This window comes from Tiliqua scincoides, chromosome 2 (genome assembly GCF_035046505.1).
Source record: "Tiliqua scincoides isolate rTilSci1 chromosome 2, rTilSci1.hap2, whole genome shotgun sequence".
In the NCBI taxonomy this organism is placed as follows: domain Eukaryota; kingdom Metazoa; phylum Chordata; class Lepidosauria; order Squamata; family Scincidae; genus Tiliqua; species Tiliqua scincoides.
The window spans coordinates 200,947,076-201,006,449 of NC_089822.1; the positions used below are offsets into that span (position 1 = coordinate 200,947,076).

Consider the following 59,374-nt stretch of genomic DNA (forward strand, 5'->3'; position numbering starts at 1 on the left):
GAGTCCTCCTCAAAGTAAGGGAATGTTTGTTCCCTTACCTCAGAGCTGCATTGCCCTTATGTCAGTGCTGGAAATCACTGACACAAGGGGTTAGGATTGCACCTTTAGTCTTGTACAGCCAACAGTTGATTATAGAAACACAACAGGTTCTGGCCACACAAACACATCATTCTCCTCCAACTACAAGGTGACTTTCCAGCATTCATCCCTGTGTCCTCAGGGCTGGAACCCAGCCATATTTTTCATGTAACATAAAGTGGGAAGGGAACACCATTTTTGACTCAGACGCCTTCATGTGACTCCAGGCATCCAATCAGTATTTGATTTCTCAGTTTATTTCTGAATGTCTGATGCCTAAGGAAGTCACACTGTCAGATCAACATAATCCTTTTCTCTAGTCTCAGTCATGTGTAGTCTGGTTGTAATTACTCAGTGATGAGACACTCTCTGCACATGTTCAAAGGAACTCCTTTGTGTTATTACTTTTGTAGTTTTAGGCCTGGATATTGAGAATTCAGGACTCAGTCCTAGTGAGTCCTGGCTTCATCTGAGACTTGGATCCTATGCTGGGAGTGCATGGATCAGCTGAATGGTAGGTACTACTAGGTATCACAGAAAGCAAAAGCAGCAGAGGCTCTGAATAAGCTCATCTCTGCCATGAACCAAGCACAGTCATTAAAGGGTTTGTCTTTGCTGGAGCTGTTCACATCAAACTGGTCTGTGACTATTTCCAACACAGCAAAGGCCTGACTATTTTTAGTTATCAGCATTTGTTTCTTTCCTTCTCCAAGGAGAGCCTTAAACAGAGTCTACCAACAGAGAGCATGGATTTGGGGCATGGAAAAAAGAGCTGCCTTTCTTCCTATTTTGGGGGGAATCAAAAATTATTCTTAGGATGCCTTTTTCTTAAAAAAAAAAAAAACCAAAAAAAAAAAAAACAAATGCTGAATTCACAAGAACAGATGTGAGCAGATTCCTCTGTTAAACTCAGATGCCCTTTTGGCAAAACTCGGACAACTCCAGAGCAACTTTATGACAGTCATGACTAGAGTTTGAGGATCACCTACCAGTCACTATGTGTGGAAACACCACCATCTCAAAGTACTTGGTTTTCACAACACAGAGCATGAGAAGACAAAAGCATGAAAATATTAAGGGACAAGATGTGAGAAAAGTTTTGGGTCCAGATGAACTGCACAAAGGGTTGCCAACTTATTTCTGGCAGGGCACATTGCAACCACAAACACAGCCAGTGACACTTTGCCCCTCCCTGCACAGAGATGCAAAGTTTCACCTGCTGAATTGCTGCTTGCCATACAATTGTTAAAGGAACAAAAACTCTGCCAGGGAGAAAAATCTTGGCCACCCTAACAGCACAGTGAGTTTTGAGACCTGATTTGAGAGTTAGCCCTTTTCACTCTGTGACATAAGGGGGCGTTGATTGCTGCCTATACCATCCTGAATGAACAAGCCTGAAGTAATGGAGATGATGCTGGCCTGAGACCCAGGCCCTGGGTACCAAAAGGAGAGCCTGTGAAAAAAAACAATGGGATTCAGAGGATGCCAAGAGAAACTTCCAGAAGGAAAGGGCCCTCTAATACCGCCGTGCTGCCTACAGGTGCAGCTCTGGCGGGATTCAGGCACAAGGGCAGCTGGAGTGAGTCTGGCACAAGGGCTCTGTGTTCCCTTAAGCCCGGCCACTGGCCAAGAGAAATATTGTTGGCACCAGGCAGGCTCGCTCCTCTGGCAGCCAGACACGGGGGCTTTCATAGTTGGGGGCAGGCACTACTGTATAGGGGCAGAGCCAAGTGGTTCGCCCCCCTCCCCACGTACACTCTTCTGTTCCAGACTCTGCCTCTCTGCTGATCTATAACAGTAACACACTCAACTGTTCTGCTTCATCAGAGACCGCTCACACAATATACACTCATAGAGGACTCTGTGCTCAGACATACCTACCCCAGAAGTTATACTAATGTAGAACATGAACACATTTGTACAGAAGTACAAATACACAGTGTTATACTGTGTAGTTTATATACGTATGCATCTATACAGACCTGCAGGCATACACATCATATTCTATATAGGACTGTAGTGCAGAAAAGCATGTGACTGTCCTCTTCTGGAGTCTCTGCAATGCCTTTGGGACTCCAGATGCTCCATCAAACCCCAAGGAGAGGAACAGCAGCAGGCACAAACACCACCAGAGCATAGATTCACTTTGTCCAGCCCACTCAGCATTCCCTGAGCCACCAGGGTACAATGCTGGGGAAGACTCTCAGCCTCCTGTGAATCCTCACATGTACATACCAGCTCTCAGGGAAGGGACCACACCACAAGATCAGTGGGCAGAGGGTAGTCACAGCAGCAGAGGGGCAGCAGACCCCAAGAACATTTTTGAAGTGCATTATGGAGGAGGCCAAAACCTCCTCTGGCTGTTTATCACAGGATGAGGGCCTCTCCATGTGGGCAGCAGTGTCCCTCTAACCATGGGGCACAGCCAGGGGTTTGGGATGGGGGTGAGACAGCCCAAGAAGTGGAGGGCACAGAACTACATAAGGCATTCAGGATAGATGATGAGGTAGTCACTGAAGAGGCTCTGAGGGCTGCTCAGTAGTGGCCACCCTGGGGCTGAGGCTGGGCCAAGCTCAGGGAAGGAGCCTGAAGACTGGGGGAGGAGGGGGAGGCCCCTCCCCACTGCTGAACTCTGAGATCTGTTTGGTCCATGCAGCTTGGCCTGCAGCCTCAGTATCATGCCCCCCTTTTAATGGTTGGTTGGCAACCTTCAGTCTCGAAAGACTATGGTAGAAGCTTACAGCACCCAGGATTCCCAGGTGGTCTCCCATCCAAGTACTAACCAGGCCTGACCCTGCTTAGCTTCTGAGATCTGGCATGCACAGGGGCCAAGGGAGATCCAGACACCAAAGGGCTGCCTGGAAGTAGAGAGAAGAGCAGTGTAAATTGACAGTAACTGTGTTTGTTGTAAGGTACCACAAGACTCTGTTTTTAATCAGCACACTGTCACACATTTGCTGTGATATCCAGGCTGCTTGCACAAAATCATGGCCCTGTTATTCTTTTTTAATTAATGTGGAATAGCTACTACATTAGTCAGGCTGTATTGATTATGCTACATTATTCTTTCCTGGAAGTCAGAAAAAAAATTAAGTTCATGACTCCACAGATAAATACATATTAGGGAAGGTGAATCTGTTTACCTCTCTTTTACCCTTCCTCTCTGTTGGAAGGGTGATTAACATGCTTAAGGAATAACCAAAGGTGAGAGTTAAAGGGATATATAATCAGAGTAAACTTGTGAAAGTAAGCTCTGATCAAATTCACAAATGATATGCAGTATAATACTAGCCCACAAATAGCTGTAAAGTACAGACATACATTCAAAAATAAACATGGAGGTACAAAGATCCTCATCAATTTCTACATTAATGTCTCATTAACCCACCTTTGCCCAGCCCACAGGTGTACACAGTTTATCCCTGTGTTTAAATTAAAAAAAAAAAAAATCATACCCCACCACACCTTTAAATATGTGCCAGATCAAGTGGCTCTTTGATAGCCCAGTTCTAAGCATGTTTCTTCAAAAGTTAAGACCCATTGTGTTCAGTGGGCTTCCTGGGTGTGTACAGGACTGCATTCTGGCTCCTTCTCAAGGCCACCTCTGCTTGCCTCTTAGGAATTCCCAACATGGGCAACCTGCATTCCCGTTGTGCGGGGGCTTAGCTGCAAAGCGCTGGGAGGACACAGAGTCCAATCCTATGCGTGTCTATTCAGAAGTTAAGTCCCACTGTGGTCAATGGGGCTTACTTCCAGGTAAGTGTGGATAGGATTGCAGCCTCAGAGCTCAATCCTATGCATGTCTACTCAGGGACCTGGGGGGGAGAAGAGGCAGATATCCATCACGTGAGCTGTTGGAACTCTCCTTCCCAGAACTGCTTGAGTTCACTGCCTCTTGCCCCTGGGCGGGCACCAGCAGGCACGCGATGGTTTTCTGCAAGTTCTTTCGCAAGCAAAGGTGTGGGAGGGAGACCGGTTGCCAGCACAGTCCAGAGGACTTTTCCGTTCACGTGGGAACAGCAGCAAGGCGTACGCAGGGCCACTGAACCTGGGACGTTCGGGAGGGTGATCGCTCAGAGCAATAACGCGGTGAGATGCACCCGGCTGCCGGCAAGCACGTTCCCCTGTTGCAGTGGCGTAGCTGGGGGGACACACTAAGTTTTGGAGGGAGCCACTCCGCCTCCCCTTTTTGCGTTCGTCTCGGTTTGCCCCCCCCCCGCCCGGAATGGCTCCGAGGGGGACGGGCGGCTTGCACGTTGCAGACTCCCTGCAAAACTTAGTGCTCTGCACCCCCTCTAGCTACGCCACCGCAAGGGGGAACGTGCTTGCCCCTCTAGCTTCGTGCTTGGCACCCCCTGTTGGCTTTTATTTTTTTTCCTAGCAAGCAAAGCAGGCAGCGGCGCACCAAAGGAAGCTTCCCGGGAGTGGAGATCCAGTGATGGGGGGGGGGGGAGGTTGAACTTCTGCCTGCCCTGCGAGTCGTGAAGGGCACTGGCGCTCGGGCGAGGTGCCAGTCCCCAGGTGCCCTTGCCCACTCCTGCCCTGGAGAAAAGTGGAGGATGCAGCCTGGCTGGCGCGCGCACCCCCTCCCTTCCCCCTTCTCGGTTTCATCAGCAGCCGCCCTCCCCTTCTTTGGCGCCTCCCCCCTTCCGCCGCCCAGCCCTCCTCCTCCCGGCCATGTGTGTGGGAGGCACGCAGGCAGGCAGCCCCCTCCCCCGAGCCCCTTCCCGCACGCCCAGGCGCCTGGCTGCGAGTTCTCCGGTGCCGGAGACGGCGGGTCTCTCGCGGTTAGTGACACAAGCGCTTCAGCATCCTCCGCCAGGCCTGCGGGAGACGCTGCCAGCCCCGCGCGTGGCCCAAGCACGTCCCCCGGAGCATCCCCCTCCGAGGTCTTGCAAGGAAGAGCCAGAGAGGCGGGACGGGGAGAAGGCTGGGGCGGCGAAGGGTGGCTGCGGCTCCCGAAAAAGAGGCGCGAAGGTCCCGAGATGCTGGCTGGAGTGATCAGGTGGCCCTGGTTCGCGTGGATCGCTCCCCTCCCGGCCCCAGCCCGCCAAGGCTTCATTCTTCCAGCACCCAATTTCCCTGCCAGGGCTCAGTCCTGGAGCTCCACGTATCGGGAGTGCCTCTGAGCGCCTGCAGAGCACAAAGCTTTCCCTCCACGCCTGTGGCCTCCAAGGAATCGTTTCAAAGCCAACCAGCCCCAGCATCTTTCCTGGAAGAAAGAGAGAACCGATCACCGCCCATTAGAACATCCTGAATAACTCTTGCTTTTCAGAACACTTCCGGTTCCCTTGAGGTCCAGAAGCACACAACAGGAAAAATATATATGCACCTCTCTTTCTCTCCCCCCCTTGCCCTAAATCCAGGGTTCTGTGTTATTTCACAGCTTATATCCTGTATTTGACACATTGCTTTCTATTCCATTACACATATTAATTATCTTTTGTTGCTCCCTGTTTTCAGATCTTGAAAGTAGATCTTATTTACATACTTCTTTGCTGGCAGCAAAAAGAAGAGTTCTTCTTTGTGCAAGTTAAAGGTGCCCAAGTGTGTAGAATCTAGAAGAGGAGAAGGGAGGAAAGAAGAAGCGATGATGGATCCATCCGGGATGTGGGTTGGTGTTTGCATTTCAGGAAGGAAGTGTGGGGGAGAAGGGGTTATAGTGTAAGATTAGGGGCACCTTTGGAAGCAGTGGGTTGGAAGAATGAGAGAGTGTTTGGTATTTGAGGGCAGATGTTTGGGTGGGATGTAGAGCTTGTGTAGCGACCATGAGTTTTTCATTGGGGATGTAGGGTTGGCTGTTTATATTTGGGGGAAGGCGGAGCGTGGAAGGGGGGCTGCAATGCACAATTCCCTGTTGTGCTGAACTGTGGGACTGAGGAGGGGTATGGGAAGGGGCTGTGGGCAGAGGGATGTGGTGACAGTGGTATGTGCTGAAACCAAGGAGGCAGCAAGCTTGCAGCCCTTCCATGAAGGGCTTTTTGTTTGACTGCTGTTACATACTATAAATCAGGAGCAGTGGCTAGCCCCAGCCCTGGCCCCACTTGCAGGGGAGGAGAAAGGAAGAGACCGTGTCCAAGGCTGGAGTCGGCAGCATCTAGAAAAGCTTCGGTTTGCTTTGCTGGGCCCTCACTGGGTGGCCTGGGAACAGAGGTGCTCAGCAACACCATGTTCTCTCTTGACAGCAAGGGAATGAGAAAACCAGGGGAGACTCCACTGCAAAGCAGAGGGAGCTGCATCCAGGTCGCAGAGGTGTATTCACACAAAATGTAAAAGGTTGTGCCTGTAGGGCTGCCAGAAATCAGCAGATGTCTTTGAAGACAGCTGCGACTGTGCATGTCTGTGCATCAGAAGCAAAGGTAGGGAGAAGGAGAAAAACCAGCACTCTGATATGCTTGTGGAAAAGGCAGGTTGAGAGGAGGTGGAAGAGGCCATTCAAGAACAGGATCCAAGAGAATAAGCATCCTCTTCAGACATTTGCTAAGAGGTACTGCTGTGCATTTCCTCATTTAAGAATATAAGAAGAGCCCCATAGGATCAGGCCAAAGACGCATCTAGACCAGCTTCCTGTATCTCACAGTGGCCCACCAGATGCCTCATGGAGCACACAAGACAACAAGTTACCTGCCTCCTATTGCTACTCCCTCGCATCTGACCTACCTGCGGTATGGCTGACATTCCTTCTGAAGAGTTTGGGACCCCCTGTTCAACCTCACCATGTAAGACACAGTTAAGCTCCTTTCATCCAAATGAAGCATTCGGTGCCTGGTACATCCAAGGAGGTTTTTTCAGGAGGGTTTCAGGTTTTTCCTACACTTCTTTATAGGTATTCTTAGGATGCTGTTCTTTGCACTTCAGAAGGATTGCATTCAATTAGGGTTCCCAACTGACCAGGGGGGGAAATCTGCCCTGCCTGTGCCTCCTGTACAGTGAACAGCAGTTTGATCTGCAGAGGTCAGCAGGAAAAGCTTTCCTTGCATAGAGATAAGCATTATCACCAGCTCATCTCTGCAGATTAAAATACTGTTGAAGGCACATGAGAAGAAGACAGGTAAAGAATGTTGGCAACCTTAAAGTCTCTTGTTGGCAACCTTCAGTCTTGAGAGACTATGGTATCGCGCTCTGACAGGTGGTTTTGGAACATCGTCTAGTGTGGCTGAAAAGGCCAATTCGGGAGTGACAATCCCTTCCACACTGGGAGCAAGTGCAGTCTGTCCCTGGTCTGTCTCCCTGGCTATGGGCCTTCCTTCTTTGCCTCTTAGCCTCAGACTGTTGGCCAAGTGTCTCTTCAAACTGGGAAAGGCCATGCTGCACAGCCTGCCTCCAAGCGGGCCACTCAGAGGCCAGGGTTTCCCACCTGTTGAGGTCCACTCCTAAGGCCTTCAGATCCCTCTTGCAGATGTCCTTGTATCGCAGCTGTGGTCTACCCGTAGGGCGCTTTCCTTGCACGAGTTCTCCATAGAGCAGATCCTTTGGGATCCGGCCATCATCCATTCTCACGACATGACCGAGCCAACGCAGGCGTCTCTGTTTCAGCAGTGCATACATGCTAGGGATTCCAGCACGTTCCAGGACTGTGTTGTTTGGAACTTTGTCCTGCCAGGTGATGCCGAGGATGCGTCGGAGGCAGCGCATGTGGAAAGCGTTCAGTTTCCTCTCCTGTTGTGAGCGAAGAGTCCATGACTCACTGCAGTACAGAAGTGTACTCAGGACGCAAGCTCTGTAGACCTGGATCTTGGTATGTTCCGTCAGCTTCTTGGTAGGGTTTGACCTTCCACAAATGGCTTACTGTCTGCAGAGGTCTTGACCCTTCCTAGGAGTCTGTCCTGCTTGGCCCTGACTAACTTCCTTCTTAAAACTGCATCCCTGGCATTGTCATTCTTTCCCTTTTGTTAAATTTTATGTCTGCTTTTCACTGCAAAGTAGCTGTGCTCTGTGGATGACTGTACAATGAGGAGAGAAAGACTTTAAAGAGTCATGTGAATAAACACTCCAGCAGTGTGTTTTGTTGCTCTGTTTAACCCTCAGAGGGCATTTATGAAATTGAAGTAACTCATTGTGTAAACAAGGCTGACATCACATACTGTGCTTTCTGGACCTCATCTACTGCCCTTTTCTGTGGCCCTTGCAAAGCCAGTGTGAGAGGCTAAGAACAATGCCGAAGAAGGGCTCTCAGTCACAGAGGGAAATATTAGTGAGGGTGGAAGCAGCTGGTCTGGGGGCCTACAGGTCCCAATGGGTGTGGCTGAAATCTTCCCAGTAGTAGGAATGCATTAGAGGTGGCTGGCCTGAAGAAGGACTGGGAGGTGGCACTTCACTGTGAGCTGAGCTCCTCCCAGACTGGGGGGGGGGTGGTAATGCCCATTCAAGGGCAGGTCTGGTGAGGTTGTTGGAAGCAACACCAGGCATGAGAGCCCAGCCACTCTTGACTGCTGCAGGAGCTGCAACAGCATAAGCAATCCAGGAAAAAGAAGGGGAAAGCAGCCCCCACTCCCCTCTGCCCCCTCTCTCCCACCCCTGAGCTCGGCCACAGGCGCCTGGCTCCAGCTCCAAACAAATGATTAGAAAGCTGGTTATAATTGGATAGGGGGAAGGAGGAGGGGCTCGCCTGCTGAGAGCCACTTGGATCCAGGATAGGAGAAAGACAAGGGCTGCTGGCAGCTCCCTGAAGGAAGACTCTGATCCTCCCTGAGACAGAAACCGAGCCACAGGGTGACAGAGCAGGCAGTTGCAATGGAAAGATGCTGGTTTGTGTTTTGGCTTTCTCTTGCAAATAGCTGTGCTCCCTTAATTTGCTCTCCAAGTTGGCAGCACACTGGGAATAGTAGCATCAGGGCCTCAATGACCGGTTTGAACATAACAGCTTGGCTGCTGATGCCCATCAGTGAACAGTGCATTTTACAAATCGCAGGATGCAATGCTCTCTCCAGGGGCACAGATCCATTCATACCCAGCAGCTGCTATAATCCAGAAGTGCATTGCTACATTCACCAGCAGGCCAAGCCACCAGCTGGTGCGAATGAGTGTCTCTCAGTAATGAATGGGCCCATTACTTACCTAAAATAAATCCTTGTCAGCTTCCTTCTCTTTATGTCAGTAGGCCTGTAACCTCACCTGGTATAAAACAGCTTTGCTGGCCAACGTGGAATTGCTTAGATAGCTGGCAATGGGCTAGATTGGCCACTAGTTTAAATCTGCAATAGCTTCATTCCACTGGTGTCACTTAGGATGTATCACAGTGATCAAAGCTGACATTTTCTGTAAGAGTCCAGAGACAGATTCCCTGTTCATGCAAGAGGGCATTGCTCCTTACAACCAAAGAACCTAATCTCCCATGAAGCTATACCTAATAAAGCTTTGTAGAAGAACAGAATCCACTTTTGCAAGTGCTATTGTATGCAATTTGATCCTATATATGTTTATTCCAAAGTTAGTCCAAACAAGTTAGTTCTGTAGATCTTATTCCCACATAAGTGTGCATAGCATATAGAATATATGCACCTACTATCCTATGCATGTTTAATCAGGATTAGGTCCCCCCTAATTCCAGCAGGATGTTTTCCCATGTTCGGTGCACATCAGGTTGTAGCCTTCAAGTGACATTTGCTTTCCTAGCTTCTATAATCTGAATGGAAAAGCTATGCACATGCATGTAAAAAGTAACATTCTTCCGTTTTCTATTAACATTATTCATTCCAAATTTGAAAGTGCTCATAGAATCAGTTGTGAAAACATTAAGTTTGGAGATATCCCAGGTCATCTTATCCAGAACCATGTATTAATTCAAGTGATCCATGCATATACCAACATCTAATTTGATGTTATTTTTATTCTAAAAACCAATGCCTGAGGATTGTGTAGTTCAAATGAGTCAGAACTAATAATAGGCATCTTCTCACTTGGCTCTGTTTTTTGGAGTAAAATGCCTGGCGAGCACTTTCTTGAAAACCTCCAAAAAATGACATCCCACAACCTTTGCCGTGCACTTTTTCTGTTGCTAAAGCCAACTTATACTCAAGAAGTTTCCCCTAAAAGTTTAAATGGACTCTGCCTTCCTGCTGTTTAATCCCATTGTTTTCTTTCCTGTTTTGACAAGGAGCTTCTTCATGGCATCCTTTCAAACACAGAGGTTTGCTCCAGCTGTAATCATCAACCACTTGTTCTGAAGCAGATCTACTGTTTTCAGAAAGTCTACTCCAGAGTAGAGAGACACAGCTACTGCTGCCTTGGAGTAGCAGATGAATGGGGGCATGCCTAAAACTACAGGCCTCCATTAATGTTTAATGAAGCTCTGCCATTGTCTCTTGCAAATGGTGTAGCCTGGTCATTTCAGCCTCAAAGCATTGTGGCCTGACTGGTCAGAAATGACTTCTGTCTTTCCCACTGCTAGCTCTTGTTCTGTGTTGGTTCATTCTCTGTGTGCAGTGCAAGTGGTTTGTTTTAACTTATAGTGATTGCCCTTTATAGTATAATTTTCCTCTTATGGGTATTTGATGGACAGTGTCACACCAATGGAGATGCTAGAAGATGGTAAAGAGGCTATTGTGCTGGAAGGAGTGCTGCTGTGTTATGAAGGGGCAAGGTTACTCTGTAGGGTTGTCTGCAAGTGTTAGGGACAGATGCAAGGTATTTATGGGTCCTTTTCCAAGTCCTTTCCCTTGTGTCCTCCCAGCTTGAGAGCACAATCCCTGGCAGGCAGTTCACTACCTGGTCTTCCGTGAGCTGCCTGCCCGCCTCCACACATACATCTGCCTCTGAAGAGCATCAACAACGTGGGGCTTTGAAATGCCTCCTACTGCCTCCCACCCCCATCCCATCCACTTGCCACAGCAGCTGCCTGCCCTTTGCTCTGCTGAGGTCAGAGTGCTGGCTTGGGGCAATGCCTGGCACATCTGCTGCTCTCTGCATAGCCCAAAAGAAAGTGAAATGGGGAATTAAAAAGGGGGGAGGTACAGCCAAGGCCAGGCAAAAGGATGGCTTTCTCATCCTGCAACTGGATCTGATGCAGGTTTCAACACTTGCTCTTTTTGCAGCTCAGCAGACAGAAGGAGTTTGTAGACCCAATAAATCTAAATTGCACATTAATTCCGGTCATTTAGGAACTTCTTTTTTTTTAATTTAGGAATTGAATTAGGTTAGTGTGCTGCTGCTTTTGGTGTCTAGCACCTGATCCGGCAACATCAGTATTGCACTATGCTGACATCATGGTGCATGAAAATAACATCGTCTTCCAATCTGCTGCTTGGCAACGGGAACAAAGTGCTCCTTAAACACTTATGTTCAACAAGGATCAGCAGATGGGAAACTTTGGCCGAACAGAGGGAAACCTGCTTTATACCGCTTTCTGACTGTTTCCTAACCTTTGCCAATAGGAAAACAGTAGCAGAGTCCTGACTTGCAAGTGCTGGAAAAGATTCAGAGTGAGAGCCTCTCTGTTAAGCAAAATTTTTGAGAAAATAATATGTTGATTGCAAGAATTGCTGAACTAAAGGGCAAACACATTAAACTGAGAAGATTTAATAATACTGTAACTGATACGTGCATTAAGAACAGTATAGTGTGGGAGAAGGAAGGCTCAGAGAACAGAAACCGCATCTTTATCCTTTAAAAATCTGACTTTCAGAGCACACCCATGATTTGGGGATCTGGCTCACTAATAGTGCTGGCTGCCCTGCTAAGCTCCCGGAGGAGACATGATATAAACGTCCTCTGAACCTCGGCCAGTTTATTTCATTGGATGGACAAAATCTTAATGCCCTGTTCCAGTGACATGGTTCTGATCCATTTTTTAAATGAAAAGCAGCCACGGGAGGCATGAGTGGAAGAACAACCAAGTGGGGGGACGACGACATCTTAACGCTTTCCCACCAGCTGCTCAAAATTCGACCAAGCTCCTACAGTTCCAGAAGTGCACCTGTGATACACAAAAGGGTTAAGCAGCCTCTTCCATTGTCCCTCTCTCAAAACAGCATTAAAAGAATATTAATAATAGGGGCTTCATTAGATGTAATGTGCTATTTGCCACAGAAACCCAGAAAGCATTCAGTTCCCCATAGATCTTGCTCTGCTTTGACCCACAGATATTGGGAACCACTGAAGGGGATGATGGAACCTCATTCCAACAGGATTATCCACTAGACCCTCCATTCTCTCTTGCACACATTGCTCTTCCTTCATCTCCATCCCAATGAGAGTGGATAAAATACAGGGTGAGAGATGAGCTGAAGCAGTGTGCAGGCATGGCCCATGATTGCCTTCCCCTCCCCCCACCCTTTCAAAGTCAGCAGCCTCTTCCCTGGTTGTTTACACTGAGCTGTCCAAATCAAACAAATTCCATCCAGCTTAAGATGCTCCCCTCCCACTGCCCCTCAGCAAACACCAGGCCTTTCTTGCCCATCTCCGATTAAGAGAGGCCCAGAGAAGACCCTAGTCAACATAGCTTTGTTTTCATGGACACCAAATGAGTTCTGTTTGTTAGGACTGAATTTACCAGATTTGGAAAGAACTTTCTTTGGAGACCTGTTGGATTATTACTCTGAGCTTCGAATATGGCAAATGCCTGGAATATGGGAAACAAGGTTGATTCTTGCCTTTGGAAACTGACTGCATCCGCATAGGGAATGTGTGCTTGAAGTGTGTGGCAGTGCTGGTCTGGTGTCCACCTCTCCACTCGTTCCTGTAGGAGCAGTTCAGAAATGAAGAGTTCTTATCAAAGCAATAAGGAAGGAGCTCTCATCTTGGGGTTTTCTGCAGTCTCAGAACCTCAGCCAGCTCCAGTCATCACAAGCTTCCTGTTATGTGCAGATGTCTGGGGCTGAGGTTGGGGTTTCTTTTCATGGTTTCCTCAGGAATGGTCCTCATGATTTCCACCCATCCACATGCTCTGTTTGGAACTTTGAATTATTTGGTGTCGGATAACTGAATCGATTCCACAAACTTCTCAGCCATTTCACATAGGAAAAAAATGTATCTGTAGATGTGCACAGTTTAATGTATTTAAATATAAATCCACTTAAAATTGCCTTATACAGGTTGAACCTCATTATTCCCATGGGTTCTTTTCCAAGCACTCATGTGGATGGCAAAAAAATGCACTGTAGCAAATCAATTTAAAAAACAGTCTCTTTCCTTGATGATTTAAAAACAACCTTGCTGACCTTTGTGATGTAAGATAAGAGTCATTAAAGAAGACAAAAGGATGCATTTTTCCCCTTCTCCAGGGATCAGCACATTCCTTCTCATTTGCAGGGGTCATTCCTGTTGAGTCAAATCCATGTATAAAAAATCCGTGTATAAATAGGCTGGACCTGTATGTTGAGAATAAGAATAAAAGCTTGCTATGTAACAAAAGGCAATAAAAATTAAACAGATTTAAAACTGGTATGATGGAAACACAAGTTGCACACCATACCCTCTAACTCAAGTTGAAGCATCCAGGAAGGATGCATGATGTTCACCTCTTAAACATATGAGGCTGCCTTATGTTTCAAATCAAGGGGCCATCTAGCTCAGGACCATTGTCTGTGCACAGTGGCAGCAGCTCCTGAGGGTTTCAAACAGGGGTCTTTCCTAGCCCTGGAGATATCAGGGATTAAGCCTGGAACTTTCTGTGTGCAAACCATCTCCTCCTCCACTGACCTACATTCCCATCTCTTTGGTATCCACATCCCCTGGCCAGGCCTAAAAGACTTGTAGCCCAGCCTGATCCAATCTGAGCCATGATATGATTCCTTGTCATCACCACCCTGATGCTTGTGTTCAAATTATGGCCTCAAAGATATCATCCCCACATGATTGTTCCATTCTACTCAGCATTGGTTAGACCACAGCTGCAGGATTGTGTTCGGGTTTTGGATGCCTTCCTTACTTGGGACTGTGCCACAAAGAATGATGATAATGATAAAGAATTTACCAAGCAGGGAAAGAAAGAGGGAGCCAGGCATACTTAGGGTGCATTAAGCATTGCATTTTTCTCTTAGGGTGGGATGATCCTCTTCATCATCCTTTAACAGAAAGCTGAAAGGCCACTGTTTGATTCTTAACACATCTGTGAACTCTTGACTTTAAGAGAGTCAATGTTTGCAAATATACTTGCAAATAAGCACTTTGAGGGCATATTGCAGGTCTGGAGGAGGGGATTTTCAGCAGGAAAACAGGATGATGGGAAAGAATGAACCTCTGCCTCCCCACATGCTATAGTCCCAGTGGGAATCACACTGGGTTTTTAGAAAGAAAGAAAAAAGCCACTTCTGGTATGACTCTTAACCCCTGCAAGGCAGCTCATCTCTAGTTTGGCCCTGTCTTCTCTCTGTGTTGTATTCTTGCATAGGAGTTGATTTGCCAGCTTATGGAAACAAACATTTTGGTACCTGGATGGAAGTCTTGGGGCCTCAAAGACCTCCTCCAGGAGTTGGTGCCCAGTGTGGTCTGGGAATACAGCTCTGCAGGTCCTTGGCCTGCAAAAACGGCCTCTTCACCTAAAGCCCAAATCCTAACCAGTTTTCCAGCTCTGACATAGCTCTGCCAATGGGACATGAGCTGCAACCTGCAATTGGGAGGCAGTCACGGAGGCCTGCTCAAAGTAAGGGAGCTGCAATGCCCTTAGGCCAGTACTGAAAAGTTGGTTAGGATTGGGCACTAAGCTGTATATATTTTTTTAATGGTGGAGAGGGGAAAAACAGCCTTTGCATTTTTGGCAACTAGAGCAGTGGTTCCCAAACTTCTTAGCACCATTACCCACTTTTAAAAATGACCCTCTGTTGGGACCCATCTAGCTTGACAAGACTTTTAAAAAAAGGTTTCACTTTTACCAGCCATTAAAGCCTTTGTTTTTATCCTTTTTATAATGGTGGGGGGCACCTTCTGGAGCATTTGTGGAGCTCCATGTTCATTGGATCAGGACCATTCTGGCCTTGTGTTCCCCTTTGCCTGGCCTTCAATAAGAGCTGAGGCACATTTACCTACTCATGAGTGAACATGCCCCAACCCACAATTTGGGAACAACTGAACTAGACCAAGGCCAAAAAAATCAAACAAAGCTATTTTTCTCAATCAGCTGGTGACCCTAGAAGAGTGAAGTGGCAGCATTTATGTGAAGAGAACAAACTTGGTCTCAGATGAGCACCTTGATGCTTTGTTCCCCACTTTGGTTAGGCGTCAGTGAGATAAAGAGAGAGAGACCTGTTCTATGCCAGAGTCCTTGTCCTTGTCCTTGTTTCAGGACTGAGGGGCCTCCCAGCACTCCAAAGGCAACTGCTGCTGTTGACACATGCAAGAGCTGACACCAAACTGATGAGTGATTCCGAGATGTTGCTGAAATTAAAGGCATTGGAACTGGAGGAAGACACTCCTGGGCCGGAAAAAGGCGCTTGCTTGCAGCTTGGAGTGGCTGAGGTCAAAATACTGACGCATCCAGGAGAGAACCAGTAGAAACTTGCTTGTCCCAGTGTTGTGGTGCAGTGGGGGGGGGGACTTGGGGTAGCCTACTTTTTACACAATTTGTGTAGAACCTTATGCCGGTTAACAAGTAGCAGCCCCAATGGGGCTACTCAGATCCGTGCCACTGATGGAGGTGGTGCAAATTCAAGCAGCCTGGAGCTGCCCTGCACTGCCCGAGAACGGTGATAGGATCTGACATAAGTGCTGGATCCTAGCCTTGCTTCCCGCTCCCCAGGGGCCCGTTGACTGCCTGCTTTTCCCCCACTCAGAAAACCTTCTCCCCACCCTCCTTCCCCTCACCTCCCCCAGACCCCCACGTTGGCCTGGAAAGGCTGGCACAAACTCACCCATCCCGGGGTCCACAGCAGCCTGGGGAGGCTGGTGCACATCCTTGCGCTGGCCTCCCCAACTTGAATGAAAGCGCAAACATGCTTTATGGCATGTTTGCAATCCTCCTGGGTGGCCCAAGGGTGCTTTAGGATTGCGCCCTTTATGTCTCAATCATTTCACCCTTAATTACCTTTTTTTCCAAGCTAAAAAGCCGTGCAAAGAAGGTGCTCCATATCTCTGATAATTTTGCATCTCTTTGGCACTTTTTTCAACTCGCCACCATTCATTTTGAGGTGTTGTGACCGCAGCCGCCTAGTTTACTGAATTCGGTACTCTTTTTAACATACAGAGCTACAGTATCCCCAGTATGGCCCTCCTTCTCCTTTATATAGAAAATGACTGGATTAACTGTATGCTGCTGGTTTTCTCAGTTTCACCAGGTCAACAGCCAAATTCAACAAATTAGCGCATTCATAAAACATACCCAGGATAAGGAACACAACAAAGAAACCCAGAAATGTGTCAACCTAACAGTCAATCATGGCTAATGTTTTTAAAAAATATTCCCATCCACCATAAAGAGGAATCAGTCATGGCCACATGCATGCTCCCCTGCCCAAGTGGGTGGGTTGCACAGGGCTGGTGTTATCATTTGGCCAACTAGGCAGCCACCTCAGGTGCAGACCTCAGAGGGGCACAGATTAGTTTTTTTAACCCATGTAAAAAAATCAATGGACAATATATGATTTTTACTTTAAGATAAATACCATAATATACCCAAAAGCAAAAATGCACTTTATTTTTAATCTTACAGTCACATTTTGGGAAGTGCAAGTAGTTAGCCTTGCCTAGTGCACAAAATAGCCTGGAACTGGAGCTGAGGTTGCACTGTCTGGGATGCTCATGAGTATCTGGGCCAGTTCTCAGGTCTCACAAGACTTCAGGTGATATAAACCTGAAGCCTTGCAACTATAAGGCAAACCCAAGAGTCACTTTTTCTTACCTTAGTAACTTCTACCATCCCAGTAGGTTTAGCGGTGTGAATGGGGTGGAGTGGGAGGTGAGTCCCACGGAATAACAAGAAGAGTCCACAGACTTGTCTAGGTCCATAGACAGAAATCTGAATTGTTTTAGATTGTAATTGTATTAAATTTGGATAAAGTATGTTTACCTCAAGCAGACCTACTGAACAAGTGGAATTTACTTCTGCATAAATATCCACTGGATTGGGCTATACAGAGGCTACTAGCCCAGGGGAACCTCTAAGCAGGGATCTCCCCCCATAACACCAAATGAACAAGCTTTGCTCAGTGCTTGACACTGCAGCAAGTGGAACCCCTTGACTGGGGTGCAGCAGAGTGAGTGAAGGTGGGCTGAGGTGGTGGAACTAGAGGCCAAGGCTTGAGGCTATGTAGTGGCACCACAAGGATGGAATTCCCTTCCAGGGGAACTGAGAACTACTCCCTCCCTCATGGCTTTCCAGTGAGGGCTCAAAACATACCTATTTTGTCTGGCATTTAGTTGCCCCCTGTGCCTGTGAAATATGGCTGTGACTTGATTCCTTCTTTGAACTAATTTGTTCCCCATTGGCCCAATGATATTTTTTTGATTTTGCTCTGTTTTGGTTTATGTTTCACCATTTAATACTAAAATTAATGTTTTAATGCCTTGTTTGATGATTTTTTTTTTTTAACCTGTTGTGATACTTTGTACTTTATTATAAAGCTTTGTAAACCACCTTGGGCTTTGATGTGGGAAAGGATATAAATTTCTTAAATAAATAATAATAATAACAATAAATAATCCTGAGTGGTATCCGTGAGTTTCTGTGTCCAATTAACTGAAGCAGGCTGTAGTTGCAATGACAGGAAATCAGCCACAAAGTGTTTACTGTGGGGAGGATTAGGGCTGTTTAACTCCAGGTTCACACATTTGCCTAGTTTTTATGACAGTCTTTAAAAGGTTCTAATGAGGGTCACAGTCACTTTATGATGTTGCTGCCAGTGATAACACCCTAGCTAATTACAACAGCAATTTGCAAGCAAGCTGCCTCTACCACAAGGACACTTGACTTAGGACAGAGGGAAGTGTAGATCTATCCAACACACAGGATTCAAGACCAGCTGTCAATCAGATCCAAGTAGGAGAGACAGAATGTGAGTGTTCTACCCAGATTTTGGCATTTTACTCCTGGTATCATCTTTCTTGGACTGAGAGAGAGAAAATTATAATGACATGGAAATGAGATACTCACAAATCCGAGCAAGTCTAAATTTGAACTGGGGTGCAACTCCACAACCTATTTTTAAAACCAGACTTCAGTCCCAAAATATGATAGAGTTTGCCATGGGTATTCTCACAGGGTACATTCCATAGTCCGTGGCATCAGGCAAGTTTTCTTCCGTGGGCCCCTTAATTTTGAAGAGTCAGCTGAACTGAGCAGTTACTCACCTACCTGAAACAACAGTACAGCTAATTGAACACCAAGATCCTTCCGAGGGTGAAGAGAAAATCTTCAGCAAGGAAGGAGAATTCATTTTGGACCTCACAGCCTCCTGGAGAGCATGAGACATGAAGTTTTTGGAACCATTTTTTCACACCAGTAATGTGTATGCAGCACAGACACAGAAAGAAGACACTATTCCCCAACCACCCCCACAAGAAGAAACTGAGGGAGGAGTGGGAGAACAGAACATGTAGGGCTAACTGCACAGCAGCAGAATCGAAAATGGATGTAAAGGGAGATGAAGGAGAAAAAAACAGAATGTGGAAATATAAAAGATGAATTAAGGACTAGAATCATGGAGGGGCTGAAGGATAATGGTTGCAGGATGCTGCTGGACAACAGTGAGGTAGGAACTGGAGCTATAGTTCATTCAAGCAATTTCCTGCATCATCATTTACATTTCGAGAGCACATGACTTTGCAACAGATAAGTGGGCAATGCGCTGCAGAGGCAGAATTTGTCATGTCAACGTCCAAAGAAAAAGATTTGATTCTTGGATCTGCCACTGAATTCTTGTGTGACCAGGGCTAAGTCATTTTTCCTCTCTGCATTCCTTTTATGGGCTGAAATTAATGATAGTTCCTATTAAGGCCCGTGGAACACATACACTACCTATGCCAGTCTATTGGCTAAAAATATACCATAGTCGTTGGTCCCAACCACGTTTCTGCAGAAGGGAGGGCAAATTGCTCCAAACACACAAGCTAGGCTGTCTACATGTTTCTTGCGGTGTTCTTCTCCCACACAGTCTGAGGTTTCCAGCCTTGGCCAGCCAAGAGAAGAGAAAGCAAGCTGCAGCAACAAATGAGTCAGGAGTGGACAAAAAGCAACCTGGCTTCACCACTGTGCTCTGCTTTAGACTGACCCACAAGCCAGCCTACTTGCAATTGCCACCCTAGGTTTAAGGAAATGACATTCACCCTGCGATCTTTACTCCTGCAGTCTTTACTCCTATGTATCCTGTTCAGATGGGACCCTCTAAATTCTCAAAATGTCTGATAATAATAGCAAGGCATGGTCTGTGTTCTGCAATGCTCTCTTTGTGTCAGACATAAGAACATAAGAACAGCCCCACTGGATCAGGCCATAGGCCCATCTAGTCCAGCTTCCTGTATCTCACAGCGGCCCACCAAATGCCCCAGGAAGCACACCAGATAACAAGAGACCTGCATCCTGGTGCCCTCCCTTGCATCTGACATAGCCCATTTCTAAAATCAGGAGGTTGCAGATACACATCATGGCTTGTAACCCGTAATGAATTTTTCCTCCAGAAACTTGTCCAATCTCCTTTTAAAGGCATCCAGGCCAGATGCCATCACCACATCCTGTGGCAAGGAGTTCCACAGACCAACCACACGCTGAGTAAAGAAATATTTTCTTTTGTCTGTTCTAACTCTCCCAACACTCAATTTTAGTGGATGTCCCCTGGTTCTGGTGTTATGTGAGACCTTCATTCTTACCCAAAGATCACAGCAAAAACCGTGCAGAGACCTTGGGCGTATAGCTCACCCAAGGCCTGGGACATTTCCGTAAATAGTACTTCTGTTCTGGAGAGCAGAGCATGTGCGTGCCTGGTGTTTGCATGTGAGGAAGAGCCCCTTAATTGCACATTATAGCACATTCAGAATTTTCCCTTAGGAACTCGGCATGGAAACATACATTTCTAGAAGTGTTTTGTGGTGTCAATGCCGAATGAATCCTTTATATTGTTAGCTGCCTTGAGCAGGAAAGATCAAGGTTTGAAGATAAGAGAACCAGAAGCCTGTGCTTTATCCTACCCTGTCACTGAACAGAGTAGCAGGGCAGTTTGGTTGGCCCTCAGTCATTTCCCTCTGAAGTTTTCACTGCAGCTCTCCTCTGGATTCCATCCCTGACCTTCTGCATCACCTGACCTTGACCCATTCATGTTCTCTCTCTGGGCCCCAGTTTACTACACTCAGTCCCACCCTTTCTGCCTTGGGCTTGTGTGATCCTTGAGGCAGGGATTGTATCTCACTTCCTTTGTAACCTGCCGTGCTGTGCCGTGCCACTTGAGTGCCAATTTCAGTGGAGGCCCCTCGGAGCTGCCATAATGTTTGTTAATAATAATAAAGCGCCCCTTGTGCTGAATTGCTTTCTGTGTGTCAGACCCCCACACAGGAATCACAGCACTTCCTGTGGGATCAGAGCAAAACCAAGCAGGGACTGCCATTTCCCCAGGGTAATGTATAGGCTTTCATGAATGCTATTTGCATAACCTGCAGGGTTATTTGCATTGTAAATTGGGATGGCTCTGTGGCAACTAGTAGTGAGAGGACAATACATTGCAGGAGCAGAGCTCCATTGGAATGCAGAAGCCAATGCTTGCTGTCCTGATGCAATGGAACTTCCTGGACCAAACAAGCCCTGGAGATGAATATGAGCACATTATACGCTTCTCTGCCTCTGTTATTTCTCTGCCTAATTACACAATCCCCTTTGCCTAGTATCCATGTCCATCAAGCAGCTGCTGCCCTTCAGGACTCACATCAAGAAAGCTTTTCACTCCCAGAAGGCCTAGGAACCTTTGTTCTTTCAACAACAAGAGCTTAAACCTGTTTGGAGCAGTTGGTGCTCTTCAAGTGGTGCCTGGTGCATGGAATGATACCTGGAGTTGCGCAAGGAGCCATCCAGTTTTGCCATTGACTCCACAGCCCAGTCTGAGGCACACTCAGTCCGAGGGGAGGAATCTCCTGCACTTGCCAAGTTCAAATAAAAGGCTTTTAGGTAGGAAAGCCGCACCCCTGCCAAAGAGACAGTTTTCCCACCCACTCCAGCCAGTGCTCAGTTTTTTAAATGGAGGTGTGGGGGGACCTGTCCAGAAGTCTGTATATTCCAACCTGCAAGTTTTTTCCCTTAATCCCAAATGCCTGCTCTTATTTACTCAGTGACAAAAGAAGAGCACTTTGACAACCTCTGCTCCAAGATGTTAGGACTGCTTGCTTCTTCATATGCTCTGGAGTTGGGTCCTGGCACCTTCAGTAGATTCCAGGGCTAAGCCCTCCAGCCCCCTCAGAGAGTCAATACCTCCTATTCGAGCTGGATGTTCCAGAATGGCACTTTGCATGGGAGGGGGTGTTGCTCCTTTTAACCCCAAAGCCTTTTGATAAAATCAGCCACAGAGACCTGCTTCACACATTACACAATTCCTACCCAGAAGGGGATTCCATTTAGAAATGAAGGTGAATCCCTCATGTAGAATGGAACATGTGAGGAGGGCACCTGCAGGTTTTTGTGCATGTAAATGTGAGTGCCACAATGGCTTCTTAGGGCAAGTACAAATCCAGTGGGCCTGCCAAAACAAACAAACAAACAATGCATAGGCAATTGTCATGCATTCTAGTCTTCCCACATTTGGGGCCTAATGACTTGTGCATACAAGAATGTAAGGGATGACACACACAAATATACTTTTGAAAATTTTTATTTATTCAGGTCCTGATTATAACTACTTTCCTTCCTAATTTGAATGAGATTGTGAGAGGGTGGAGGGAAAAGCAAGTACCTTTCCCCATGCTTTGCCCCAGGTTGATTGTTGCTAGTTGGTTGTGCATAAAAAAAGGAACAAAAGGAGAGTTTAGCTGATTAGACGAGCCACTGGTAGGGATAAGAGTGGAGTCCCTGCCAGGAAGCCCCAGGAGGAAAACAGTAGGAAAAACCAAAGTGACCCTGAGTGTGCTCATCCCAGCAAGCTCAAAGGCCACAGTTACCTGGGGAATGAGGAGCCAAAGCTAATCCCACCATTCTGGGAGCCCTATTGGTATGTAGAGCTTTGTTTGAAAGGAGAATGCTCAAAAGAGGAGGCTCTGCCCCAGAAGAATGGCTGGGAAGGGGGGGGTGGCCAATTCCTTTGGAATGTGAGTTTGTTTGGATGCAATTTTGCTCTAAGTAGGAGACAGTAATCAGGAGTTTCAATGGCCCCTGGAAAGCCTGGAAAGTTGGCTAGGGAAGTGGGTGCTCTCCAGTAACAAGTCATCTTGTGACACACATACTCCCTATCTTTTCTATGACAAGCTGATATGCCCCTTCCTTGTTGCACTGAGTGCTGGCATAATCCCTTCAATTCCCATTGCATCCATTCACAGTCTCTCTCCTCTCTGGGCCTATTCACCAAGGCTGTGAGACAATGATTAATCAGCATGGGCAGCAAAGAGTTGATGGGCAAGCTATACCTAAGATGCTTTCCTCCTAACACCAAACCAGGCCAAGTTGTTTTTACAGGACAGGGATGGATCAAAATGAATGGCTCATTGCTTAATCTTGTGGGAAGCAGGATAAGGCAAATTCCTTCATGCAGATCAACCTCCTCATATCCTGATAACACACACAGACAACTTGGCTCCTCCAAACACTTCCTCCTATGATAGAGCCTCAAGGGCAGCCTTTGCTAATGTCTTTCTTTTTTAAAGGATTGCAATGATGGAGGGAGGGGGAGATGACCCACCATCACCCCACTGTTTCACTTTCCAGACATGGAACTGAATCCCATATTACCATTTGCATAGACCACAAGGAGAGAAAGATTCTTATGATTACCTTGGACCACCTCCAGGTAGTGTTGCCAGATCAGTTTTGTTTTTTAAATTAAGGAATATTTGCGGGCTGTGCTGCCTGCAGTAGAGCCCTTAGTGTAGCAGTGTCAAGTCAGGAAAAAAAGTGAAAATGTATGTTGCAAATGTGATACTGTAGATTGTTCCTTTAAAATAAAGAAGAGCTGTGTACCACCATAAAGGCAACCAATTTACTGTATTTAAGTATGAACTTTCATGTACTATGATCTGAACATCTTTGGTTATTCTAAAACAGGGGTGTCCAAACTTTTTGGCAGGAGGGCCACATCATCTCTCTGACACTGTGTCTGGGGCCAGGAAAAAAAGAATTAATTTACATTTCAAATTTGAATAAATTTACATAAATGAATATATTAGAGATGGACCTTATATGAATGAATGAAGGTCTTGCAATAGCTCAAGGCCTATTGCATAAAGCTTTGCTGCCACTGCTGCATCATAGATGTAAAACAGCAAGCAGTGGAGGTCATGCTGACAGCAGTTGCATCCGGCCAGCATGGGCTCCAGTAAGTCTCCTGAGGGTCAGAGGCTCATTGGCAACTGGCTCCCTGAGGGCCAGATTGGGAGTCCTCAAGGGCCACAAGTGGCCCCCGGGCCGGGGTTTGGGCCTGTTCTAAAACAAGGGGCCAGGGCTCAAACCTACCTGGAAACTACAGTACTCCTTCAAATCCTTGCCTAATTGGCATTTGAACTTTACACAGAATTGTCAGACTGAGACCCTTTGCATTTACTGATCATTTGACCACTGTTGGCAGTTTTTTTCACTGTGTGTGTTTCTCTCTCTCTCTCTTGCTCATACAGAGAGACAGAGAGGGAGAAAGAGAGAAAGAGAGAGAGAGAGAGAGCAACTGAGGATGATACTTTATACATCTGATGAACTGTAACCCACAAAAGCTTCTACTACAATAAATCTGTTAGCCTGCCATAAGACACATTGTAATTTTCGCTTCAACAGACTAGCATAGCTACTCCTTGGAAGATGTTACCTTCTAAACTCTTAAAAGAGTAGTTCCAGTTGTGTATATTATAGCTGAAACGATTAAAAATGTGTTCTGCACGTGCCTGAGACATGCCTTCTTTTTGCCTTAAGGACTGCATTAAAAACAGGTTCAGCATGCCTTTTTCCTACCATAACTTAGCCCAGTTCTTACACTGTATAGCCCAGAATTTCTCATTGGGTTACAGAGGGTCTTGCAGAAAGAATCAGTTTGCTGTGTCCATATGCAGCTGTCTGAACACAGATTAACCATTTGCCTTCCAGGTACTGCAGCTGCTTCTATGGTAATGTTCCCATAATGATTTTGGCTTACCATATGACAAGTCATCCCATTAAGTGAAGTGATGCAGTTAACTGAGCACATTTCATGCAGTGTTCAAAGACCTGTTTGGTTTTTGGAATCAAGCTGGATGGATTCTTTTGTGACTCAGAAACCTCACTGGCTGTGGACAAGCGTACTTCAGGTGGTACAGCCTACATTTGATGGCATCTAAGCTGCTACCCTATCCATACTTTCCTGGAAGTAAGCTTCATTGAACACAAGGGAATTTACTTCTGAGTAGATATGCATAGGATTGGGCTGCTCATGGCTTTGAGGGGCTGGCAGGTGGAACTGCGCTTACTGACATTCCTGGAGACCAAAGGAATCTGGCAAAATTATTTATCTCATCATGTAGCAGTGAGTTCCACAGGTGAACCTGTCTTGTAAGATCCTCTTTTGGGTTCTTCTGTTCGGGAGCAATTGTTGATTGTCCTTTACATCCACCTCTTACCTCCACCCTGCTCACCTCTACCCACCCCAGTGCTTGTTCACCCCACACCTCCTCGTCCCATGGGCTCATGCACCCCACAGGGCTTCTCTCCCGCCAGTTTTTTTCTGCCTTCAGAGGGCAGCCCCCTCCCCACGGCGAGCTTCTTGCGAGCAGGACTTTAATGAGCGGTGTCTCCAGTTACCACTGCGAGCGGAGAGGAAGCAAAGCCCCGGCAGAGAATGAACTCTGCTTAATCCCCTTTGCCGGAGCTTTGGGGGAGAGAATTTAGCTAATGTGAGTGTGAAAAGGCCCTGGCGCGGGCGGGGGAGGGGGAGAGGGAGGGAACAAGGGAGGGGGCGGGGCGGGACCCCCAGGTCCTCCTCCTGAGCCCTGGCTCTTTTCGCGGCCCATTGTTGGCTCCGAGCGGGCAGGCTGCGCGCTGCGCGGGGGTGTAACCTGAGAGCTTTCGCTACAAAGTCCCAGCGCCTGTTGCTGAAGCCGACAGAAGGCGCAGGCGGCCGGGATCTGAGCGTGCCCGCCTGGAGTGGCTCCCAGCCTGCCAAGACGCGGGCGCGGAGGCTGGATCTGTCTTCCTCTCGCATGGGACAGCGCAGCTAGAGAGGGCGAGGAGCTGCAGCAGCGTTCCCTTCTCCCGCCGGTTTCCCAGGGAGGGATGGAGCCCGGGCGCAGCGCCCCGCAGCACGGAGCGGTGGGTCGATGCTGAGGCGGCAGGAGGAGGTGAGCTGCTGGGGATCGGGGCGGGGACGAGAGCCTGGATCCCAGAGAGCAAGGCGGGCGGCTGGTGCTGAGCAATGCTGGTGGCTGGTACCGAGCTCCGGGCACCTGGTCCTCCGAGACCCAGGAGGCTCCCCTGGGTGTGGCGGGGCGAAGATCTGCCTTCCCGCGGCGGGGCAGGAGGTGGACTTTGACCGGGAGGGTCTGTAAATCTGTTACCAGCCTGTGCGAGCGCGCAGAACCTCTTTGTTACTCGGTTTAAAGATTAAACTGCCCTCGGGAGCCCATCGCTGGGCACGGCTCCCTCTGCTCGTACGCGCGCACCCCGTCCAGCCAGTCCCCTGAAAACGCACCCCGGCTATGCAGCCCGCCGGTGGCATTCAGACGAGCGCGTCCCGCCCGCGCGCGCTTCCCCCTGCCTGCGGCAGCACTTCCAAGCGCAGTTCGAAATCCTGCTCCAGCTCCGAAGCTCGCTTCTGATTTCGCCGGGGCTGAGGCTGCAATCCCATCCACACTTCCCTGGGAGTAAGCCCCGTTGACTATAATGGGGCTTACTTCTGAGTAGACAGGCATAGGATTGGGCTCTGGATCTACACTCCTATCCACACTTCCCTGGGAGTAAGCTCCATTGACTACAATGGAACTTACTTCTGAGTAGGCAGGCATAGGCTTGGGCTCTGAACCCGCCTTCTCTTTACCCGGCCGGCCAGGCGCTGCACTTCGCATGCACTCACGTACCAACGCGAGCCCGTGCGCACACACGTGTCTTCCGGACCTGGGTACAGTGCAAGAAATCAGTTGCTCTCCCTCTTTGCTCTACGATCACCTGCCATCGCGCAGTCTCCTCGGACTCCCTCTGGGCTCAGCAAACACTCTTTCCTGCAGCTTCTGTTCTGCACGCGGCAGCCGCTGAAGCACCTCGGAGGGATGCCTGGAGCTGAGATTTGCCCCAGAAGAGGACTGTTGCTGGAGTGGGCCTGCACTTTGGGGGTGGCAGGAGAATTCCCGGTTGGATCCTGGTGTTGATCCAAGGGGGCTTCTGTTTGCAGGCTGCAGCACCCTTCCGCCCAGGTGGATTTGGAGCATAAAGAGCTCGAGCTTGGAATGAGACCTCAGCCCCCCTGTTGCAGCTCTGTGATCTTCTAAGCTGGGAATTGGAAAGCACCCAGGAGCTGAGTTGACGGAGTCTTGCCAGCATCTCAGAACTTTGCTTGCTTGCATGTATTGAGGAGCATCTCTGGTTGTGAGAAGCAAATATTTTGAACTGATTGGCAAATGAATGGCCTGCTCCTCTCACTGCCAGCCCCCTCTTTCCAAAGGGAATGTCTGGCAGGCTGCATTGACTGCAGGACCAGAAGTCTTAAAAACATACCCCCCCCCCCACAAAAGAGTGATCTGTTGACAGTGGTATGTGGTAATGGTCTTAGGAGAAATGTCAGGGCTTCAATCCTTTGCACACTTACCTGAACACTAGACCAGGGGTCTCCAGACCCCGGCCCAGGGGCCAGATGCGGCCTCTGGTGCTCTAAGAGCATCTGGCACCGTTGACCAAACACAACCAAAGCTGTGCTTGAGAGGTGGGGGGACAGGGGTCCATTTAAGTGTGAGCTTTATTTCTGTAGTGTATGGAGAAATCCTGGAAATTTGAGTCCGTTTATTCATCCATCCAAGTTCCATCTTTAATGTATTTAAATTTTATATTTAAATTTTTTACCTGGCCCTTGACACTGTGCCAGGTATTTGATGTGGCCCTTGGGTTTAAAAGTTTAGAGACCCCTTCACTAGACCAAAAGAAAAGCCATTCTGCATCAGGCCAAAGGCCCAGGTAGGCCAGCATACCATCTCCCACAAGGGCCTGCTACTTGCCTCTGGAAGACTCACAAGCAGAGGAGGAAGGCCTGATTCTCTCCTGCCCTTGCTCTCCTGCAAAGGTTATTCAGAGGCATACTGCTGCTGGACCCAGAAATGATTTATAGGCATGATGCCTACTAGCCACTGATAGACCTATTCTCTTTGAAAATTGTCCCATCTTTTTTAAAGCCATCCAAGCAAGTGGCCTCCACCACAACTTATGGCAATGAATTCCACATACTAATTATGTACTGTGCTCATCCACCGTTCAGTTTCATTGAATGACTCCTGGCTCCAGCATTGTGAATGAGGGAGAAAAGCTTCTTTCTCTCTCTACTCTCTCCACACCAGGCGTAATTTTATATCTTTATCACATCCTCTCTAATATTACCTTTTTTCCAAATTAAAAGACTCCAAAAGCCATCATCTTATGTTGTAAGGAGGGTGCTTCACCTCTCTAACAATTTTGTTGCCCTCTTTTGCGCCTTTTCCTTTGCAATCTGGGAATAAGGTCACTTGAACATGGTGAGACTTACTTATGAGTAACTGTGCAGAGGATTGCACTGTAAGTGAGGGGAAACTCAGAGGATGAAAAAATAACCATCTCTCTACTCCTTTAGTTTAGAGTTTGAGGACCCAACTGGGAGCCAAAGGATAAGAAGAAAGTACAATAGGATGGCGTCCCTGTTGTGTGGCCTTCTTCAGTTCCTGGCAGTGGCAACAACATGTGCTTGGCCAGCTGCTTCCACAGAAGGAACCATGGAACCAGGTGAGAGAAAGCAGAGAGGAGCCCAGGTATTGGGGCCTCCTCCTTATAATTTAAACAGCATTTCTAATCTGCACAGTATTTTATAATCTATCCCTATATCACAAGAGTGTAGTAATGCTGATCAGTGTTATTCACAGTTGGGACACAGCAGTTTGTCAAGGCCACACAATGATAGAGACCAAACCTAAAATCATTCCTCCTGATTCACAGAGTCTATTAGCCTGCACTAGTTCTGGGTTATGATAGCTGTAGTCATTCAGTGTGTTACAAGTCTATCCTCTAATTTGCTAACACAACCTGTCTGCACGTAAGCAACACAATGATTGTTGATGGGGTGTGTACAGCTGGTATAATACAGATATTATACAAAGAGTGTTCACTTGGGCTTTTGTTTTGTACTCCAGTTTACAGAAATCTCCTGATTCCAACAAGGGTTATTGCGCCACAAGACAAAACTTAAAAGACACATTTTCTTAAAACTGTAGAGATAAGCGCAGATTCCATTCAAACATCTGTGCCAGGAGAGAGGGAAGATTTTTCATAGTAACTAGTCTGTGTGATCCATCTTGATATGACCTTATTTCTGATTGTCTGTCATGGGCATTTCCTTCATATCTATTCCCCGGTTGCAACCGGGGTATTTCTTCGGTCTCTTTCTTCCTGTCCCCTGGTTGTGACTTGAGTTTGCCCTGTTCCCCCTCAGTGGCAACTTCAGAATGAAGTCAGGTATACCTCAGCTAAGCAGACATATGTTGATTTGTGTGCAACTGCAAGAATTTATTTATTGTGCACTTGCTAAAGTGCATTTGTCAGATTTGGTGTTTGTCAGAAACTCTCGCAGTAGCTCTAGTTATGGACCCTTTGCTATGGAACCAAATGCTGTAAATATATTTGGGACAGGCTCATGATTCTGGTGGTTATCAGATAGAATGTTCTACTGACCCTACAAAGTTTCGAGTTTGTGGAGTTGCTTAAGTTATTTGGACAATATGGTTTGCTGACTTTTGAAGACCTCCAGAGAACAAGTTAGGGCGCAATCTTAACCCCTTATGTCAGTGCTTTCCAGCACCGACATAAGGACAATGCAGCTCTGAGATAAGAGAACAAACATTCCCTTACTTTGAGGAGGCATCTGTGAGTGCCACCCAACTGCAGGATGCAGCACAGGTCCCATTGGCACAGCTATGCCAGTGCTGGAAAGCACTGACATAAGGGGTTAGGACTGCGCCCTTGGTTGTTCTCCAGAGAACATGCTGGGGCTGCTGATACTTTTGTATGGTTTTGTGTTTTCAAGATCCCCTGGAAGGGAAAGGGTAAATTGCCAGGTGCTTGGCACCATCATTCATGCCTGATAAAAGATATTTCTTCCAGGGTTGGCCCATCCTTTGAGCAGAATGGTACATTTGTTATTTGTGCCAACCAGCTGCTTGTGTACCCTGCTGCTGTTGTCACCCTGATCAATGTAATTCACAACCACAACCACATACCCATCTTCTGGACTTCTACTTTTTGAGAACTGGACTTTTGAGAACTTCTGGATTTTTGAGAAAGCAGGTGTGAGGGCATTGAAGTTTGTTCATTGTATTCTTCTCTTGGGAGTCATCACCCATGCTCAAAAGAAAGGCAAAGCTCTGGAACTCAAATGCCTATGCTTTCCACTGAAATCTTGGTACACAGGTAATGTTAGAGGAAAAAGAATCTAAGGGCCCAACTCTATCCAGTGCTGATGCAGTCTTGTCAATGAGGCATGCAGTGAATCCTCTGGGGCAGTAGTCATAGAGATCTCCTCAAGTTAAGGGAATGTTTATTCCCTTAGCTTGGGGCTTGCACCTGCATCAGTGCTGGAAAGTTGGACAGGATTAGGCCTTAATTGTCTATCACAGGGCTTTTCAAACTGGAGCGTCGCGATGCCCCAGCCTGCGGGCCCTGGCCCCTGCCCCCTTAAGGGACAGGGGCAGCCTGGAGGCAGGGAGGAGGCAGCGGCGCGATCCCCAGGATCTACTTTAACTACTGCGGGGAGCCCTGCTGCAGGTTGCCCAGAAGGCTGCCTCCCCCCTCCCACCCATGCAAGAACTTAGTGGCTCTCAAACTCTCCCAGAGAGTTTGAGAACCACTGGTCTATTGGAAGGGTACAAGATATGTTGACCAACTACATTCATTGGTGCTTGGCATGGCTGCTTCACACTGGATGCATTGACACTGGAGATCTATTCCAAAGAAAAGATGTTGGATGGGAGGCAGTAGGTTTGTCAGACTGTTGGGACAGATCTGAACTCTATAATAAATTCAGTCAGAATTTCCTCAGGGTGATTTGAACAAGGGACAGAGAAGATGGCAACTTGGCAATTGGGACCTCCAGTTTTATTTTTCCAACTGTGTTCGGTATGCAGGCAGTATGCAGTATGTGTTTTGCAGGCTGTCTCTCTCTGAAGAGCCACTCTGGAAACAGTCACTGGTTAATGTGTTGGCCGCTTGGGCTTTTAATCAAATGGGTTCCATATCTGTAAAGCTCACCCCAGAGGTGGGGGCCACCTTCCGTTCCAATCAGAATTGTTTTCTCAGACTGAAGCCATATTCATATAAAACTCTTGAATTACCTCTGGCAATTACTTTAAGTGCTTCTGTAGTAAAGAACAGCTGTAGGGTACATATCCCCCAGCACATTAACATATTTCCAGGGTCAAGGATGAAGGCAGGCAAGCATGATGATACTAACACTTGTGAGGCCACATTAGTTGCTGATTCAAATCCTGCCAGCCCCACCTAATTACTCAGGAAGGCCCATAAATTGGAAGGAGATGCTCCTAGTTTGAGAATTCTCTTAGAATTCCCATGTACCATCTAAACAGCCCAGAAGTCCTTCAAATTTGTCAAATATGGCTGCTTTCTATGAAGATGGCTTGTTTATACAGGAAGCACAGTGAGCTAGTAGAGTGGGCTAGCCACCAGATGGTGGGTGGGGTGCTTTTTAAATCAGTTCCCCCCCCCCCACACACACATAAAATATTCTCTGTAATTTTTTTTTTTAAAGGCAGCCCCAGCACATCAGAGAAACTGTAGCCCAGCCTGCTTCTATTGTGCTACATTTATTACAGGGAAGATTGGGGGGGGGGGCTTTGATTTTCTTTTTTTACACAAGAGAGCATTCAAAAATGTGATCCACTCTCCTGCAGTTTAAAGTGGTGTAGTGAGTCCATTCTGTTGCCTCAGGTGCCTGCTGCTTCATTCTGCTTTGTGTGTAGATCAGGCATTAGACATGGGGTGTGAGGAGTGGGGAGAAGAATGATTTGGACTACATAGTTTTTAGGAGTACTCTGAGGAAAGAGCCTGTTTCCCCATTATCACACTTTCATGGCAAGAAAAACTTGCTTTTTATAGTTTGATCCAGTCATTTTCAACCACTGTGCACACATTTCAGCACACTTTGGGTCCCTGGTGTGCCCTGGGAATTTGGGAGAGGGTCATTTATTAATAGGGCCATTGGGGGATGTGATCCACCCCATTGGCAGCACAGTGTGCCTTGTCAGTTATCAAAAAACTGATGGTGTGCTTTGACCATTTTAGGCCCAAATCCTAACCAACTTTTCAATGCAGTTGGGTGACACTCATGGAGGCCTCCTCAAAGTAAGGGAATGTTTGTTCCCTTACCTCGGAGTTGCATTGCCCTTATATCGGTGCTGGAAAGTGGGTTAGGATTATGCCCTCAGTGCCTTGCCAGTGTTATGTGAGATGAAAAAGGTTGAAAATAGCTGATTTAATCACTTTGTGCATCCCAGATTGGAATGGAAAAGTAGGATATACTTTTTGAAAGAAAACTGTACTTTAATAGTTTCTCATCAAGGGCCAAAGAGGTAGAGAGACTGGTCCCCAGAGTAATTCCCTCTCCATTAAGGGAGGGTGTTAACTGGGATGCCTAGTACCAGTAAAGCTTAGAATGTGAAGACTTATTGGTGGTTCTGCTGGTGTGAGCAGGGGGAAAGGGGGAGCTGGCACGGCTCCCACAAACCCATCTGATGGTGGAGGAGGATGGGTCACCAAAGCAATTATAGTTCAAATCCAGGTTAGACAAACAGGGAGGCGGGAAGTGATGGAGTCAGCTGAGTGTGAAACCTCTCACTCCCACTCATGCCAGGGGGGAGGAAGGAGGGGAAAGCCTTGAGTGCATCGGAAGAGTTGGGACAGCCTGAGAAATGACTCGGGATGAAAAGAGAAGAAGGGGAAATGGGCAGTGCTGGTGATGAAGGTCGGAATCCAAGATCAGAAGCTTGCCCTTTTGCCACTCAGCAAGAATTTTGCCCTACTGGGAATAATAAGAGAGGCTCCTTATCTGATTCTCAGCCCTTCCGTCTCCCCTCCCCAACCTGCTGAGGCAGAGCCGGAGCTAATAACAGAGCCATCCCCTGAAAGGGGCCTGGCCCCTATTGTACACCAGGGGCAGGGAGAGCACGGGAAAGGAGCAGTGTGGCTGGGACAATGGCGACTGGGGGAGGGGCAGTGGTCACAGGCTTCCTGACATGTTCATTTTGGAATCTGTCAAAATAGTCACTCTTGGCTGGGAGAGTGACCACTCAATCGAGAGCCCCCACAGAGAGACCAAGCAGGGAAGGGGGCAGCTGAGCAGAGAAGTCATGCTTCAGTGTCCATGGGGATTCTTTCTCCTGTCCGGGACTGGCAGGAGATTGGCTTTGATGACATCATTGCTCCATAGAACAAGAAGCAAAGAAGGGAGTTCAGGACAAAGGCGCTTGTGAACAGGGTTCAGAGGATCACAAGGAGGCAGTGTGGTGTGTTTGCAGGGCCGGGATTGTGACGTATTTTCTCTTAACCTGTAGTTCCTGGTGTTGATGATTCCTAGCTATTACTTGGAAATTCCATGCTTTGGGTACATGTCTGACAAAAGAAACCACATAAGCCCCAGTCTTGAATATATCTCCTCCTCAGGCACCACTTCCCTTCATAAGATAACTATTTGTGAAGTCTATGTACCATCTTTCACTTGTGCAAATAGTATCACACCTATTGCCAGTCCCTCCCTATTTACAAATGCTGCATTCTAAGAGGAAAATGTTCCCAGCTGAGCCATCCTGCTCAGTCACCTCCAGCCCTTCTCTGCTGAAACAGTCAGTCTGAAGTGTTTCCTTATAAAGTTGCCAGTGGGGCTGGAGGAAGAGAGCCCCTCACACATTAGTCCTTTGTGTGAATCTCTCCTTCACCCCTTTATTGTTCCGGAAAATTTGTTGCATCAGGGCTATTAAAAATGCTCCACAGTGGCAATGTAAAATTTCTAGAAACGATGAAGCCAAGTCAGGATTTTTTTTTTTTTTCTGGGAACAAACCAATTTTTGAGAAAAATTAAAATTATGCAATACTAACTCTCTTAGTAAAAAACCTAAATGTATAGCACTACTTTAAGGAAATGAAATATAGTACAGTTATGTGTAACTTAGCACCTACACTTGCATTTTTGGTATGTTTATGAAATGCTTTCATTCTGTTAAAAAATTTTTGCAAATATGCATGGTGTCAGAGCTCGGGTGGGGAGCTACTGCACCCTGATGTGCTTGCTTACAAGCATATCATTTTGCCAGTAGGCGGAAAAATAAAACAGAAACTGTAAATTGAAACCAACATTATTGTGGTAAAGAAAAGGTTTTCTTACCATGGCTTACAAATAATATTTAGACTTCCAACGTTGTACAGAAATAGAAGAAACCTATTTTCAGAATAAAACTTGGACTATAAACATCCCCATAATGTAAATAAGGACGAGCATTAAACTGGGGTATTCAGTTCATTCATAATACTATTGAAGAGTTATTTTATCATAAATTGCTGTCTTGTGGACATTTATCTAGGAGTCAGTGCCATTGAACTCAGTGGGATGTTTCAGAACTGAGTTGCAGAAAGTACCACAGTAAGAGAAGACAGATAAAATCAGCTATTCTTATTTTTATATATATAAACAAGTGTTGCTTGTTTAGAAATCAAATGTAATTAATTAAAATGTTATTGATAGTATAATATAATAGTGGTATGTTATTGCCACTACCTAACATTATGACAATTGAGGCAAGAAATTTGCAGCTGTGTGAATTGATTCTGTAGCAATATTATTTCGAGAAACACTAAGGGCCCAATCTTATCCAACTTTCCTGATGCAGCCATGCCAACAGGGTGTGTGCTGCATCCTGCCGTGGAGGAGGGGACAATCCCAGAGGCTTCCTCAAGATAAGGGAATGTTTCCTTACCTTATAGCTACATTGTAGCTGGATAAGATTGAGCCCTAATACTCTGTAAAAGGATTACACTTTCAGTTTCCCCCAGTATTTCAGTGTGTATGATTATAGGAGTGGGGAATTAAATATTTCCCCCCCCCAGTATTCCCTCCCCCACCCCACCTTTCTTCTCTAGAGCAAGTTGTTGTTCTGTTGTTCATTTTGATCCAACCAGCGATCCAAACTGAATCTCCTTCTGAGCGGTTATCCATTTTGAGGACAATAAAGATTCACATACAGGATTTCATTTTAATTGGGGCCTTTCTTCAAGGCTGGCACTTAGTCCCAGAACAGATGCAATGGAGCTTTCTAAAACGAGGAAAGAGGCACATGGCCCGTTTGGTAAGCAACTGGTTAGTTGTTCTTTGCCATAGACAAACTAGAAGCCTATGAGAGCCAAAGCATTATTGATAAATCTCACCGATGCCACCCATTCCCAGATATGTTTACTCCCATCCCGAACCTTTACAGGAGAAAGTTCTGTCACTTAACCCATCATGCAGTCATGTCTTCCAGAGGTCCAGGGAGAAAGTGACGTTTGTGTACTATTGTCTTCTTATACCCTTTGGGATCTGCGTGGGGTAGAATCCCTGCTTTGTGGCTAGTGTGCTCCCCTTGTATCCAGGAGTACTTGTGTTATTGAGGTTAAGCAGTGTTCTTTTTTCTCCTTGCCACCCTCGCTGTGTGGCGAGTATTCCACCGCCCTTTGGCGAGGACAAGGAGAGGATCCTCAACCTGTCTCTGTCTCTCAGCTGAGTAGGAGGAGAGGGGATAATTGTTGCAGTCGCACTGAGCTTCACAGGGCAAAGCACCCTAACAGGAAAGATGCCTGCTCACTTCTTCAGCTCCACGCAGTCTTTCCCTCTTGAGTTTTGGGGAGAGCTGCTCATTTTAGTCCTGGATGGCAAAGGGAAGCACCTCACCCATTCATGGGCCAATCACCTGCTTCCCTCCCAGCTTCAGGGGAGTTGGAGGGAGGGTGGGGATATTTCATAGCACAAAGTAAAGGACTATCAGCCCAATCCTAACAATTTTCAAGCATGCAGTTGCAATACAGTTCCCTTACCTTGAGGAGACTTCTGTGTCTGCCCTCTCACAGCAGAATGCAGTGCCCATCCCATTGGCATGACTGTATCAGTGCTGGAAGGACTGTAAGATTGTAATTATATGCACAGTCATCTGGTAGTAAACCCTATTGAGCACAGTGGGGCTTATTTCTGAGTAAACATGCGTAAGATTATTCTGAAGAGGAGGGCGAGGGTTCTGGCGATTATACATTTTGTCTTTGGTAAACAAATCCAGTCCAAATTTATGGACTTTGGGTGTATATGCACAGTTTTGCTAATGCCCTAAGACTGCAATGCTGTATACACTTAACTGGGTGTGAGTCCCATTCAACTTAGTGAGACTCACTTTGTAGTAAACGTGCATAGGACTGTGCTGTAAGTGAGCTAACTGTATTGTTCTTGGAATGTGCTCTTTCTGTGTTGAACAGAAATGTTTGATAGCCACATGTTGGAAGGAGAGGAGGAACATCTGCTATTAGATCCAGGTAGTCTGCTGAAGCTCTACTGCAGTGCCAACCATAGCCTTCTAATCACGTGGTACAAGGAAGCCAAGCAGCTTTTCCCAAGTGGGCGTATCCACATGCAGCAGAGCATGCTAGAGATTGCTGAAGTCACTTATGAAGACTCTGGGTTCTATTCATGCCGGGCACGGAGCACTGGGGACATTCTGCGCAACTTTACCATCTCGGTTGTGGGTAAGAATAAAGACTAGCAACAGGCCTTGGTACTCCTACCTCTCTTCACAACACCTCCTGTTGGAAGAGGCCTCATGTGAAGTAGCCATGAGACTTTCCCACACACTGCCTCGCTTCCATAGTGCTCCCTATTGAAATCAGTGAGGATTAATGTAGCTTAGAGCTCCCCTATAAGCCAACATAGGGGAAAAAGAAGGATGGTAGTAACCAGGAGTCTCCCCTTCTCCTTCTGAATTCCTGTCTGATAGCCTCTTGCTTGCTGTCCCATAGACCCTCTTTTAAGGGGAAAAAACTGGTGTTGTGTAGTTGCCAGAAGCTACCATGATAACCAGCATTCATTTCATGTCTCTTGGGTGCTTTGGATGGTACTACAAAGAGTCACCTTTTGCCATTTTGGTTTCAGATTCACTGGCGTCTGGCGATGATGATGAAGACAGTGATGTGGACAGTGCCCGTGTGGATTCAAATGAGGAGCCCATACATACCCGGCGAGGTCAGTCCCATATCTGGTTGAACTGCAGTGGGCCCTTGGTGCTGCCACTGAGCCGGGGCTGGAAGCAAGGAAGGGCTATTTGAAACTGCTACGCAAAGTAGCTGTACATCTCTGCTTTTCCCACCCTCCTTCTCTACAGAAATTCTGTTAGGCCCAGAAGGGTTTAACACCAGTTTTCTTCAGTCTAGTAGCAGGAACCTGTGCTGGACCATCTCTCCTGGAGGTCCACAGTTGCCTGGTTTATAAAAATTGTACTTCTCCATGTCATCATCCATTGTGGCATTCTAGGTGACTACATGATGTGTAGGCTTGTGACCTTTAGATGTCCCTTATTCTGTTGGCATTCCCTTTTTCTGAGAGCATTTCAAGCCCCTCCCCCAACCATCTACAGTGCAAAACCTACCCTTATCTTTCAGATTTTAAATATTCCATAAAACTTTGTTACAAATTGGGATTGATTTTGAAATGTCTTCCTCAGCACCCTACTGGACACACCCACATCGAATGGACAAGAAGTTGCATGCTGTCCCAGCAGGAAATACAGTCAAGTTCCGCTGCCCAGCATCAGGGAGCCCCAACCCAACTATCCGCTGGCTGAAGAATGGGCGGGAATTCAGAGGGGAGCACCGTATTGGCGGGATCAGAGTAAGAGCACAGGCCCCTTATGATTGATTGCTTCCTCACCTTTTCTCTTTTTCATCTACCTCAGGGGTGCCCAAACCCCGGTCCTGGGGCCACTTGCAGCCCTCTAGGCCTCTCAATGCAGTCCTCAGGGAGCCCCCAGTCTCCAATGAGCCTCTGGCCCTATGGAGATTTGTTGGAGCCTGCACTGGCACAATGCAACTGCTCTCAGCATGAGGGCGACTGTTTGACCTCTCATGTGAGCTGTGGGATGAGGGCTTCCTCCACTGCTTCCTGTTTCACAACTGTGATGCAGTAGTGGCAGCAAATGAAAGGCCAGCCTTGCTTTGTGCAAGGCCTTTTATAGGCCTTGAGCTATTTCACGACCTTCATTCATTCATATAAGTTCATCTTTAATATATTCATTTGTGTAAACTTATGTAAATTTATTCAAATTTTAAATGTAAATTATTTTTTCCCCGGCCCCCAACACAGTGTCAGAGAGATGATGTGGCCCTTCTGCCTAAAACTTTGGACGTCCCTGATTTACCTGATTAGGCTGAGACCTCAGCTGCCTTACAAACTACGTTTTATGAGCTGGAGTGATGAGCAGGGGGTGATGCCATACAAAATGCTTAGAAGAGGCAGAGCCCATTTCTACTGAAACCAAATGTCACCTTGGTAGTCCCAGCCTTGTGTGTGTCGGGGGGGGGGGGTATGGCTCTCCGGCCAGAAGCTATCAGGTCTTATCTGCTAAGTCCTTACTGTATTCCTGATCCCAATCCCCTTTTATTCTTTTTTATCCTAGGTTTGTCAGATCAATATTTCCCAGTTGTGAGATAATTTCAGATAGAAGCAATTCTTCTATCTGAAATTAGGGACAGTCTGGAAGAAAGGAACTGTCCTTTAAAATAAGGGACATCTGCTAACCTTAGTTTGTTTCTTCGCCTCTTGCAGCTGCGGCATCAACACTGGAGTTTGGTTATGGAAAGTGTAGTACCCTCAGACCGAGGGAACTACACTTGCCTGGTTGAGAACAAGTTTGGCAGTATCCGCTACAGCTACTTTCTGGATGTACTAGGTGAGATGAGCTTCCTCTACCCCAAGCATAGGACTTTGCTTCTGAGCCCTATAGCAAGTAATGAAAAGACAACCATAATGGGTTGTTCCTGGCTAGCCTGAAAAGCTCCTAGTTCGTTTGCTCACAAATGCTTCTGAGTTTGTACGGGATGCCAGACCCCAGTCCCAGCCAGCCAGTTTTCTGTGGGAAGGCCCATCATTCTGACCTCAGGCTTCTGAGGGAAGAAAAATACTCTGAACCTCTACCAACTTCAAAGGAAGCTGGAGATCTCCTGGGCCATAAAGTCAGATGAAATTAATTAACCCTGTCTGGATCTCTAGGCCTAGCTCTAAGCCTTTGCTCCCTTATCTCTCAGCCCCTCATTATCTGTCTTCTCTGGGCTTACTTGTAATCACCGGAAAGACACTCTGGAGCCAGTACTGGGTGGGAGCTGAGCTTATAGCACTAAGTAATATCAGAAGCATAGCTATGTCTGCTGGGGAAAGAGGAGATGGGGAAGAAATTAAGATCCTACCAGGCTTTAGATCAGGACTGCATATCCTGCTGTGGCAGGGAATTTTGGAAGGAGAGTGCTCTTTTTGGCAACGGGGAAACTACTTCTCAAAGTCACTATGTATCTGCAGTCCTGGCATGCTATTAAACCGTTATCTGTTCCATGGTTAGAAACAAGAAATAACTTTTAAAGAACTTTGCTTTAAAAATTTTTGCCTTATGCTAACGATAATAATATGGCACAAGTGTGGCCCCTGAAACATTGGGGGGGGGGGAAATGGCAAGTTCACTGTGTGAGATAGTCTGAGAAGCACTGCTGTAGAGCATGCTTTTCCCCTGTGGGGAACTTGGCACATTCTTCAACTGTGTTGAACAACATTTTCCCTGCTCTGTTTCTGGCAGAGAGATCCCCACACAGGCCGATCCTGCAAGCCGGGCTGCCTGCCAATACCACAGCCGTGGTGGGCCGGGATGTGGAGTTCTTTTGCAAGGTGTACAGTGATGCCCAGCCACACATACAATGGCTCAAACACATTGAAGTGAATGGCAGCAGCTATGGCCCAGATGGAGTGCCCTATGTGCAAGTACTTAAGGTAACGAAACCAATTTGGGGAGGTAAAAGGATGGAAAGCTGTGGAACATGTTGCTCAGTGATACCTATAATAGTGGCAATGCTCAGCAGTCTCCTCTTAGCGACCATCTGGGACTCTAATCCACAACTAGTTTTCCTGAAAGACAGACTTTGAAAAGGGGGTGAAAGAGTCAACCTCTACCCCTGCCAGAAAGTTCTATCCTCAGAAATGCCACTTTCTCTACATCTATTTTGTTTTCCACCTCCAGACTGGCAACAGGGCAAGGGGTGGGGTATGTGTAGTGTCACCATTCAGAGGGGTAGATTTGCCCCAAAAGCCCTAAATTCCTGACCCCCATAATCTGGAGAGTTAAGGACACATAAATATGTGCCTATTACCAGTATTAAGAGTTGCACACTTAGCAGTGTGCCAATGTATAAAAGCAGCTGGTGTAGCATAGTGCTAAGAGACTGAGCTGTAGCTATGAAACTTGCTTCTGCCACAGACTCCCTAGGCAGCTAGGGAACAGGCAACCTGTTCCCCAGCTGCAATATGGAGATAATAATATATACCTGACTGGATAGTTATAAAGATTACAATAGTCCTACATGTGAAGCAGTTTTGAATATTCAGAAGTGCTATGCAAATGCTAAGCATTATTCAATAAGAAATTTTGAACAACATTCTTCAAATAAAACTACGTATATAAGTAGTTACTGTGTTGATCTCAAAGAGTCCAAAGATTGTTACAGTGACACACCTTCAACTGTCCCAACTTTGTTGTTGATATAGGCTCTATGTGCAAAATACAATACACCTTGGGCCCAATCCTGTGGTGCTGATGGAACTAGCATTCCACCAGCAGAAGGCCCTTTCCATTGACACTGCAGATGCAGTGTTGGCACACACAACTCAGCGGCCAGTGTGAATGTCTGGCAATGGCCTGTGTGCATCACCAGAGCACCCAACAACTGCCAGAGGATGTACATTGGTGGTCAGTGGGTGGGGAGGGGAAGTAACAGGGCATTTCAGGGGAGAAGCCAGGTTGCATGTCTGGGATGGGAGAGAGTGGATCCAGTGGCAGTCAATCACACTGGCTCTTGTCCCTTATTTTTCTGCATGCCCCACCCCCTGGCTAGTGTAGGTCTGAGAAGATCTAATAATAATAATAATAATAATAATAATAATAATAATTAATAACAGGTATTTATATACCGCCTTTCTTGGTCTTTATTCAAGACTTTATTCAAGGCGGTTTACATAGGCAGGCTTTATTTAAATCCCTTATTCAATAGGGATTTTTACAATTTGAAAGTAGGTTCTTTCTTTCAAGAACCACTACATTCAGGTGTTTCATTCCGATCTGGCTTCACATTCTGGCCTCCATTCTCCCATGCTCAGAGCAGATGGAATAGCTTGGCTTCAGCTTGTCAGTTGCTTCAAGGTTGCATGGTGCTGGTGGCCTCGAACTGGCGACCTTGTGGATGTTATCTTCAGGCAGACGGAGGCTCTACCCTCTAGACCAGACCTCCTGCCCTATAGGCCATCAGGGGGGCTTTGCAGTGGAGAGGGGAAAATATTTTCTCTTATTTCCTGCAGGCCTCCTGATCATCCCTCCATCCCACCATATCATGCAGTGTACGCCTCCCATGGCGTGGTGGGGGATAGAATTGGGTAACTTGTTTGGTATCATCACTGTATCAAGATGTTCTCTAGAAGATTCCCCTAGAAGCAGTGAAATTTAGTAACAACTATGAAGCACTTAACTAGAATATACTCACCAGAGAGCTGGACATGTGAGCCTTATCAGGCATATTTGGGACATACACCAGAGCTGATAGATATATTGGCAGCAAGCAAGATATTCCCCTTTTACAGAGAAGTTTGGATAACACTTGTGTCATCTGGAGCTAATACTTCTCTCTCTTTCTTCCACCACTCCCCATTTATCTTGGCAGACAGCTGATATTAACAGCTCAGAGGTGGAAGTTCTATACCTGCGCAATGTCTCCATGGAAGATGCTGGCGAATACACATGCCTGGCAGGGAATTCCATTGGCCTGTCCTACCAATCAGCCTGGCTTACTGTGCTACTAGGTGAGGAAGAGCACAAGCTCCCAGAGCAAGAACTGTTGAGATAGTTAGGGGCAAGCTGGCATTCATGGTAGAATGTTAGAGTCTATTGTGGTTTTGCAAATCTCTGAAAGCATCATGGGCTCACTTGCTGTAAACACCAGACCAATTAACATATACAATGTAAAACAAAACAGTAATAACAATATTGCTGCCATGTACAAAAGAAAATCATAATATGTAAAAGAAAAATGCTGCACTCTTCCACAGTTTATAAATCCTCATAAAATCATATATCTGCTTTGTATACGTACAGCCAAAGTGTAGTGCCTTTAAGTCCCCTTGATTTTATGAAGAGTGACTTACAGCCACAACCATATGCACTCTTACCTGGAAGTAAGTGGTACTAAACAAAATGCTACTTCCTTCTGAGTAAATATGCATATTATTGTGCTGAAATGTATGTGCTTTAGTTTCATTGAAATAATTGGTACTTAAAAGTGTTTCAGTTCAGCTAGTTCATGTTCATTGTATGGTTCACCATTAATTTGTCCGTGTATATCAAGATGTTCACAAACTGGATTCAGAATCCACTTGTAATATACACCTCTTCTAGGATGTTGGTCTTTAACCTGGTAGGATGTACATCTTAATTGCAACATTTGGAGAGAAGATTGTCAATGGTCCAAACATAATCTTGATAAAGTCATTGACATGTTATCTGTACTACGACGTATTTGAAATCTCTTAGGACAAATAACTTCTTCCTCTTAGAGATCTAATAACATACAAGCTTAGTCACCCACCAAAAACAGGTATTTTACCTTTAATTAAAGTTATTAGAAACATTTAATCCTCATCAGCCTTTAGAAATCCACAGTGGGATTATGTTGGATCTCTTTTTGGGTTTGTGCAGCCATGAATCTATATTATAATAAAACAAGAACAATAAAGCGAGTAGAGCCTGAGAACCTCTTTACCCAGATCTACAAAATACTGAAGAGAACAACAACAAAACATTTTAAAGTGATTAGAGAAAAGAAAAGGAATTCTGTTGAGGCAAGTTGATGGTTAAAGTGTTGATCTAAGAACTGGGAGATCTGGGTTCAGTTTCCCACTCAGCCATAATGCTCATTTCAAGTGAGCCTGTCACTCTTGGCTTGTCCTACTTCACAGGGTTATTGTGAAGAGAAAAGGTGGGGGAATGGGCTCCTTGGAGAAAGGATAGGATATAAAGGCAACAAATAAATAAAATTGTTATTATATTTTCTAATACTTTTGAGAAAAAGAATATGGAACATAATCCAACCAAAGTTATATACTTTTTAGGCCCAATGTATTTCAACTGAAAATATATTATCATATTAACATTGTCAAAGTACTGAAAAGAGCCTGTGCAGCTTTGCCCTTTTGCTCCATCTTAGTTGCCCTGGGCCAAGTGCAATAGCGTTCACTGCTAGCAGTAGTGGTGAAAGCAGATTAACCTTGGATTCATGCTAACTGAAGATTCATTTGCTGTTTGCAGAAGAAGAGCAGCTTCAAGGGATGGATGCCCCTGAGATCAAGTACACCGATATCATTATCTACACATCAGGATCTTTGGCCATTGCTATGGCTGTTGTCATTGTTATCCTGTGCCGAATGCAAACCCAGCCAAGCAAACAGCCCCTGGAGCCCATGGCTGTACACAAACTCTCCAAATTTCCACTTATCCGGCAGGTATGTAACAAATTTCCACATACTGGCAGGTATGTAACAGAATCCCTGACCTTCCTGCTAAAGTGAGGCAGAATGATCAGAGTTGTTCCACTGTGGTGGTTTTCAAGAGCCCATCTTTGGTCAAGCATTTCTTACAGCCTCTTGAACAGAAATCAGTGGTGGGCAGCAAGGAAGCCTATGTTGAATGGAATAGGAAGAGCTCCAAAAAGACGGCCCCAAAATCACAGGGCTGTATTCAAAGGAAGTTAGTCATGACAGAGACACATCTGGAATTTACAACCCAGTCCCATGCATGCAGGATTGAGCCAGCTTGTGGAGGGGTCTGTGACACAGTTCCACTGTGGCTTCTGATGACACATACATCATGCCATTGGCAGCCATTTTAAGACTACTGCTGCAGTTGGCAGTAGAACAGAAAAACTGCCACTGGACCTGGGAAGGTGACTCTGCTGGCATTTGGGGCAAGGAAGAGGAGAAAAGGAAGGGAGACTGGGGCAGAACAGGAACAGAACAAGACCTAGAAGTAGGCAGTATTAGTGGCAGCTATACCACCGATATCCTAACCCCCCTTCCAGACCTCAGTTTGTCTTCCCGGTCCACTTGAATTCGTGCCAGCTAAACCACTGGCACAGGTTCTAGAAGACCTGTTCTGGCACTGGCTGCTTACACGGGTAAGGGAACAAAGGTTCCCTTGCCTTGAGGAGACCTCTGGGACTGCCCCCCTTGCAGGATGCAGCACATCCTTTGTATGTGCCAAGACCCACTTGGGACACATATCATTTTATCATTAGACCCTTCAAGCCTGTTTTCAAGCCTGTTCTAGCTCCATAACAAAGCAGTGTTCACGGGTCAATTTCATAAGCGCTTGTTGCTATTCCCACAGTTTTCACTGGAATCTAGCTCCTCAGGGAAGTCCACCACATCATTGATGCGCGTCACCCGCCTCTCATCAAGCTGCACACCAATGCTGGCTGGGGTCATGGAAGTAGAATTGCCGCTTGACTCAAAGTGGGAATTCCCACGTGACAGGTAAATCTGCGAGATGGAACGTGTGTTCGTCTGCATGTCCCTCTGAGGATGTTGAGCTGTACGAATGTTGTCTTGCATGACTCTCACTGAAGCAGCTGTCCAAGAAAAATTGCACTGTCTTCAAGAAACTCAATTTCAAGATGTGTATTTACTACTACACATGAGTAAATTGACCCAAATCTCCCTCTTCAGAACAGGATGTGTGGCATTCAGTAGTCCATTACACTCCCACTTTTGAGCAGGGCACTGTAGGAATGGAGGGTTCCTCAGGAAATAGAACTCACAGTAACTCGCTTTCTGAAGAACTTTCCATTTCTAGAGCAGCCTCACTAATGGAGAAGTATCTCCTTTCTAGAGTTTCCTGCTTGCAGGCAAGATGGAGAGTGGCCCCTCCATTACCAGCCCTGGAAGGCAGGTAAACCTGCCCCCAGCACTTTCTGACCCTTAAGGCCCAATCTTAACCAATTGTCCTGCACTGATGCAGCCTTCCCCATGGGGCATACACTACATCCTGCAGTAGGGGAGTAGTCACAAAGGTCTCCTCAAGGCAAGGGAATGTTTGTTCCCTTACCTTGGGGCTGCACTGCAGCTGCATTGGAACTGGAAAGTTGGATAGGATTGGGCCCTTAATGACCTTACAGAACTGCTTTGGTGTTGCTGAGAGAACTCTGTAAGGCAGTGTGTAACAGACCTCTGGTTCCTCAGAAATGGTCAATTATTTCCAAAATGTATTGAATTGAGGTTTGTTTAAATTGAAGGTTTTCTGTGGTGTGAACAGGATATGAGACCATGGGTGACATCTTCTTCAAAGACCAATTAATAAGCTGGCATTGTCCATCCTAAGTTTGTTTAGCTTTGCAACCTAGCAGCTAGGAGGACAGTCTGATATCAGAATACTTGGTGGGGAGGACAGTTCTGTTGCCTGTAGGTTCTTTTGGGAAGGAACTTCTTAAATCAAAACCCATGTAGAAAGCCTGAAAAGCCCTTACTAAGGATGCTGGAAGACATCATTCAAACCTGGATCAGATTTCTGTGGCTGCAGCCCTGAAAATACTATCTCCTTTTGTCCCATTCTCAGTACTTCTGCAGAGACTCTACATGCTCCTTGATACAACTTCCACGCATTCCACCAAATGTAATAGTCCCACTTAACCAAAGGCTTTCGTTTGAAGATGCTGTAATTACTGTGATGATGATATGAGATTGTCCTTTCAAGGTGACTTTTGTCCTCCCCCCTTCCAGGCTGGTGCTGGGCAAGCCACTAGGTGAGGGATGCTTTGGGCAGGTGGTGAGAGCAGAGGCCTATGGGATTGATCAGGAACGACCAGAACGCCCCATCACAGTTGCTGTCAAAATGCTCAAAGGTAATTGTTACTTACAGGGCTAAGACAGCCTGATTCATTGAGTTCCCCTCCCCCATTCTCGACTCTCAGCTCCAGCTTGGAGCCACATCCATCCAGCATCCATCCTTGTAGCCACAGTCACCTCTTTCCTTTGCCTCACTAGATAATGCCACTGACAAGGACTTGGCTGATCTCATCTCAGAAATGGAAATGATGAAACTGATGGACCAGCACAAGAATATCATTAATTTGTTGGGTGTTTGTACACAGGATGGTGAGTGATTTCAGTGCTGGGCTCCTGGGAGGCAGTGGCTGCTGGGTTCAATATGGGGGAAAAGAAGATACAAGGATGCATGGATGTAAGGGATCCAGAGTTACTCTGCCCATTGTGGAGCAAGGTTTGTGCTGCAATGGCAGTACATAGCGGGATAATAGTGGTGCTGTGAAAATCTTGAAATTATTATTATTATTATTGCTTTTCAACAAAACATTGACAAAAGCAGTTTACTGAGAAAATCAAATAACTAAATGACTCCCTGTCCCAAAAGGGCTCCAATCTAAAAAGATGCAAATATGCAGAGTTGGGAGCAGACATTATGCAGAATTTTGGAGGTTTTCACAAAGGATCACTTACAGCATCTTACCTGCAGGTCCTCTCTATGTGATTGTGGAGTTTGCTGCCAAGGGGAATTTGCGAGAGTACCTGCGTGCCCGTCGCCCTCCCACACCTGATTATACCTTTGATATTACCAAGATGCCTGAAGAGCAGCTGTCCTTTAAAGACTTGGTCTCTTGTGTCTACCAGGTGGCACGTGGCATGGAGTACCTGGAATCTAAGCGGGTAAGAACAACCTGACCAAACAGCTTTATTTCGTTGGTCTAGTAAGATCTTTTACTTAAGCAGAGGTGACTGGTGTCTAATGGCCACATGTCATCTGAACTGTTTATAAGTGCTGGTCAGTTGCTGAGTGTTAAATGCTGGCATATTAATGAGTCTCCTAAGCTTCTCTGAAGCTGTCAACCAGGCCTTTTCAGTGTGCCTTGGGTCTGGCATGGCATTGCTTGATGGCCAAGGAAGAATGGAAGGCTGCATGAACACCAAGTCTGGGCAGCACTAGTGAAATGAGATTGGAGGGCATAAGAGAGTTGTAGGAAAATCCTATTGACATTCATGGTGGGTCCTACAACATGCTACACCTGCACATGGCAGGGGCATTGAGCCAGAGTTCAGCTACAGAGAGTTCCCCAGTTTCTCAAATAGGATCCATCTCCCTTTTCTTGCAGTGCATTCACCGAGACCTGGCTGCCCGCAATGTCCTTGTGACCGAAGAGAATGTAATGAAAATTGCTGACTTTGGCCTAGCCCGTGGTGTTCACGACATAGACTACTACAAAAAAACCAGCAATGTGAGAAGCAGCTGATGGTTGTGGGGCCATGGGGAGTGGGAGGTCCAGAACTATCAGAGTGCTTAGGAAGTGCACAGCTGTGTGTGTGTATCTGTGCCTTTGTGAGTGTGTGCATGTACGGTTATGTGCTTGTGCTACTGTTTGTATCAGTGGAGAGAAGTTTTATTAGTGTCTGCTTTCAAAGTATCTGAAGTGATGTAGAAACCAGAAAATGAGAAAGGTTGAGAAGAATCTGTCGGAGGAGATGCATGCAGAACATGTTGAAGATCTTAATTTTAGTGAGTGGTAGAGAATAGAACTTGGAAGGGGAGCATCACCTTGTGAATGCAACAAAAAGCTAAGGGCATTTTCATTTCTTCCTGCAGGGCCGCTTGCCTGTAAAATGGATGGCGCCGGAGGCCCTGTTTGACAGGGTATACACACACCAGAGCGATGTGTAAGTGTAATTCAACAAGGTGTGATTAAGAGGTCTTATAATTGAATTGACCTGGACAGCTGTGCCTGGTGGATCAGCTGACTGTTACAAACCAGGGTGTGAATTCTGACCTCTAACAAAAGTCTTAGCACACGAAGAATAAATGGAGCCTATTTAACAATTTTCTAGCAGTCCTAGTGGACAAGCTTTAATTGTCACAGGAAAGCCAGAACAAAATGGCTCCTCTTATCTACTTGTGGCAAAGGCCACAATATAGAGAGTTCCTGTCTTCCTGTGCACTGGTCTGTCACCATGAAGAGTTCCACCGTGTGTATGTTCAATACATTCCTGATTGCCACTTCTGTGATCCCAAACTCATTCTGGTGAGATTCTGCTGTAGTTTTGGGCATTTCATTGTGGTGAGGTTTGTTTGTGACATTGGTTAGCTTTGGTATATTCATGCTAGTTCTTTTCTGGCTTTCTTACCTTCTTTCTACCCCCACCCCATCCCCAATTGTGCTTTAAGGTGGTCCTTTGGAATTCTGATGTGGGAGATCTTTACATTGGGTGGTTCCCCATATCCAGGCATTCCTGTGGAAGAACTCTTCAAACTCCTGCGAGAAGGTCACCGCATGGACAAGCCCTCCAATTGCACCCATGAGCTGTAAGTACCATAGGGCCTCCTCAGGGCTAGTTTAGCAATGGCACCTATGAGTGAAGACTGCAGTGAGACAGCAGCCTGAGGCTTCCTCTCCTGTTCCTGAATAGGTACATGATGATGAGGGAATGCTGGCATGCTGTGCCTTCTCAAAGACCTACCTTTAAGCAACTGGTGGAGGGATTGGATAAAGTCCTAGTTGCTGTCTCCGAAGAGGTAGGTTCAAGCCAGCAGGGTAGTGGTGTAACCACAGCTGTTTAAAAAGCTGAAGCAAAGAGAGAGTTTTTGAGTTGAAAGTCGTGGGGAGTGCCCTTGTGCATGCTGATGGTAGTGTTCTTTCTGTTTTCAGTATCTGGACCTGTCGATGCCCTTTGAACAGTATTCCCCGTCCTGCGAGGACACCACCAGCACCTGCTCCTCTGATGACTCAGTCTTCACCCATGACCCTCTGCCTAACACTCCTTGCCTCTTCGCATATCACAATGTGAGGACATGAGGGGAGGGGCAGGCCATGGAACCCAGGGAAGATGTTTTCCTGTTCCTAGAGGAAGTCACAGCTTGGGAACAGAAGTTCTCACATTGTCCCTGGTGGGGGAAAAAGAGCTGGGAGCTGCACAGCAAGGCCCAAGACTCTGCACCCCTAGCTTTGGAAGCCTGCTGGACAGAACCAACCAAAGGTTCCCTGGTGAGGACAGGAGACTTTCCTTGTAAATTCCTGCAGGTCCTCCCAGCACTCATGCTGGTGCTTCCATGCCCTGTGATCTCAGGCTCCTTCCAAGCTGTTGCTCTGGCTGAGCCTTGGATGCTTCCTGTCGGCTGAGAAGAAACTAGACCAGAGAAGCAGTGAGGAACCTAATCCAGGGAAGAGGAGCACTCACTACAACCTGGGACACCACACAACCCATGGCACTGTCTTCCCGCCTGCGGGGCACCCTGCTTGTTTGATGCTAGTCCCAATTTAATAATATTTTAAAGAAATTGCATTATTGGCAGGAGCCAGCCAGCTTTCTCAGGCCACCCTTTGTCATCTGAACACACAGCTGCAAGGACAGACAGCCTGCACAGGCATGAACCTTCCCTCCTGGCTCCTGTTGTCCCCTGTACATAACCCTAGAGATAAATATTTATGTACATATCATTTCTAATGCACATGAATTATCCACGCCCATAAATTATTTTTTTTGAATAGAGCCTCTTCCTGGAGGTTTTATTTTGCTCCTATTAAGGGCTGTGGCCTGGTTAAGACCCATATGCTGGGAAAATGGATCTTGACGCATCTTTCAAAGATATCTTTTGCATCTTCTATTTATAAGTTTAGAAAGGTAATTTGGACTACTTTGATCTCAGCTGGCATGGCTGTATCAGAGATATGTGAGGCCAAGTGGGTTACAATTACCACTCAAGTGGGCTTTTGTGTAGCTGGACACACACATGGAGCTAGAAACTCTCTCTGAGAACTTGTGAGCTGCTCTTTGACAGATAACCATGGTCTATGACAGGTGTTTTCCCTTCTTCCCCAGGAAGGAAGTTGGTTGATTAGTTAGACTCCTCTTTCAGCAACTGAATGTCCTTAATCTGACATCCAGCCTTCAGAATCATAGTCAAACCTTGAGCACATCTAAGAAAGGGATGTTAATCCTTGCAAGTTCACAAAGAGTTCGTTTACTGGAGAAATGAACAAGGGTATGAAGAGAATATAAGGGCACTACTTCTGAAGCAAATCTTCATCTATGGGTAATGGAGGTGGAAGCAAGCTTTGCTCTGTGGGAGAACTCTTGCAGTCTTTCACTGGCATCTGGCTCTGCCCAGGAGTGATCAGTGGTACAACAGAGGGGAGAGTGTGATGGTGGAGATACACAAAAGAATGAGGAGGCAAACTCAAAAAGTGAAGATTGTAAGTGTGGAATGTAATATGAAAATATATTTCTATAGGCACAATACATTTTGGCAACTGGCCTTCTGGAACACAAAGATCCCGCTCATATGGGTTCCCATGCAAGTTGGGATTCTTCTGACAAGACTAGAGAGAGCAGACTAGCTAGGATAGTCCCAACATGGGAATCCATGGTATTGGAGAACATTTCTTTCTGCCCTTAGAAGAAAGGACTTGCAGAAATATGTTGAACCTGTAGAGCATTTTGGTTGGTTTCTTTCACTGCTGGTCTGGATAGCCCCCTTTTCCCCTCAATGGTAGAGACATAATGTATAGATATATGCCAACTGATGGAGCCTCATCTGTTTGTGTGTCTGCATGTTAGGCAGGGGAAAAGATTTGAGCATGGAAAGGGGAGAGGGTGTGCGCACCTGTGCTGTCTGCTTTCATACACAGCATGGGCACCTGTACGTCTCCTGTAACATGGGGAAGGTGGGGGGGGGAGCAACGACAGAGCTTCCCAGGTCCTTCTTGGCTTGTTCATGCACAAAGCACTCCCTCATCTGTTTTGCATTAGCCACTGTTCCATTTAAGCCACCGTGAACTCCGCTACCAGCATCTCCCTGAAATTGATCCAGCAACTGGCTGTTCATTCAGAGCCTGGGAATCTATCTCGGGATACAGCAAAGCCCAGTGGGAATCCATCCCCCCCCCAAATATTTTTTCTCTAGCAATTGCTCCAAATGACATATCAAAAGGAGTCACAGAGTCCCCTGATACACCAAATCACTTTGTTTTTGCTTATTTGTGTCTCCAGAGGATCTGGCATGCCAGGAAGCTGGAGAAAGATATTTGGGGAAGCAGTTAACCATTTATTGCTTCCGATTTTGGCCTCTTCCATATGCAAATACCTAGTGGCTTCCCTCTCCTTCCTCCCGCCACAGTGCTATGCACAAAGCATGGGCTTAGCCCCAGGAGGTGACTGCAGCTGTCCCTCTTTTCCCTCCTCCACTTGGTTTAGAGTTTCACAAGAGACCCTATGGAGGTATTGCAGTCCCCACCATCCCAGTGGGGATAGGGTTTCAATGGGCCATTTCCCCCTATCTTGCTTCCTCTCTCCCAGCTGTAGCCCATTCCATTCCAGCTGGGTGAAGGACTGAGAAGCAATCTCTCCCATCCAGAAGTTGTTTATCCTGGGCTTCTTTTTTTTCAAAAGTAATGTAGCTGAATGAGTTAGAACAAGCAGCCATGTGCTTCTACCATGTTTGTGTGGGCAGCTGGAGTATGTTTCTGAACTTTGGATCATGAGCTCCCAAAAGGCAGCCCAAGGGCACCGGAAATGCTGTAACAGGTGGGACAGGCATGAGTTGTTGCTAATCCTTTCAGCCTCTTCTTACATCTTGAGACAGCCCTGCACGTACACCAGTACGGGCTGCTTGGGTACTTGGGACTATCTAGCCCTGGCTACAGCTTCTAGAGGCATGCTAAGTCAATAGTTTTTTAGCTCACTTTTTGTAAGCCAGCATGCTGGATGTTTCAGTTCGTCCAACCTTTTTTTCAGCAGGAAGCACGACGTGTGTCTGTGCATAGCATACTTATGACTGTCCTTTACCACATATGGAAGCTAACTATGTGGTGCAAGCATCTAGCGCTTTGTCCCACCTCTTAAGAATGTCTTCAGCTTTCATTCTTGGAAAAGCAACTTCTTGCTGTGATGGTCCAGGAAAAAAAACTGTAGACAGTATTTGCTAAAGAGTTGCCAAATGGGATCTATGAGATGCTTTTGACTGCAGAATTTGACATACAGTTTTGGAGCAATCTAGACCTTATACTCATGAGTCAATAATTTGTTCACATGGACTGTACTTTCCCATAGAAATCTACAGTTCAGAAGTGACATATGGAAATTGTGAATAACTAGTTCATTCATAATTGGGTGTGTGTTAACAGTGAATAGAACTTCATCTTGATTGGAATCCTGGCATGAAGGATGTGCTGTAGATGAATGCTACCTATTCTTCCCCAGTGGTTTTTCTCCCTGATTCCATCCCACCCCATGGTTATTCTCCCCTACCTTTCTACCCTAATTGCTAGTTATTTGCTTGGCAATGAAATAGCACTCCAACCAGGCCATGGTCAAAGATGGCTACCAGGTGTTCAGGAGCAGCAAGGGACAGCCCTCACTGAATTCACTGCCCCTAGAGGGTTACCACCCAGGTGAAAAATATGCCAGTGGACAAATGGGCTGGCCTGAAATCAGACAGAAAAAGTAGTTTGAAGGTCTGCTTGGAGAGGGAATTCTGAAAATCTGGCCAGTTCAAAGACCACCTAATATTCTTTCCTGGTAAGCAATTAGTTTGTTCAATTTATGGCTACCAAGAATAAGCTAAGGCCAAAAACATAGCAAGATTCAGAGGAGTTTGGACAGTTTAATGGATGAGAGGACCAGAGCAGGAGTAGCTAATGCCAGGAAGGAGATGCACTCTCCTTTTATGGGCTTCCAGGCAGCTATTGGGAACTAAAATGAGACTGTAATAGGGCAGTTTATCAAACATCTGCCTTGCTGCGGTGGGGAGGGATTTGGCACTGTACTGAATCACTGTGGTCAGCAATAGGCTACTGCAGGGATCTGTGAGTGCTCCAATTGGCAACGTTGCTCTTCCTGTGACTTATCCCATCCAATATGGATCATACCCGCTCCTAACAAGCCCTCTGGGGCCTTTCTCTTAGATGCTGACAGCACTTACATAGCTTTTTCTGCCAAAGTCATGTAACTAATCTGAAATGGAACCGATGGGGCTTCTGAAAGGGAAACTGGGAGAGGAGACCTGTGAACCTGCTCCGAGTAGTTAGTTGAGAAACATGCTCTTGATCGATGCCAATCTCTTAACTGCAGAAGCTACTAGAAAGGCTGATTGGGGCCTACAGGTTGTGGTAGTTATCAACCTGCCAGCAACGAGTGGGTGTTTGGAATAAAATAGAACAAGGAATTGATGGGGTTGTGCTTCTGGATTGACATCTGTATCCTAAATAAGGGTCCAACATATTGGTGGGTTTCCCTAATTAAAAGCCTGGGAACCACTGGCATCAGAACTCGCACTGTGATTTGAGGAGAACGTGGGCGCAGAATGTCACACCTATCCAGCGTTGAGAGTAAAGCACAGTGATTCATGGAGCCAAACCCTCATTTATGCCACCCACCAAAACTTTGAACCTGTGCATGTGGATGGTATTCCAAACTTGGTATTTGCCAGCAGGTTTCAGCTTGCTCAAAGACTCCACAAGATTAGCTATTTGTGCTGTGTGGTCAGCCATCTAGAAAGCACATGGTGCTACTTTCCCTTTCTGATTGGATGGTTCTCACTGTTAGTGTGCAAAGGCTGTGGGTGGGCACAGGCAATGAGCAACTACTCCACTTGAATTTTTTTTTTTAGCAGTTTTTGTCCCTTGTCCTGTTGTGAGGGGCTACATACTGAAAGCACATTCTCTGAATTTGCTTGCAAATTTTGCTCTAATTAGCAAAAAAGGCCACTTAGCACAGCTCTATGCTTCACCATGTATTTTATTCAGATGTTTGCTGATACCTACTTGCAGAGTATCTACAAGGTCACTAGAGATTAGCATTTTTTCTCATCTAGGGAATATTCAGTGGACCCAAGTATTTTTTTTTTTCTAACCAAATACAACCCTTTCTTGAAATCCATTTCAGTTTTCAGAAGTTTCAATTTCTGCAATGAATGCCTAAGGTGGAAATATTGTGCCACCACAGTACAAAAGACACCCCTTTTGCACAAATGGTGAGGTCTGACTGTGGCCTTTGAGGTCTGTGATAGAACCCACTAAATTCATCTAAGTCCTTAGTGTATGGAACAGGAAATTCATCACCAAAGTCCAGTTTTTTTCTTAACATTTGGCAGCAACACTAAATGACCTGTAGTAGCAACTAGATGTAAAATACTACTGTTAGTACTAGTACTACAAACTTATCATCTTCACAGCAGCTGCCAGAATTCACACCTATTTCTCTGAAATGGTACAAACCCCACAAGAGACAGTAGTAGCCTGGAGAAGAAGTGTGAATGGAACAGCTATACATAACATCTTGGTAAGCAGGATCAGATCAGACAAAGCCAAAGGTGGGCACATAATATAGGTGTTCTTTTCAAGGAATATGGAATATTTCTTTTCATATATGGAAACAGCCTTCCATACATAGACCTCCTTCCCTCACTGTCCTGCCTTGTGCAGCAGACAGACCACCAGCAGGTGTGAATCCTACCATGTCCCAGCAGCCTTAGTGGCCCAGTGAAAAAGCCCAGCTGTCTGCTAATGTGCCAGAACCAATGCATTCATCACAGCCAGTGAATGAGTCTATTGAGCAGAGCTGAAGAAATTGTTGCCAGTAGGGGCTTTCTTGTCTCACCCTGAACTGCTTGCTTCCACCTCAGATGCTCAGGTTTGAGGAGAGAGGGTTAGGGGCTTGCTTGGAGTATTTTCTTATGTCTTTCTGTGTCATTTCTGTATAGATAAATGAAAGCATGATGTGGGGAAAGAGGTACTGAGGGAGGAGACAGTTCTGTGTGCATCACAGCCAATACCTCACTTTGCAAAGTCCAGCCCTAGTCCCAGCACACATCATCATCACACCATTTCCCCTTCCTTGGCACCCCAATGCAGCAGCTCCCCTGTATCGTTGGCCTCTCTGGAGCTCCCCACAATGGTGTCTTGTCCAGCCTTGCATGGGCCCAGGTGAATAAATGATCTCTATTTCAGGGGAAGGATGTGGTTTCAGGAGTTTGCTCCACTCACCCTGTTGGTTTGTGTTATTGCTTTCTTTTTCCCCATTTAAAAAAAAAAAATTTTTTTTCTTGTTTTTTCTCTGCCTTGCCAAAACCCCTGGAAAACAGCGCCATGGTCAATTACAGAGGCAAGGAGGAGAGTTCATTAATATTGAACACAAACTCTGAGCCAGGTGGAGAGAGACAAGGAGGAGATTGTGTTCGAGTCTGTAGGCCACCAAAGAGAGCATAGGGCTTGTGTTTACACTCTTCATTCAGATCTATCCCTGCCATTTTAAGTGCGCGCACACAGACTTTGCCTTTCAGGAGCCATGTATGAGAAAGAACTCCACAGACTATGGAGCAGCCCTGCATCCTCTGCCCACACCCAGGCCAAAGGCAGCTGGGACTGAAATGGGACCTGTGTGTCTGCGTGACTCAGAACAGAAGGCAGCTTGCCACCACCCCAGGAATAGAAATGCTATCAAAGCCCCTGCTGCTGCCATGAAACTTGCCCCATGTGCACAGATGTGTAGTGTTGACTTTGGCAGCAGAGATCCTGTGCCTTGTCCTGCTTGTAAAGGGTGGACTGAAACAGAGGGACCAGTATACGCCTCTCCTAATGACAAAACCGGTGGCCTATAACACTGGCATTTGGCCCTGAAAAAAAACTGACATGCAAGGCAATCCTATGCATGTTTACAAGAAGCCCTGCTATGTTGAGCAGGATTTGTTCCTTGGTAAGTGCACAGGATTGCTGTATTACTCTATTTTACAAGACGAAAAGCTTCCTAGTAGAGGGATAATGTCAAATGCCTTAGAATCTGGTGGTGCACCCCTCCCAAAAATGTTACAACATATTTTCCTTAACATTTCTGTTTCCCTTCCCTTAAAAAGCACATAAAACTCACTGTATGCTCCCAATCATTATCCAATCCAGTTATCAGATAAGGCGGGTGATAGCACATCACCCCAAATATCACCTCATTCACTAGCAGTAAGTGTACATTCCTGCAATCTGTATCTTTGTTAAGACAACAGTTGGAGACATGTTATATTATGGTTGGTGCAGCTAAAAGATAAGAGAAGGATCCTCCAAGCCTCAGCAGGGCAGGTCTGATGCTCATAGCAAACAGAGCAGATGTTCCCCCCCAAAACCCTTTGACCCTGAGCTGCAGTTCAGGCAGAGGGAGAGAGCCCCAGCTGCTCCAAGCTGGACATCAAATTAGTCTGCTTGTTCAAAGCACTTTCCCCTTTGTTTCTGTTCATTTGACAGAGGCACCAATTAGTTCTTTGTAGAATAGTAATGAGGTGTAAAGAGTAATTTGTGTAAATAAGAACAGAGCTCGCAGAGTGGAGCCTAGGAGTGAAGACTCTGCCTACAGAATGAACAGGAACCCTTTTCTTCATACTTAGAGTCTGGTGGATTTATAAATGTAGAGCACAGACTGTACGGAGACAGCCTATGCATAGACAGCTATATATGAGCAGGTTCTGTGCAGAAGAGACGATTAATGTCTTGAGGCTGTGAGTGGGGTTAGCATGGTAATCCCATGCCTCTGCTCTCTGTGTTGATTGTACAGTACCTAGACTACAATCACCTGTGAAGTGCTAAATGCACTTTCTAGTGCAAAGTGTTTCATGCCGGGTGGTGACCAGTAAGCAGCTCTGACCTAAGTGTTTTTATGTCTGCCCATCTTGCCCATGTAGGAACAAGCAGAAACGTGTTTCTGTTTCTGATGTGGGAAGACTCACCTTTCAATATCCAACTGGCCACTTCTTAGATGCAGTTCATACATACTTTACTGTCACTTGAGTTATCCACATCAACTACTGTAGATGACTAGCAGCTGAATGTGTGATCTGCCAAGTCAGGAAAATGTTTGAGGTGATATGAGAAGTTGTGGAAGTTCTACCTCTGGGGTTATCTTATATTCTCTGATGATCCATTAACACACACAAGTCACACACATTCTGTTATAGCCATCATATATGTACCAACTTTAAATAAAAAACAATCAGCATCTTGAAATACATCTTGTAACAACTGTTTCAGAACCAATTAAGAAGCCAGGACACCTCTGGCTCCTGAGTTGTTACAAACTGGCTCCTACAAATCTATACGTGTATTAAATCTCAGCATTCTTTCCTTAAAAAAAAAAATATTTTGGCATGTTATTCCAGAATATGATATAGTTGGCTATAGAATGAGGCTAGAAGAAAAGCTGTGTTGGGGCCTGGCCTGGGCCAAGGATAGCCCAATTTAGACACTGTGGGAGGCTTTGTCCTTGTGTGCTCAAAATCCATGAAGGTCAGTGGCTTGAGTTCGATCCTGAAATGCAGCAAGCAGAAGATTCTGCTCAGTTAGCAGAAGGAATAAGTCCAGTATTTCTATTAGGTCAGGCCTAGTTGATTAGGACTTCTTTCTTCCCTACCAATCACTGCAGTCCATGTGGCACAGACCTATTCTCTTCTGTGATTGAGTCTGATGGAACACAGTCCATAATAGCTCACTAGAGTTGTTCCCTACTTCAGACAATTATGGCCAGTTCCTATCCCCCATTGCTGCTGCTGGAACTAGCATTCCAGAGGTGGAACATGCTTTCAGGTTGTTGAGAAAAACACTCTGGAAACGTATGGAGCCATGAATTTCTGGATCACCACAGGAGAGGCTGCAGAGGCCCAGGGCACAATGGTGAAATGAGAAGCACCCGCTGATGATGGTGAGTTCGGAATGGGGGCAGAATGGGGTGGAGAGTAGAACTGGGAAGGCCAGGAGGCTTGTCAGAGGCAGGAGGGAGTGACACGCAATCTGCTGTGGATGCTATCCCCATCCTAGACTCCTGTCACACACTCTTTTTCTCCTTGAACTTATGCCAGCTAAAGCATTGGAGCAGGTCCAAAGAGACCCATTGGTGATCAGGAAACCTAGAAAACCACCCTATCAGCACCCTCTCCTCCATAGCATGCAGCGCTGCCCATTTTGGCATGGTCTGGCTCCATTCTATGGTGAGGAAAACCATAGGATTGAGCTATTAGATGCTGCTACTGCTAAAGAAGGATAATCACTGCCTGTTGTGGCTGGCCAACAACTGAATAATGGAAATCTGAATAAGGTGATGCATGGATGGTGGCTTTGCTACCACATACTTGTAACTGGCAGCAGTCATCCTCACACACACACAATTTCTCTTCTCTATTTTTGTTTAGCCAAAGCTTCCTCCCTTGGAAACCTCAGATGTCCTTCTGTGCTCCACTCTTTGACCTGGGCCTGCTAGACAGGGAACATGATGGGGAGATGATGATATACATCATCATTATACATCATTATACATGATGGCTGTATAAACACATCACTCCCAACAGCATTGATCAATAGCATTGATCGCAACAGCTCTGTTCTGGCTTGTTTCTAGAACAGAGATTGATCTTTCCCCTGAGCATACCTGGATTAAACATTTGCCAAGCAAAGCACAGGTAGGGCTCCAACTAGCCAAGACTTACTAAGGGGTACTTATCAAAGATTTCCCCTATGTGGGAAAAAGTTCTAGTGCTCCTCAAACAAGGTTCTCCTAAAGCAATTTTCGTCTCAAACTATAAACACAAAGCTGAGGATCAATAAGTAGTCAAATTTTCAGCTGTATGGTAATACAAAAAATACTGCTATCTGGATTGGCACATACAACAGAATATTCCATGTGTGCCATAATATTCCAGACACCAGTGACATCACTAGATGTCTGTGATTGCTAGATCACAGTGGCTGTCACTAGATGATATATTCAGTTGGGCCTGGGTCAGTTGTTTGAAAAAGTCAACAGGCACAGGAACGCAGGAGAACCTGTGGATATTATATATATGAACTTTCAAAAGGAGTTTGATATAGTCCCTCACCAAAGGCTACTGAGAAAACTTCACAGTCAGGGAATAAGAGAGCAGGTATTCTTATGGAATAGGAATTGGTTGGAGACCAGATAACAGAGAGTGGGTGTCAATGGGCTGTTTTCACAGTGGAGAGAGGTGAAAATTGATGTGCCACAGGGATCTGTCCTAGAATAGGTGCTTTTCAACTTGTTCATAAATTACCTGGAGACAGAGATAAGCAGTGAGGTGGCCAAGTTTGCAGATGATAGTAAACTTTTCCAGGTGGTGAAGACCAGAGGGGATTGTGAGGAGCTCCAGAGGGATCTCTTCAATTTGGGAAAATGGGCGGCAAAATAGCAGATGCATTTCAATGTAAGTGTTTTTGTTGGCATCCTTCAGTCTTGGAAGACTATGGTATCGTGCTTGGAATGGTGGTTCTAGAACAGAGTGTCCAGTGCATGAAGCCTGGGTAAAATAGATATAGAGGATAGACTGTTTCCCATGCAGCAAATCCCCCCTCTCCACGTCGCTGAAATGGTCCAATGGAAAGCCAGAGGCCAATACGGTTGGTTCCAGCGGCATTGCAGAAGTTGCCAGAACATGACTGTGTTCAGCCATGAACTGCCTCAGGGACTCCAGCTCCGGATTTTGTCTCGAGGTTGACTCCTGAAGCCTTTTCCATAACTGGATGTAGCGACAAGGCAGTGGAGGTTTGGGATCAGAGTTTTCCTTCTCTCAGATGAGCTGCCTTCCCAGGCTGACGAGTCCCATCTACCCGGTGGCTGTTTAGTCACCTCTTACGACAAGTACAGCCAAACTGAGGGCCTGTTCTTATCCCCAGCCCCCAGGGGAGAATGTAAGTGTAAAGTAATGC

At 46.3% G+C, this 59,374-nt stretch overlaps 1 protein-coding gene across 1 annotated transcript; it reads left to right on the forward strand.

Moving 5' to 3' along the window:
- Positions 1-25,123: 25,123 nt before the first annotated feature.
- Positions 25,124-49,175, forward strand: FGFR4 (fibroblast growth factor receptor 4). Its single transcript, XM_066617938.1, has 18 exons — positions 25,124-25,428; positions 27,897-28,045; positions 35,816-36,082; positions 36,486-36,575; positions 37,054-37,220; positions 38,154-38,277; positions 39,172-39,362; positions 41,300-41,438; positions 42,940-43,133; positions 44,017-44,162; positions 45,405-45,526; positions 45,669-45,779; positions 46,156-46,346; positions 46,790-46,912; positions 47,278-47,348; positions 47,854-47,991; positions 48,096-48,201; positions 48,335-49,175. The coding sequence occupies exons 2-18, from the start codon at positions 27,952-27,954 to the stop codon at positions 48,479-48,481; spliced, it is 2,421 nt and encodes an 806-aa protein (XP_066474035.1). The 5' UTR covers positions 25,124-25,428; positions 27,897-27,951; the 3' UTR covers positions 48,482-49,175.
- Positions 49,176-59,374: the final 10,199 nt, after the last annotated feature.

What these genes read in the sequence shown, in the direction of transcription:
- FGFR4 (XM_066617938.1), top strand. Translation starts at nt 27,952, where the DNA reads ATGGCGTCCCTGTTGTGTGGCCTTCTTCAGTTCCTGGCAGTGGCAACA. An exon ending in ACCGTATTGGCGGGATCAGA is followed by an intron (nt 37,221 to 38,153) that starts GTAAGAGCACAG and finishes CGCCTCTTGCAG; the next exon opens with CTGCGGCATCAACACTGGAG. An exon ending in GGGTGTTTGTACACAGGATG is followed by an intron (nt 45,780 to 46,155) that starts GTGAGTGATTTC and finishes TCTTACCTGCAG; the next exon opens with GTCCTCTCTATGTGATTGTG.